Below are 72,089 nucleotides of genomic sequence, written 5' to 3' on the forward strand. Positions count from 1 at the left end.
TAGTAATGAATGTGACAGAGACAACCATAGAAACAGACAATATGGGAACCAAAATAACTATTATCACTATTATCAAGGGAGACAGAATAGCTTCAGACGCAACGGTCCACCACGCAGTTACGATTCCAGGAGAAATTCTCCACCACATGACCGACAAACAAGAAACTATGAAAACTACCGACAAAACGACAGACCTGAATTCCATCAGAACTGGCGAGCTTCAAACAGGGCAGGGTCTTGGTGAATTTGTAGAAGTTAGGTCTCCTAATCCCAATAACGACGCGCGCCAGCAAAGAGACAGACAATGACAAGCACCGCAGGCAGCCGCATGCGCCGGCTGGCTCAGAGAAAAATAACATAGACGCTAACCTTGAGAAAAATTCCAGTATTCTTTACCGACGTATACCGCATGATAATTGCGTTCAAGTTGAAACTCTGAGTACTATGAAGACTAAAGGATTGCACCACATTTCACATGTAAAACCGTTTATTGAGAGATAATCTGCTTTTTAACTTAGTCTTTGCTATAAAATTTTTCACTTTACATTACTAATATGCTTTGTCAGGCTTAGAATCTGTTAACATGAAACTATGTTTTAAAGTTAACTATCCAGTCAATAACCTAGGGAACTTATTTAGACAAGTAATTACGAATGCATTGTTATAGTGAACAGACGACACAGTGTTATTGTGTGTGTACATTCTTGCTTGTTAGTTGTACGATTCCATAACGACTGTAAGGCTCACATACTTAGAACATGTACTGGTACTGCTAATGAGATTTTAATGCAACATTTTGGTTTGTTTGAAAATACATTCTGGATTTAAAGTACTTTCTGAGAGATATCAGATGACACAGTGGTTAGTTTATTTGACAGCTACACGATTATATCACGACGCTACTAATGAGTGACATAATTTATATTATTGCTTTTGCGCTGTATCTGTTTTATATCTGCACAGTTTTTCTGTATTATTCTGGAAAGTAAAACATGTTTTGGCTCTTTTGGCTCTGAGCACTATAAAACATGTTTTAGTAGTAACTTTTGTGGTATAGCTACAATGAGACAGCCTTTTTCGTAGTACAACAATACGTAACATTATAGTACTTTATTGATCACGGTAAGGTACGTAATAACTACGATATTCACTTTCGTTTATGATGAGGTAAGTACATTGACTTCAGCAGAACTTTGCTTACAGAGGACGATAACTACGACAGTTCCACAGAATTATCTTACAGCAAGACGCACATTTAGCGCTACAGGACACGCATTTGAGTGATTAATTTTGTACTTAAACCATTTATTTTTCAAGATTTTTGAATTACAAAGAAAGTTTTCCGTGATAAATTTCATTCCATTGCTGTAATCTGTAACACCTGAGGGTATAATTACATTTATCCTCAGAGGGGTACACGCTTACTTTGTGTACCATGTGTTTGGCAAGCACAAGGAGCCCTAGCTAATATGGTATTTGCTTATAGAACTTTACACATCGGTACTATATTTCTCTAACACAGAATTACACAGCTATCTGATTATTTGACAGAGAAACAAACATTCTTTTTACTACGTCAGTGACACATGTTTATGCAATTACACTGTTGGATAACTTCACACTTATGAAATTGTATTTTGTCTGTACTTTGTGAACTGTTCATATTTTTTTTGGAACCATTGTGATACTATGAGAGCTTTGAATGATGCATTTGGTATCGGATCACGATTTTTAAAGGATGTTTGAGATAGATGACACTATTTTGAAATGAGCAGAGAATTTTTTTTTTAGGTTTTGAAATTATTGGAGGAAGCTGCGACGATTTTGAGATGTGATTGATCTGTTATGATGTTGTTACGATGACGATGTGTATTATGCTGTTGATGTATGTTTATGATCAATAAGCTGATGCTATATGAGAAATTTGATTATGCTTCATATTTATTATGATGAAATATTGAAGAAGTGTCGACGAATATGTATATGTGTAATAAGGTAATGAATAATAAATAGAAGTTAGGGACTCTGACTTGTGAAAAAGGATGTTGGAAACCAAGAATCGTACTTTAAGAGTTACGAAATGTGTGTAAATGCGTGAATGTATCACAATGCTGGCGAAAATTTTTTGGACACTGTTATATTTATAGGATTTTATTTTCTACACAATTGTAACGCAAATTCTCAACCTCTGAAAATATTTTTATATGAGACTGTCACTGTAGCGGAAACAGCTGTCGTAAATATTTCAGTAAGAAAGGTAAGTGACCTTGACGTAATGCGTTTTGGGCGCCCAGCTGAGATAGTCGTCTGACAAAAAAAAGCCATTAGGTGGAGAAAAAACGGGGCCATTAATCTCGCTATTGATATTCCTTTGTAGAAAGCATTGCAAATACGACACGCTCGAACTTGAAAACATATGATTACTCTGTGGAGCTCATAATTTATGATTATTTACTAAATTGACTAATGAAATGACGAGAAACATTTTTACATCTATTGTCTTTCTAGTTGAGAGATTTTTTACTGCCTTTGGAGACGCCATTTGCCTAGTGAATGACGTTTCACACATTGCTTTGTATATATTTGCTCAATTTGTTTAATATCTAGTTTCTAGCTGCACTGCAGCATTGGTTAAAATAAAATTTAATAGATGTACTAATATAGAAATTTTATGCCTACAGATCCAGTAAATAAAATTTTATGATCTACTTCCAAAAAAAAAAAAAAAAAAAAAAAAAAACGAGGGAGCACAAAACGATATTTCCATTCACAGGAACTGCATATATAATTTTCTTTTCAAGTACTTGGTAATTTATTTCATAGAATAAGTTTTTGTGGTGCACCACTTTAATTACATAGACATTAAGATGTGAATAGAAATTTCCCTTATTTGCATTGTTGTCTTTAGTGCACTATTTTTTCTGCTTGAGCTTTGTCATGTTTAGGTTTAAGTTATTGCATTTGCTGCTGCTGTTTACCAGGCATCGTGCTACTAAATTTCACTTTGTATTACTCTGCTAAGCCAGTTTTACTACTGATTTATTTTTATTGTTGTTGCACATTGGCTCATATTAGTTGTAATGTTACATTTTCTCTGTTAATCTAGATTTACTGCTGATTGCTTTGCCAATTTGCATTTTTTTTTGTGATTGCTGTTTGTGTTAATTGTTTTGTGCTGCTGCATTGCCTCGTCCCTTAGTTTAGCATCTGAGCTCAGTTGATTTAAGTTAGCTTAAGATGGGGTAGGCTATATGTGAAAACGAGTTGTGATGAATTGGAAGAAATGCATTGGGAAGCTATAAGAAAATGGTTTGGCAAAAAAAGAATTTTGAAAGAGGATGTGAACAGAATACAGAAAGCATGCTTGGATAGGATTTGTTTTGGTGGAAACAAATGTTGAAATAAGGGGAAAGATCTACAGAACGAAGTTTTGGGTTGCACTGCAGTACCAAATGTCACACTGAAAACGAGCCCTGTCTTTCCTTTTGTATTATTCCGCTATGTGTTTATGTACCCTTGTGTATTGCCTTTTTCCTGTCTTTAAGTGTTTAGCTAATAAGATTTATGTTGTAGAATTTTTCAAATACTATGTTATTTACTTTGTAAAGATGTTTAGACATTATTTATTCTGTTTTGTTTTAATGCTCACATGTGAAGTTGATGTTTCAAAAGTTATTCTGATCTTTTATGTATTTACTTATGTCATAATTTCTGTAACACTGATGTACACTCCTGGAAATTGAAATAAGAACACCGTGAATTCATTGTCCCAGGAAGGGGAAACTTTATTGACACATTCCTGGGGTCAGATACATCACATGATCACACTGACAGAACCACAGGCACATAGACACAGGCAACAGAGCATGCACAATGTCGGCACTAGTACAGTGTATATCCACCTTTCGCAGCAATGCAGGCTGCTATTCTCCCATGAAGACGATCGTAGAGATGCTGGATGTAGTCCTGTGGAACGGCTTGCCATGCCATTTCCACCTGGCGCCCCAGTTGGACCAGCGTTCGTGCTGGACGTGCAGACCGCGTGAGACGACGCTTCATCCAGTCCCAAACATGCTCAATGGGGGACAGATCCGGAGATCTTGCTGGCCAGGGTAGTTGACTTACACCTTCTAGAGAACGTTGGGTGGCACGGGATACATGCGGACGTGCATTGTCCTGTTGGAACAGCAAGTTCCTTTGCCGGTCTAGGAATGGTAGAACGATGGGTTCGATGACGGTTTGGATGTACCGTGCACTATTCAGTGTCCCCTCGACGATCACCAGTGGTGTACGGCCAGTGTAGGAGATCGCTCCCCACACCATGATGCCGGGTGTTGGCCCTGTGTGCCTCGGTCGTATGCAGTCCTGATTGTGGCGCTCACCTGCACAGCGCAAACACGCATACGACCATCATTCAAATCAAATGGCTCTGAGCACTATGGGACTCAACTGCTGAGATCATTAGTCCCCTAGAACTTAGAACTAATTAAACCTAACTAACCTAAGGACATCACAAATATCCATGCCCGAGGCAGGATTCGAACCTGCGACCGTAGCGGTCTTGCGGTTCCAGACTGCAGCGCCTTTAACCGCACGGCCACTTCGGCCGGCAGACCATCATTGGCACCAAGGCAGAAGCGACTCTCATCGCTGAAGACGATACGTCTCTATTCGTCCCTCCATTCACGCCTGTCGCGACACCACTGGAGGCGGGCTGCATGATGTTGGGGCGTGAGCGGAAGACGGCCTAACGGTGTGCGGGACCGTAGCCCAGCTTCATGGAGACGGTTGCGAATGGTCCTCGCCGATACCCCAGGAGCAACAGTGTCCCTAATTTGCTGGGAAGTGGCGGTGCGGTCCCCTACGGCACTGCGTAGGATCCTACGGTCTTGGCGTGCATCCGTGCGTCGCTGCGGTCCGGTCCCAGGTCGACGGGCACGTGCACCTTCCGCCGACCACTGGCGACAACATCGATGTACTGTGGATACCTCACGCCCCACGTGTTGAGCAATTCGGCGGTACGTCCACCCGGCCTCCCGCATGCCCACTATACACCCTCGCTCAAAGTCCGTCAGCTGCACATACGGTTCACGTCCACGCTGTCGCGGCATGCTACCAGTGTTAAAGACTGCGATGAAGCTCCATATGCCACGGCAAACTGGCTGACACTGACGGCGGCGGTGCACAAATGCTGCGCAGCTAGCGCCATTCGACGGCCAACACCGCGGTTCCTGGTGTGACCGCTGTGCCGTGCGTGTGATCATTGCTTGTACAGCCCTCTCGCAGTGTCCGGAGCAAGTATGGTGGGTCTGACACACCGGTGTCAATGTGTTCTTTTTTCCATTTCCAGGAGTGTATATGTTATTTCGATTCTTCTGTAAAGCCTGCATTACCACAAATATTATCTGTAATGTTATGTTCTTTAATGATGTATTTTGTACCTTTGTTATTGTATTCTTATGTTATAAAATTGTAATTGACACCAGTTCATCAAATTAAGTAACTTGTAAGTTACATTTCACTGCACACGTTTCTGTTGGTCATAGTATATGGACAATATGTGTTAGTGTTTGCACGTGTGTTAATAATTCTGCAATGGACTGGATAACAGCATTGCTGGTTCTAAGGACAATTCCAAAAACTTTGTGAGTGCACAAGTGGTGGTTTATGGACTTGCTACATTGTCCGCAAGACTCTTCGATGGCGATTGTGCACCTGCACAGTTGCAACAGATGGCTGCTGGCCGTCTCTACAAGGACTACAGTGGGTCTGCATCTTTGATGGCCCACCAATACCGTAATCTCTTCCAGGACTACAGTGGGTCTACTCTGTGATGACCTACCTACCAATATTCTTCAAAACTTCGACTGACTGCGGTGGGTTTCCTCTGTTGTGGCCCATTACCTGTCTGCATGTCGAGAGTCAGCACTGTCTTTCCGTTGGAAGGACAACACTACTTCTTCAATACTGCATGGAAATCCACTACTTCTGTGTGCATTTTCTTTTAATGCTCAGACATTGAGAAAAACACTGCTACTTTACTGTGATGAACGATTAGTACTGTCTTTATGGACTGTGAGCAAATTTTATCTTTTGACCAACATTGTATCAATAAGTGTGTGCATTTGATTTCTTTGTTATTGAAATTATGAAAAAATTTTTCAAATCTGTATTGGCCACTGCCCAAAACGATTTGTAAATTTTTTTGTGGGGAATATGGGGGCTATGTAAGTAGGCTGTTTATGTTTTCTTATTGGTAACGCAACGTAGCGCCCTGTATGAAAATCACTGGCTGTGCTATGTGCAGTCTGTGGCTGGTTTGCATTGTTGTTGGCCATTGTAGTGTTGGGCAGTTGGCTGTTAACGGCGCGTAGCGTTGCGCAGTTGGAGGTGAGCCGCCAGCAGTGGTGGATGTCGGGAGAGAAATGGCGGAGTTTTGAGATTTGTAAGACTGGATGCCATGAACTGCTATATACATTATGACTTTTGAACACTAGTAAGGTTAATACATTGTTTGTTCTCTATCAAAATCTTTCATTTGCTAACTATGCCTATCAGTAGTTCGTGCCTTCCGTAGTTAGAATCTTTTATTTAGCTGGCAGTAGTGGCGCTCGCTGTATTGCAGTACTTCGAGTAACGAAGATTTTTGGTGAGGTAAGTGATTTGTGAAAGGTATAGGTTAATGTTAGTCAGGGCCATTCTTTGAAGCGATTACTGAAAGTCAGATTGCGTTGCGCTAAAAATATAGTGTGTCAGTTTAAGCACAGTCATGTATATTTTTTCTACGGGGACGTTTCAAACTTTTGTGGATAATCATATACACATTGCGATGAATACAGTGGCGACTGTGGCGACGACAAATGAGAAGTAGTTGGTGAAGGTATGACTCAAGACCATCTCGTTTCATTAACGAAACGTGTGCTTCTAGAGATTCATGACGTCTCCCCAGAAATTAACTCGCAGTTTTATTTTCTCCCATTAATTGAGTTGTTTAACAGCTGGCAGTAAAATTAAGCAGAAGGAACAGTCCCCATTCTCTTGGGATTTATGTCTTTCTCGAGAAACATTTTGTTCAACCATATCGACACTTCTTTTTTCAGTGTTAAGTGCCTCTGAACCGCAATTAACTTTTTCTTCTTAAGTGAGGTTTTGATTCAGGAGCTTATCGTTTGACAAATGAAGCGTATGTCACTGGTTATCAAAGTTTTGACCATATGCCGACGGAGCACTTACAGATACCACCATAGAGCAATAACTATAGAAGCTTGTGAATGAAATTTATGAAGCTGTGACAGATCCAGTAGGTTTTGAAAAGAATCCAATTACTGCATATCCAAAGCCTACAAGAAAGGATAGAGGAGAAATGAATTGGCATGCGTCAAAAATATACGTCACAGTACTTTATTGAGAAATGGAAAACACAGAGAAATTGAAAAGAAAACAAAGTCGATTTGGGGAAAATGCGGGCAAGAAGCATATTAATCGCTGTAGCTTATGATAGAGTTCGGAAAAAGAAGAAATCATACATCGTATTCGTAGGATAAGAGGAGGAATTTGGTTAATGTCGAATTGAATGAAATTTCTAGTTTTTTTGTAATCTTAGGTCGTGAGGTGTCATCTACAGGAATAGAAAGAAGTGTATCGCATAATCGGAATCAGCAGCCGAGTGGTACATTTATTACTAGCGGAATGGTGAAAGTGACCCAAATCAGGCAAGATGTAAGGCAAGGATGACATCACTGACGTTTAATTTGTCTGTCTAGGAAGGTAAACGAGAAAGTAAAGCAATGCCTTGAAGCGAAAGTTGTTTGTCATGGACAGAAAACCAGCGCGATTCCGGTCGCTGCTCACACAGTAGTGGTCAACGAAACGAGAAAAAAATGTAAGGAAGACATTGCGGCAAGGACTGCTCGAGATAAAAGAAAGAACTGTTAACACAGTTATATGCCGTGGATCAGAAAGGTATTGCTGAAAATCTATATTTAGAACACATTTCTGTGTTGGTGCTCAGTGGCGGCTGCTGTGTGAGAGCATAACAGCACGTGAACACCCTAACTTCTGACAACTTACGGGTTTATTGCTGATTTTTCTTTGAATTCTTTTAAACGTAACTTAGATGCGGTAATCTGAAATATACGGCACTTAAATTTACCAGGCTATGCTACATTGCCCCTCCTCTAGACTCTTTAAAATTAAGCATCATGGTCGCGAGCACACCTTCAGTTGTGCACGTTTTAAGAAGCTTTTGCACAAGCGCAGCTAGCATGACGTAATTGTTTTATGGGTCAAACACATAGGGATCTGATAAACAACGTGGTCGGTTCATTGCGTGCACAGCTATCCCTTACCACTCAACCACCAGCTTACGTCAATGCGACTAGGTGGAAGCACACTGCAGCAGACTTTTATCCAGTTCGCTTGGCATAAATCCCGTTACACCGTAGCACACTCTTCAGATACGCCAATTCACTCACTGTACAGCAAAGTTAGGTCGGACGTCGGTATACGCTAGTTGTACTGAAAGAAAAACCTATTTTGTGGGTTTCTGAATGATTTTAGTATATTAAGTTTTAGATTTTATCATACTGCAATCCATTTATATTAATAACAGGAGAATGCACCAGTTTTATGATTAGTTTTACCTATAGTCAAGTGACCGTGTTGGTAGACGTAACTACTTAAATTTAACCATTTCCACAAGCGGAGTTTGTGTTTGAAGTGGGTCGTTTATTGCGCAGGGATCGGCTTTCGTGTGCAATGTCAACATGAACTCTATTGAATCTATTTTAAGTGCTAATACAAAATAAAACGCCGGGAAAGGTTTGCCGCAAAGGAACTCACGAAATCAAATAAGCGTGACTACAAGCGAACATTTAACAAATAAGTGTACAATACGCATATGTGGCTCTGTGAGTGCAAGGTAAGAATATCTGATTTTCAGCCCGAAAGGTAATTAGTGGACTAATACAGGTGTTAGGAATCTTGTACACATGTTTGAAAAAATAAAATGGCACGAGAACTCCCACTTACAGAAAAATGCGAATTGGAGAGTAACGAAGGCTTACACATTATTTCGTTCTTGCACTAAACAGTACTTAATTAAGTAGAAAACAACAACTTCCTCAAAAAGAACGCTTCCTTTTGTCATATAAGTATATTATTATTATTTCTTTCCTTTCTCAGACGTTATGTCTGGTTAAAACTGGAAAGTGACGCGGACCTTGATCAAGCGTGACTTCCTTTTAACTGTACGGTATATGTTACATTGCATTTAGGAACTTTCGGGTAACTGAACATGTATCAATAATTACAGATTTCTGTAGTTGTATATATACGTTTGGATGTAGCTGTATTGCGTTGATGTACTGGTGGATATTGTGTGGTATGACTCCTGTAGTTGATAGTGTAATTGGTATAATGTCAACTTTATCCTGATGCCACATGTCCTTGACTTTCTCAGCCAGCTGGATGTATTTTTCAATTTTTTCTCCTGTTTTCTTCTGTATGTTTGTTGTATTTGGTATGGATATTTCGATTAGTTGCGTCAATTTCTTCTTTTTATTGGTGAGTATGATGTCAGGTTTGTTATGTGGTGTTGTTTTATCTGTTACAATGGTTCTGTTCCAGTATAATTTGTATTCATCATTCTACAGTACATTTTGTGGTACATACTTGTATGTGGGAACGTGTTGTTTTATTAGTTTATGTTGTATGGTAAGTTGTTGATGTATTATTTTTGCTAGATTGTCATGTCTTCTGGTGTATTCTGTATTTGCTAGTATTGTACATCCGCTTGTGATGTACTGTTTCTATTTGCTGTTTGCAAAGTCTGCATTTATCTATTGTGGTATTGGGATCTTTAATAATATGCTTGCTGTAATGTCTGGTGTTTATTGTTTGATCCTGTATTGCAATCATGAATCCTTCCGTGTCACTGTATATATTGCCTTTTCTTAGCCATGTGTTGGATGCGTCTTGATCCTACCTTCCATGTCTCCTCAATATCCTTTCTTTCAGGAGTGCTAGTTCCGCAAGGTTCGCAGGAGAGCTTCTGTTAAGTTTGGAAGGTAGGAGACGAGGTACTGGCAGAAGTAAAGCTGTGAGGACGGGGCGTGAGTCGTGCTTGGGTAGCTCAGTTGGTAGAGCACTTGCCCACGAAAGGCAAAGGTCCCCACTTCGAGTCTCGGTCCGGCGTACAGTTTTAATCTGCCAGGAAGTTTCATAATTGAATGGATGTAACAAGGAAAGAATCATACGGACATACCAAGATTTGAGTACTGAGATAACATCGGAGGCAGCAGTTATGCTGAAATGTAGGGGACAACTGGCAGGTAACAGGAATCAAGATCGTCATCAAATGAAACTTAGAGTTGCATACCAAACGACCAGTACATTGATGTACGCGAAACATTATCTTCAGTCATTTCACATGAACACGGATGAAAATTGGTCCCAACGTCTAGGAGGGAATGAAGGCCAGCTTACGTCCCGGTTACGTTAAGAACCATATGCTGGTGTAGAACAATAATTCAAAAGACTACCCTTCCATTTGTGTGAGGTGTTTACCAAACCCAGCTGTCAACAGAAGTCCACCACCGATAGTTCAGTGTACAGTGTCCTCCAGGTCACGTACAGTCCAGTAAAATTTACAGGAATGGAAGTTAGATGTATGAAACAGCTTCAAACGCCAAATGATTTAATGTGTTAAGTATTTAACGTAAAGAAGGTAAACATTATTTTGTGAGACAGTAGGAAAGAAAAAGTTTATAAGAAGTTTTAAGTGATGTTTAAATTTGTCGTAAGTCACTAAGTTCTGTCATTATCAAATAATGAATGAGTATAGTCTGGGTAATTTGTGTGCAGTTTAACAAAAGCTAGTTTTCTCGCATCTCAGTGTTTCTTACGTCGTATCTCGTGAACTTGCTGGTAAATTCAGTGTTATATGCGGAAAAATGTGTTGTGGGTACTGTTAGTAGAAAACATGTAATGTACGACGGCGTGCTGAAAAGTAATACCTCAGATTTTTTTACGTGGGAACTTTTAAAGATTTTTAAATAAAAAGGACGTTATTAACATTCAACATAGTTATTCTCCATGTCTACATAATTGCAGCCCTCCGGCGCTAGAGGGCTCCGAGCTGTAGCGTGTACCATGGCGGTGTGTAACACACTTATGACGGTGCACGGGGAGCAGCTAGCTGTAATCGAGTTTCGAATTCGAAGAGTTCTTCCACATACGGAGCACCCTCTCTTCTGCACGAGCGGTGCGACATCTATAACAATACGACGCCTTGGGTTCACTGTCGTCAATAATCTTCCCGACTTGGCCCCATCGAATTTCCATTTGTTTCACAAAACTTAAAGAACACCTTCGAGGACTTCACACTGATAGTCATGAAGCAATGTGAGCAGAGGTGAGATTGTAGCTCGCTTAAAAGTGTCACCGGGGCGGCCACGTTGAGAAAGAAATATGTAGAAATGAAGAATAAAGATGTCTGTTTCATTTAAAAAGCTTTAAGAATTTTCAGATAAAACATTATGATTTATTTTTTTCAGCGTGCCTTCTTATACTAACGTCACGCGTGGTGAGGGAGCTGTACTGCATGAACAGCGAAAATAAAAGATAAACTTTTTTCCTCTCATTGTTTTGTGGGAGGTGCCGGCGAGGAAAAGTTTGGAAAAGTTAGAAATTATGCGTAACGTTTGTTGGAAGTTGCTAAGTGCTCTCAGTCTCTGATACTGACAGTGCTTAAAGCCGTTATGGCAAGTTGAAAAAGAGAGAGTGAGGGATATACGTGCGTATGATAAACCCTTCCCTCAAAACATTTATCTCCCTCATACCTCCTCTGTGTTACCATATATGACGTGTCAGTGGCCTCATTTGTACTAAGACTGCAGTATACTCGAGGTGCCCATTTCCTTCCACAGCCCTGAGTGAAACGAATACGTTTTAATAAATGTTCATCAACCTGCAATCTTCTATTTTGTCCCCTGCGCAGAAAACAGCACGTAAGTCGTGAATCCGTAATCTTGAGGCTGTAAGAAACTCTTAGCGAATAACTGTTATCTTAGATATGATTAAATTATCAATCAGTTTGTTTATACGGGATGTCAATCGCTTTTAATTGCCAGAACACGAGAAACTGCACAGCTACATTCCACTTTACACTCACAAGTCATTTCTGCACTTCAACAAATTAATGACCTACGTATTTCTGCAATTACAATCACACTTCTCTCAACTCCACGTCCATGTAACCATACTTGCTAATAAAGTCTTAACCTGACACCGTTCGCGGCAGACATCGTGTCTGTCCTCCGACAGTGCCAAACAAGCTACGATCTTACGGGCGAACACTTCGCTCGCCATCCAACTTAGGCGCGATCCGGAGGTCTCCGAAGTGCTTCCCCTGCATTTTGCTTTAGCAGTTGTTTATTATTCTGCTGGTTATTAATACTTGTGAAATAATGGAATGACAGTACACTACTGAGAGATGCTTTAATTTGAAATGTAAGTAAATACGCTGTTTTGTTTCTCTAATATTAATAATAGATGTTCAAATGTGTGTGAAATCTTATGGGACTTAACTGCTAAGGTCATGAGTCCCTAAGCTTACACACCACTTAACCTAAATTATCCTAAGGTCAAACACACACACCCATGCCCGAGGGAGGACTCGAACCTCCGCCGGGACCTAATAATAGAAGATTATCATTTTGGCGCGCAAGTTCAGAATGCAACAGCCAATCGCGGAGAAGGACCATAACTTAGTCGACATTTCTCAGAGTGTACTCGTACCTAACAAACCATCTGTCATCGGTACCTCACACCATATTACGTCATCTTACAACTGTTGCCTTCTCAACTTCTCTAAAGCCAGAAATATTACAACGTACACATCTTTTATACTTCACTTTGAACCTAATTCTGTACTTCTTAAAGAAGTAGATTACAGACAGCAATTTAAATTTTTAAATTCTGTCAATACCTGTGTGAAATATTGAAAATTTAATTTTTGTCGCCCCTACAAGGTATTAGATAGGCAACCTGCAAATTATGACTAGGGTGCCCATTTCAGTCTTTTACTAACACATGGCAGCCACATAAAACGTAATACAGCACGAATGGAATTTTACCTGAAAACACCCAGTTATTTAAATTTATATCGTCTGGCGTTCATTTGACACACGCAAATGTCACCCTATAGATATGTTAATAACGAAAATTATACTTGTCGATAACTATATCAGTGGAAAATGGCTTATTGCCAATTATATTTAAATAGTATTGGAAGCCAATTTATATGCTGTTATTCATCACAAGAGATTCTGTTACAGCACCATCGCGCGACCGCTACGGTCGCAGGTTCGAATCCTGCCTCGGGCATGGATGTGTGTGATGTCCTTAGGTTAGTTACGTTTAAGTAGTTCTAAGTTGTAGGGGACTCATGACCTCAGAAGTTAAGTCCCATAGTGCTCAGAGCCATTTGAACCATTTTTTTACAGCACCATCGACGAATGAAATACTCGTTTCTCTATTAGCACCATAACTGCGTAATTGTAAAGCAATAAACATGATCTCTACAATTCAGTTTATTATTTAACAGCAACTGTAAAGCTGTCATCAAACTTGCAATCCGAAAGTAAAATGTTTTCGCAAGTGATCTTGGTTATCCGTTGAAAGATGAGTACTTTCCATCTTTTATCGGACAATAAATTCAGTAGCTTATCAACAAGCAGTGAACTTCCCATTCCCGATTATTTAAAAAATCAAAGTCCCATGTATAAAGGAACTTCGAACGTCCGATTACTAAACAGATATGTTAAGGCGTTAGTATTTGGCGTTTACCTTTAAGGGGGTAGACCAGAGTAGAAATTTTTATGCCTAGTTTTCTTATCGGCTTAAAAATGTTGCTTAGAGAGCCTATTTTTTTAAGAGTCCGCCCCGCTTAGCTGAGTGTTCAGCGCGACGCAATGCCACACCAATGGGCCCGGGTTCGATTCGCTGCTGGGGCAGGAGATTTTCTCCACTCAGATCTGGGTGTTGTGTTGTCCCCATCATCATTTCATCCCCATCTCCGAAGCGCAAGTCGTTCAATGTGGTGTCGAATGCAATAAGTACTTGCCCTCGGTGGCCGAACTTACCGGCCCACAATGCCGCAGGTTCATTTCCATTTTTTTTTAAGATTCATTTATATAAATGTGTCGTAGATGTTAAAAATATGTCAGACCCGCGATTTGCTGTATGGGGGTCTGGCACAGCGTCTCACGGGCGGGCGCCGCTCTGCTCCGCACTGAGCTTCAACTGTCTCAGGCGAAACGAGCCTGTGACGTCACTGCACAGGCCGGGCTGGGTCACCTGCTAGTGAAGGTAGTGCGGCGGGCTGTGGCAACACAACACTGACTCAAAGGAAGGCCTCGGCGCTTGATGGTGACATCACGTCAGCTAGGCACGGCGAACGCCAGGTCTTTTGGAGGCAGAAACGCCTGGGCGTGCTTATCACTATAAATCTATTATTTTTGGACAAAATGCTTGGTATTGGTTTGGATTTTGCAGTTTTATTTAGATGAAAGATTTTCTTACTATCGTAAAGCTACAAATGATCATAGTTTTGTAATACTGAATCCTGTCGAAACAAACATAGATCAATATGAGAATATGCTTTGCCCCATTGCAAGCTTCGGAAATTTTACATTCAAGTAATTATATTCACTTGATCCATTTTGTTATCGAAACTTACCCCAACCCCCTTACAATTAACTCGTTTCTTTTATTTATTTATTTATTTATTTATTTATGTATTTTCGTTTGACATCGTCACTGGAAATGTGAACTAATTTACATGTGTAAATGTCCAACTGTTGCCAGTCACTAGATTGCAGTCGTTTTCAAGGAATTCTAAACAAGAAACAAAATAGCTTCATACATCGAAAATACTGCTGAGCTTAAACTTTTTTAAACATGCACGTTAGAAAAGATAAATGTTCCCCTCTTGCAACTGAAAGGAGAAACTTTATAAGATAAAAAAATTTTATTTGATAAAACAAGTATCTCTCTTTTGCCTCTTCTTCTGTCCCCCACCCCCTCCCCCAACGTGTACAATCGCAAGATATTTCATTAACATTCAGTGCTCCTCACCCCATAGTCAACCAAGATACCTAAAGAGGAGCACCAATATGTTGACAGTTTCTTGTAAAAGCAACCCAGTACAAACGTAACTTCCTCAGATTTACAAATAAGGTAAAGAAGCACGAATTCTGTTGCTGCTGGACCATGAAGTTGTTTTTGTATGTCAATCCTTAAAACAGGTGGGGATTTAAGTTCAAGAGTACACTATTTGTTAAGAACTGTAATGAATTACACAATTAATTGATTGCAGAAATCTCTCAGAACAATGTGTGTTGCTCAACTACCGCCAATAGTTTCACATTTTCCTGTGTCAGAGAGGGAGACACCACCATTATGAATATGCCTGCAACAGACCTGGCGTTCGACGTGCCTAGCTGACGTGACGTCACGAACAAGCGCCGAGGCCTTCCTTTGAGTCGGTGTTGGGCAACACCACCTTTAGGTGGCGTAGGCTGGGACAGCACTTCCAGCCCTTCAAACTCAGCCCGGCCCAAGGGCTGACACCGTACTGCGCTACAGACTGTTGGACGATGCAACGCCGTGACGTCACTGCGCGAGCCGGCTGCTCCGCACAGTGCAGAGGAGGGCGTGCACTGCACACCCCTACAATCATTTTAACGCTGGTTACAGTAACGTTGCCTTTTATGTCCACAACTGGAAACATGTACCTTGTTTACTCGCTAATTTAAGTACTTCTATTTCATAAACGAAGTTTAACTTTTCCAATTTAATCAAAACTACACACAGTGGGCGTGACATCCCATAGTATACTACAGCTATGTTGGGAAGTACGTTTCAGTCAACATATGCTGGTCAGGATTGTAACCACAACTTCTACACGCCGCTGCCACGTCGCAAGTCTCAACGTAATTTCTATTAAAGTTATCCACTACATTCTTTTTAATATAAGATTTTAGCAAACCAATGTTTTTAACGTGTGTACAGATTTTCTATTGTCTGAAGCTGTAGTATGACGGAGTCGATAGTAAAAAATCCTAATGCCCTATCTTATGTGTATTTCGACTGAAAAAATAAATACAGCATTTTATTTTCCCATTGCTGGTGTGTGTCGTTCACTCGCAAATATTTGTTTATGTTCGCGATATTTGGAGGTCTGGATCAAATTTGCATATAATACTTTAAATAAGGATAATTTAAGAATGCTGTGTGCACTATGTCAAAATAAAAAAAAACGTAGAACTCATTACCTAAGAAGTTTAATACATAATTCACATGTAACACATGAAGTATAGCACGGAATGTGAAATGAAGAAAATCTGTCCACAATTCGAAAGTAAAAGTTTCCCAAGCTTAATGTTAAAAGAAGTGGAATCGATATACATAGAAAAATTCTTTGTTGAAAAAATCAGAGCGGCAGATACGTTGGGACAGGGAAATACGTGGAGGAGTTCACTGCTTAAAACAAAGAGCGAAAGATATTTTAATGGCTTTATTTGTCAACTGAGTATTCCTCCGTGAGATCTGTGCGTTATATATCAGAGAAAATTATTTTTACTAAAGATTGTCAGTCAAAACATCGACAAAAATACCCGGGTGCGTGTCCACTTACCTTCCTCCAAAAGCGTAGATTTATTTTTAATTGCAATAGATGCATCTGCAGCCATCATTCAATCAAATATAAATTACTTTTCTTGCTTCCATCTACCTATTCTTTTAATAACACGTTCACTCTCTTTTTTTCATTTTCGTTCTGTTTTTCTAAGGCTATTTTCCTTACGTACGTATTCATATTATTTCACATGCATATTATTTCACAATTAAGTCGGGATCGAAGTCAGATACTTTTTTTATCTATATATTGCGATCTCTGTATTCTTATCTATTACGTATTAGGTCTGAAACTTTCTAGTCTCATTTTAGAGTTTAATTCAAAGGACAATATCGCTTTTTTATTAATCTTCGTTGAAGCACTTGTCAAAAAACTGCTATTCCGTATTATGCAGCATTATGCTTCTTAGTTCGTACCGTTTTTTCACGTTGGTTGCTTTATCGCCTTCCCTAATGACACTAATCGCTTCGTCCATATTCATGCATTCTGTTTACGCTCTTTTAATTTCTGTAATCAGGGTGACGCCAGCTGTACAAGACTGTGCCGTCTTCATACTAAAATAGATGCTTTGTAGTGCAGCTGCCCCAACAAAATGAGTGGCAATCATAACACGATGGAGCCAAACAAATGACACACGCATCTTTCCGAAGACACTTTGTCTTATTATTTGTCCAATAAAAGTGCTCGTGAATACTGACGTTACAGTAAGAGAGTTTCGTGTTTTTCTTACTATAGGAGATGTGCAGAAATTGCAAGAGGTTCGAGAAGAAAGGGTAGTATGGCTGGAAAACGGGAAATAAAACAAAAACTAGTGGCTGGTGAGTACAGAACCATAGACGCTGATCCAAATCTCAAAAGTTCAGTCTGGTCAGTTTTTAAGCTTATAGTACGACTAGATGGTGCTGGCAACAGTTTTAATTTTGCTGTTGTATGGAATGCAATGAACTACACGTGCACGCTAAATGGTGATCAGGTACTTTGCATATTTCACGCCATTCGCGTGTCTCACAAATAAGTGGACTGAAAATGCCTTCCCAGATCTGCTTAGGACAAAATCACTGACAGAAACATGGCCGTATATGTACGAGACTTGAGATAATTTGAAGCTATTGGGGATGGATTTTTGTATCTCGCTGAAACATTAGTTGAGACTAGCAGTGACTTACGGAAACCTATCTGCAACAGCTATTACGCCTCACCCCACAACTGTCCAACTATACGTCCTGAGGTAATTTATTACGTGAACATAGGCTACAGTACTGCGACCACAGATATGTGAACATATCGCCCAAGGAAAACCCGTTACTTGACGTGTACAGTTTCTGGTTTTGTTAATTGAGACCTCAGACCAAGCGCCTCGTTCACGATCAGGTTTCCAGACGAACTTAAAACTGGCGAAAATATTTGAAAGGAATTGTCGAGACGATTTATCTGCTTTGGTATTCACGAGAATAGTCTCAAAGGTGTACCGTTTAAGACTGATCAAGGGGGCAACATTATCGTTGCTCTTCGTGGATATTCTTCACTGAATTGTTCCTGTCATATGGGAACACAGCGCTAAGAGATGCGATTAATATGCAGCACGTGCATTCCTCTTGTCCCCACCTTCATTTTGTTCTGACTGCGGTGAGGGAACCTGCGACATATGTAAAGTAAAGGAGCCTTGTTCACATCCTTGAGAGAACTTTGGAGCAGTCGAACGAAATTCGCCGAAACAGGTGACTGCCCATGCTTTAATCGGTCAAAAGACAATACAAGCATTGTGCGAAAATATTTCTGAGAAAACAGAAGTAGAGGGTACAGAAGGCTTGACATCAAACAGTTGGACGAACTGATTTCACTTCTGACGTTACGTGTGCTGCAGTGCTTTTATATTAAGTTGGTATACATTGACATGTAATTTTCTTCTGGATTTTTCCTTAAAACCCTTCAAGAGGCCTCAAAAGAACTACAAAGTTACAAATAGCCTACACTGCACCTCCTGTTGCCATGGAAGATAATACTCCTAAAAAACAAGAAGGAGAAGCATCTGAAATAAACATTTTGTGAACCCACCTGAAAAATTATGTAGAGGAAAAGTTAACTGCTACATAAATAATTGCGAGAAGAATGCTCCACTCTCCCCCCCTCCCCCCTCCCACCCCTTCCCCATTCGTCGTTTACCAACAAACCAAAATCCGGCCGGAGTAAAAACTGTCACTTCAGGTACATTCGCACACAGAGATAATCCAAATATATGTAAACTATTCGTTAGACTGTCTAGGTAGAATCTTAGAGTCTCTTTAGCGAAGTCATGATAAGCTGGAAAATATTTCAAATATTTGGTTTTTTTTTCAGTAGTACTTTCACATTCTACTGATTTGCGAAACGGTATATGTTTTTTTTTCCTTTTTTTCTTAACAGATGAGAAGCCTTGTGGTGAAAGAGGGAAGCGCAAAAACCGAAGAAACAATGTAATCAACAGATTCTCATCGAGTACCACAGCCAACAAAGGTACCGAAGTTTGCTTTGTGGGCAGCTATTGTCCACAAACTGACTACCACAGATGAGTTACATACTTAAGCCGGAACTATAAATTGGTTGAAAATGGGGCTTATTATTGGAATTTTCCGACTCTCCAGAAAACTGGCTGAAAAATTTGATATTTACCGTCATCCAGCTCTGCACCAGAGAGAAATTTTGATTTTGCAGGTTTCATTCTGAGCCCACGACGGTCACTTTCGCATGCGGACATTGTTGATGCTCTAATCTTTCTTCACAGCAACTCTAGTGTCAGAGAAAATGAAGAAACGAATATGATGTAAATACTTTTGCACGTCATGTTTTTTTTATCTTCTCTCTAAATCGGTTGTCGATTATTGTAGCTGCTTGTCAAGTAACTTTCATTTATGCAAGTTGTCAAATTATTGCAACAGAATACTGTGTATCTTTGTGAACTGTTTTTGCGTTGTAGCCCGATGTTGGCAGCTTCATCCACGTCACAGCAACGTGTTTTGAAGTTAGTGCAGTGAAAATCGTTGAACATGAAGACGCGTAATCTGAATAATCTGTGTACACAAAATAGGACTGTGGACCCAGCGTAACGCAGCAGTTAAGTTTTCTTTTGGGTGAAACAAAAATGAGCTGAAATGCCAAGTGTCCGCCTCCCGGGCAAATTAGATATTCAGTACCTACTTCATGCAGTCGCACCAGCACTCGTAAGTTTTGTCCGAACAAAATTAACAATACTGCTTTTGGGCAGGTCCAGGGGCTGCCAGGGTCAGGACATTTCATTCTACAACTTATTTTCGGATGTGTCGAAAGTTATTCATTGTGTGTCGAAATATAATTTACGTGTGTAATGACCGAGAAATCTATACGAAAAGAACCCAATATTTCGCTTGAATTGAAGACACTCAAACTGTAAACAAACATATCTAATCCGACGTATTAGCAACTAGATACGTATATTTTAGCGGCAAATAATATTTCAAGAAATTACGTAGAATGTATTGCTGAGCATGTATTTCGCGTGCATCGTGAAAAGAAATTCCTTTGATCTGGTGCACCTGAGTGCCTGAATAGTTACTGATGGAATAGGGGTCCTGTTAGTTTCGGATAATATCACAGAGGCCATAAGCACCAACGAAACTACTATTCTCAACAGGATTTCTCTTCGAAACATTATTCGTTTATGGTAAAAGGTCTGAAAGCACTTGTGCGTCTGTTTTTTATACGATGAAAAACGTGAGTGCTAGGAAATGACAAACAAACGTATTTATACGTATAGGAAAGGTTCGAAAAGTAATTCCAATCGCGCAAAAACGCCAGTTAATCGATATAATTATCAAAGTTTCTCGACATTGACGATAAAAAGGACAGTTGTGCGGTGTTGGCGTTGCTGATTAAAGATCTGTTTGAATTCAGTACTAAAAAACACAAGATGAGACTTTAAACGTTCGTTTTTTCGAAACACTCTTTTTCAAATTGGCAGGAGCTATAACTCTTGAAAGATATGTGGAATGACATTCTACCTTTTCGTAACTTGTGAATTGGCGTTTTCCTACTGCAGTGCATAGGATTTTTGCGGTATATTTTTAATAAGACTTTCAGTGCACGTTTTATAACGACTTTTGTGTCGAAAACATTGAGTTGTACTTCGAAGTTTCTTGAAAACAGTTTTTTTAAATGTCCCTCTGTACAACGTTGCACAATATCATCAAATTCAAAGCAGTTACTCAAATTCTGTTCTAGGTTGAAAATTGGGACGTTTAGATCTCCTACCCACTGTCTTCGCTCTCCACGAATTCCTTTCGTCCAGGTCGTTTAGTGTCCTCTGGGTGCATGTTCTTTTCGTTAAAAATAAAATACATAACACAACTTGTAAGGGTGTACTATAAAGTTCGTAAGTCAGTTTTGTAATTTGATTGTCATTTTCTTGGAAAAGAGTCATGAATATCGGTTCCAGATTCGAGCTTCAACCTGCTCTACCCCCTTAAAAACCCTAAAAGTTGAAGGCGCAAAATCCTAACGATGATGATTCGTTTAGGATTAATCAAAAAATGGCTCTAAGCCCCATGGGACTCAGGTCATCAGTCCCCTAGACTTAGAACTACTTAAACCTAACTAACCTAAGGACATCACACACATCCATACCCGAGGCAGGATTCGAACCTGTGACCACAGCAGCAGCGCGGTTCCGGACTGAGGCGCCTAGAACCGCTCGGCCACCACGGCCGGCCTAGGATTATTCATTCATGGATTAATGAAGAAGTCAAAACCAAAAGTGTTGAACCAAAGAAGTGATAGCCTCTTTATATGTTCATCTAAGACCTTTTTATAATACAACAGTGCATTATTTTAAGAAAAGCTAGTTTTTCAAGCATCTCATTGTTCATGACGTCATATGTTCTGAACTACGTGTCGTACAATGACGTAATTTTGCAGCTACAGTCACTGGTATACGTGGATACTCCTGTAGAATTTGTTGCGAGTTGATTCACTAGCATAAAAGTAATGATGTTAAAACGTCGTACCTAGTGATGAAGCTTTGTTGTGTAATCAGCGAAAAAGTACTAAACAACAAAATTCTTCCTTTTGAAGGTGTCGGCGACATAAATTCTGAAAATGGCGGTAATTATGTGTAAAATTTATTGGAAGTCGCTAAGGTCTTTCGTTTTCAAACACTGGATGAATATAGTCTGGGTAAATTGCGCATAAGTGAGTTAAAATGCTTCAAAAATGGTTCAAATGGCTCTGAGCACTGTGGGACTTAACTTCTAAGGTCATCAGTCCCCTAGAACTTAGAACTACTTAAACCTAACTAACCTAAGGACATCACACACATCCATGCCCGAGGCAGGATTCGAACCTGGGACCGTAGCTGTCGCGCGGTTCAAGACTGTAACGCCTAGAACCGCACGGCCACTCCGGCCAGCTACAGTACCTCAAGACACGCACACACGACTTCTAACTTTAATACTTGACTTGTTTTGTTAAACTTTTAGTGACAGATTAATAAGTAGATTATAACAGCATTATAAATTTTTTAATTCAATGAATAATTATGAGGGTCACTTGAAAAACCCTGCAAACCACACGCGCGACCGTACGGCGGGGTGACCCACTTGGAATTCCAGTCAGTTGTGAGCGAGACTACAGGTGTATGACTCGTATATGTGTTTGCCACTTCGCATGGCTGGGTCGTGAGTAATTCAATTTCAAAATGGAATGTGAAACCGCGTCAGGTCGGATAACACGTAGTGGCCAGTGCCTCTACATCAAAATCGAATCGCTATGTGGAAATAACCCAGCAGAAATTTACAACGCTTTGAGACAGGAGCACACTATCACGATGGTCTACTCGTTTCCGTGAAGGTCGAGTAAACACTGAGGACAACCCAAGAAGTGGAAGGCCATCAATTACAACAGATAACATCTCTCAGGTTATTGGTAATCACATTTAGAGAGAGAAGAGATGTAAAACGTGTGAGGAAATTGCGTATGAGGCCAGAATGTCTCTCACTTCAGTTTACAGACTCGTAATTGAAAAGTGAAAAGCGAGGAAAGTTAATACCAGATCGGTTCGCCATGATCTGAGTGAAGAGTAGCAAGCAGGTCGCAAACAACTGTACAATAATGCCTGCAACCTGATCGAACAGAGGGAGAACAGTATCTGAAAAGAATTTTTGTACTTGATAAAATATTGATACGAGATTTTGAGCCAGATCTGAAATCTCAGTCGTGACAATGGAAAGGTCCTGCTCTCCACGCCCAAAAATTCCGCCGCCAACAATCAAAAGTGTAACTGACGGTGGTCATTGTTTATGACACAAATGTAGTCATAACTGCATACCGAGTGCTCCAGGGGACGTCTGTCACAGGCTGTGTACTACCGCATATTGCCCTCCCAGTGGCAGAAAAGCTCGACGAATATGGATGGGAAATACTTTCAACCCACCATACAGTCCTGGTAGGAGACCACCAGGCTTGGATTTCCAGAATGAAATTTTCGCTCTTCTGCTAAGTGTGAGACTTCCTGGCAGATTAAAAATCTGTGTCGGACCGAGATTCAAACATCGGACCTTTGGTATTCGCGAGAAAGCGCCCTGCCGACTCAGTTACCCAAGCACGACTCGCGACCCGCCTTCACAGCTTTACTTCAGCCAGTACCTCATCTCCTGCCTGCCAGACTACACAGAAAAGCAGAGCTCTTAGCCGCAAACGGCAAAAGTCCCGAGTTCGAGTTGTGGTGCGGTACACAGGTTTAATCTAACAGTAAGTTTCATATCAGCGCACACTCCGCTGCAGAGTGAAAATTTCATTGTGGAGAGTTTGATTTGCTGCCCAAATTGAAGATGGTTTTAATACAACTGATGAAGCTTACAGTGAGGTGACCCGAGTAATCACGAAGCTCAACAGTGAATGTGCCCTGTCTAGAATACAGAAATTGCCAAATGGTTGGAAGCTGCCACAAGCGAGAAGGAACTGAAGGCTTATGGAAGTATTTTGTAAAATAAATTATTTTCTTCAATTCTTTCTTAGAGTGTGCAGAACTTTTGAAATTATCCTCGAACATGAAATACTAAAAAAACAGATTTTTGTATCCCCTAGAAAGAATTCGATAGGTGACCATGAACTGTAGATAGCTAAACGGTTTGGTGATTTATAGATATCAAGGAGCAAGAAAATGAAGTTTCGCACTAAAATTCGGTGTGTTCCAGCAATGATATACCGGATGATCAAAAAGTCAGTACAAATTTGAAAACTTAATAAACCACGGAATAATGTAAATAGAGAGGTAAAAATTGACACACATGCTTGGAATGACATGGGGTTTCATTAGAACCAAAAAAAGTTCACAAAATGTCCGACAAATGGCGCTGGACAGCAAAACGTCAGTGACTGCGCGTGACAATCGTGTATAAAAGGAGCTGTAATGAGAGAGAGAATCAGATGCACCAGCAGTCGCAGCATGTTGACGTTACCTGAAAAGCCGTTTTTAGTGAAGCTGTATTATCAGAATGGGGAATGTGCTAGTTCACCATTACGATCCTATCGCCATAGGAAGGAGATTCGAACGGGTAAAGGTCCGTTGACAAATGCAGCTGTGGCGAGAATGATTTCGAAGTTCGAACCCACGGGTTGTTTGGAAGATAGACCCCGTAGTGGCCGACCGAGCACAAGGCGTAATGCTGCTGCGACAGTTCAGGAAGAAATGGAGACTGTAGCGGGTTCGTATATGCTCGGGGAAGTCAGCGCTCGTGCAGTCGCACGTCGCACCGGCATTCCATACACTGCTGTTTGATTGGCACTGAGGCGTACCCTCCGATGCTATCGGTACAAAATCCATCGGCATCATGAACTGTTACCTGGCGATTTAGTGAAGCGGAGGGCATTTGCGGAGTGGGCGTTTCAAAAGATGGCGGAAGATGACGATTGGGTTGAGTAACGTGTTGTGGACCGACGAAGCTCATTTCACGCTCCGAGGGTCTGTCAACGCCAACAACTGCAGAATTTGGGCTACCGAAAATCCTAGAACTGTCGTGGAAACCCCATTGCACGACGAGAGAATCACAGTATGGGTTGGATTTACCACATCTACCGTTATCGGGCCTCTTTTCTTCGAGGAAATGCGTGATTCTGGTTTTGTAACTGCTACTGTGACGGGTGAGAGGTACGCCGATATGTTACAGAATCGCGTCATCCCCAGCCTGGCTGATAAACACCTGCTGGAACGTACGATGTTTATGCAGGATGGCACTCCACCCCATATTGCTAGACGCGTGAAAGATCTCTTGCGCGCGTCGTTTGGTGATGATCGTGTGCCCAGACGCCACTTTCGTCATGCTTGGCCTCCCAGGTCCCCAGACCTCAGTCCGTGCGATTATTGGCTTTGGGGTTACCTGAAGTCGCAAGTGTATCGTGATCGACCGACACCTCTAGGGATGCTGAAAAACAACATCCGACGCCAATGCCTCACCATAACTCCGGACATGCTTTACAGTGCTGTTCACAACATTATTCCTCGACTACAGCCATTGTTGAGGAATGATGGTGGGCATATTGAGCATTTCCTGTAAAGAACATCATCTTTGCTTTGTCTTACTTTGTTATGCTAATTATTGCTATTGATCACATGAAGCGCCATCTGTCGGACATTTTTTGAACTTTTGTATTTTTTGGGTTCTAATAAAACCCCATGTCATTCTAAGCATGTGTGTCAATTTGTACCTCTGTATCTACATTATTCCGTGATTTATTCAGTTTTCAAATTTATACTGACTTTTTGATCACCCGGTAGTTCTAATGGGTCTCGTTCGAGGCAGACGTGGAAGTTTTAATTACAGCGATCAAACTTTCTGATTTACGATTAATCTCAGATTTTAAATAATACACGGAGTTCTCCCGCAGAAGGGATCCAGAAGTCTGTGATAGGAGGATCTGACAGGGAGCTGATAAACAGTCAGGCGAACGCGAGGCGGGCCGAAGATTCAGTTTATTGACAGCCCCTCGGGTGGGTGGAGCAGCGCGTTCAGTTCACAGGGAGCACGCAAATGAAGCGCTAAATTGAATCTCTGCGGCTGGGCTTCGCGTTTAACGGCCCGGGGGCAGTTAATTAAAAAAGTTGTTTGTACGGCGGGACGCGCCGCGTCGCCAAGACGAATGGCAGACGCTTTTCTCTGCCGACTGGCGGCCGCTCTCTCAGTGTGGCTGGCCCGCCCGACTCTGAACACAGCGTTACAGGGTCCTCTCTGTCCGACTGCGTTGCCGGAAGCGTGCGGCACCTGTCACGTGGCTGGCTTACCCTGTATGAAAGCGTTTCTGCGCTCCTATACATCAGCATTAGGTGACAAAACTCGTAACAGGACTTCTTTGTTCTTTTTCATTTTATGTTACAGGATAATTGACGTACCTTGTTGATACGTATTCATTCCTTTAACACACCACCGTTTGTGAAAATTGCAACACGCATGTTTCCTTAGAGATTAGGTTTTGTGACGCTACTCACATCTCCAGAGAGTACCGCGGCACAACCGATAAGGCACGCTCGAAACACACGTAGTGCAGCAGTTGTATGGGTTGGCAGTACGAACTACACCGAGGACCGCCAGGGACCGCAGCTGCCGACCCATGGGTAGAGAGCCTGTATAGGGAGAGAGTGGCCAACCGGACGATACGGCGGCCATTTTTTTGCCAAACTGCAGGCGGGACTTTGGAATGGCCAGTAGTGGAGTACACACTAACCGAATCAAAAGCACACGACAATATGGCGAAATCATTCGTTAAATGCTTTTGTTTATGAAAATAATGTGTTATAATAATTTTCACACAGCCAATTCACAAGTCTGTTCTCAAATTTAACTATGTATATTGCAAGTTGTTTTATATGTAGTAAAAAGCAAAAACGACTCACTTCGCATAGATAAGAGCACTTGGTTGGTTTCCACAAGGCTTCTGTTTGATTTATGTCGCCCTGTTGACTGCGACTGCCCACTGATTTCGTATTTCTTCATTGTGTGGAAATGCTAACATGCGAAATCCACCTTCGCCGCTATTGGAACAACCAAATGCAGCACAACCTGGCATCGTTTACGAACGTCTGCAGAACGAATTACAGATGTCAAAAACAGTACTGTACAATTACTAACATGTTTACTTCAAACATGTAGGCCTACCGACTTCATCACAAAACGCTTCATTATTTCAACTCGTATTTAAGATCGCAAACGCTAATTACGTACTAAAAACGATATACAACTAAATCGAACATGCATGCACAACGCATAACAAGTCTCTGAATAATTCAAATACCTTCTGATCGTTTCCAAAAGTCCTCTGAACTTCAATTCAACTCAAAAGCACGGCGAACATAGGAAGCGCGAGAGACGTTTGCACCATTTTTCTGCCAAAGCTAATCAACCAGTCACGGGCAACTTCACCTGTCGCCACTCTCTCTGTATACAGGCTCTCTACCCATGGGCATCACGTGTGCAGATAGCGATTGGTCAATGTCTCGTTACTTACCGGAGCACTGACCTACGGTGGGCAGTTCTCTTCAGCGCGTTGAGTCGTGTACGGTCTCCAGTTACCGCCCAGTCTAGAAGCTGCAGTGTTCGTCCGCCGTCTACGAGACTAAACCACGTAGGCAGCTCTGGACTTCACGTAGGCATCACTCAGAGGTACAGTGGCAGCACTTAAATATTTTGGTGGACGTGTAATAATTTCAGCGTCTAATTGTGGTGGACATTTCGCAAGGAGAATCCTCATTTGCGTATTTCTTCATCTTTCATAAATATAATTTTATTACAAATTGTTGGGTATCTTTCTGACTGAAGATAACCTACGCCAGCTTCCTGCATCCCCAACATTAGGCACATGACAATGTACAAACGATTAGAATAAAAGAACTGTACATAAACACACATCAAAAAAAAGATTTCCATCACCTCGGTTCAGAGAGTTCCGGAAACTGTACAGAAAATTGGAATAGAGATCAAGGTCGACCGTAGTGGCCGTGCGGTTCTAGGCGCAACAGTCTGCAACCGCGAGACCGCTACTGTCGCATGTTCGAATCCTGCCTCGGGCATGGATGTGTGTGATGTCCTTAGGTTAGTTAGGTTTAAGTAGTTCTAAGTTCGAGGCGACTGAAAACCTCAGAAGTTGAGTCCCATAGTGCTCAGAGCCATTTGAACCAATAGAGATCAACATAAGCATCATTTCCGCCCTTTTAATCCTCATAAAAACCGCACATTGCATGTTGTACCAACATACAGCGAGACCAGAGGCGGTGGTCCAGATTGCTGTACACACCGGTACCTCTAATGCCCAGTAGCACGTCCTCTTGTATTGATGCATGCCTGTATTCGTCGTGGCATGCTATGCACAAGTTAATTAAGGCACTGTTGGTCCAGATTTTACCACTCCTCAAAGGCGATTCGGTGTAGATCCCTCAGAGTGTTTGGTGGGTCAGGTCGTTCATAAACAGCCCTCTTCAATCTTTCCCAGGCATGTTCGATAGGATTCATGTCTGGAGAAACTGCTGGCCAGCGACGTCGTTATCCTGAAGGGTGTCATTCACAAGATGTGCACTATGGGGTTAAGAATTGTCGTCCACGAAGACGAATGCCTCCCCAATGTGCTGCCGATACGGTTGCACTATCAGTCGGAGGATGGCATTCACGTATCGTACAGCAGTTACGGCGCCTTCCATGACCACCAGCGGCATACGTCGGCCCCACATAATGCCACCCCAAAACAGCATTGAACTTCCACCTTGCTGCACTCGCTGGACAGTGTGTCTAAGGCGTTCAGCCTGACCGGGTTGCCTCCAAACAGGTCTCCGACGATTGTGTGATTGAAGGCATATGCGACACTCATCGGCATATAATTGGACCCATCTGTACCATGCTGCATGGTGTCGTGGTTGCAAAGATGGACCGCGCCATGGACGTCGACAGTGAAGTTGCGCATCATGCAGCCTATTGCGCACAGTTTGAGTCGTAACACAGCGTCCTGTGGCTGCACGAAAAGCATTACTCAACATGGTGGCGTTGCTGTCAGGGTTCCTCCGAGCCATAATCCGTAGGTAGCGGTCATCCACTGCAGTAGTAGCCCTTGGGCGGCCTGAGTGAGACATGTCATCGACAGTTCCCGTCTCTCTGTATGTCCTCCATGTCCGAGCAACATCCCTTTGCTCCACTCCGAAACTCCTCGACACTTCCCTTGTCGAGAGCCCTTCTTGACTCAAAGTACCAATGCGGACGCGATCGAACGGCGGTATTGACGGTCTAGGCAAGGTTGAGCTGCAGACATCACGAGCCATGTACCTCCTTCCTGGTGGAATGACTGGAACTGATCGTTTGTCGGACCACCTCCGTCCTCTGCTCATGCATGGTTGTATACATCTTTGAGCGGGTTTAGTGACGTCTCTGAACAAAGGAACTGTGCCTCTGATAAAATACCCACAGTCAATGTGTCCATCTCCTGGAGTTCCGGGAACTGGGTGATGCAAAACGTTTTTGATTGTACTTGGACAATGGTAATTGAGTATGGTGTGAAGCCGAACATGATGTAATTAGAGCCTCTAGATGTCGTGGCTTGGAACCAAACTATCCCTGGATATGCTGCTGAGGGACACGCTACCATGCAGTGTGTAGGCGTATCCACACAACATCGACAGTGTTCGCAGGAGGACCAAAGCGAAGAAGTTGCCGACCGACCATATACTAGACGTGTTTTGTGGGTGACATGTCAGGCGTATGTGCAGGCCAGGGAAGTAATGGTACTTGTCGTTTTTGATAAATATTCCTTCCCATATGCAGCCGGACATTGTCCTGTTGTACTATGTCATATGGGGTTGTCCACAGCAGGACCAGTGTCTCGGTAGTTACCATCTCCCCAATGTAGTGGTTGCTGTTCAATTTATCCTCAATACGTAGGGGGCGAAATAGAATGTTACCATAATGGCACTCAAACCATCACGCTTGCCTTTTGTCTGCTGTATAGTTCAACAAAGCGCTCTGCCCAATTGCGTTGATCACGGCAGCTTCTAATAATTCCGCGGCTGTCATTGTGTGACAAGTTAATGTGTATTCGTCCAAAAATCCGTCCATTCAATCACGCCAGAGTCACCGTTCACGTGACAAAGATCGCCTCAGGGGTGGGCCGTTCCTCTTCTATGGAAGCCGACGCAATGGCATGTGCACCTCCATATCAGTCCTCAACAAAGGGCGTTGTACCATCCACGCAGACACGTCCACACCTGTTACAGTGCTCCAGTGTCGAGCTAATACTGTGGACGAAGCTGTTTTGTTGGTTACAGCCTTGGGAACAAGATGGCGGTCTTCCCGCACTGTGATCACATTTTGTCGTCCAGTAGCTGCCTGTCGTCGTTTATGGCCTTCTATCCACTGATTCCTTACGCGCATCACTGTCGCATCGGCTTGCCGCTTACGAGCCGTAATGTCGCTGTACGATGAACGTGTCTCCCGGAGATCAGTCTTCTCTCCAATGATGCAGAAAACAGTACTCGCCGTACAAATGGTCAGACCTTTCCTAGATGTGAATAAAGTTCATGACTGCGTCGCCTCCTGAATTCACTATATTTGCACGCACTTGAGTGTAGTAATATATTCTAACGTTAATCTCGAACGCACATTAAATGAGGATTTACTGTATTACCTTTCGCCTGCTTGATTTGGAGGATTATTATATTTTCCCCATTCATCAATTAAATTCAATATCTCCTGCATTATTCTCGAATTTCTACTAGACCTCCTGTTTTTCATTTATTTCATCTTCTGCCGCCCTCACTACTTTATCTCTCAAAGCCACTCATTCGTCTTCTACTGCATTCCCTTCCGTTGTTTCAGTCAAACGTTGCCTAAGATCCGCCATTTACTCTGAATAATCTCTGCTTCTTTTAGCTTATCACAGCCCCATCATAATATCCTGCCCTTTATCATTTCTTAAGCACTAAATTAAAGTTCATAACCAATAAATAATGTCCAGAGTTACAATGAAACTGGTCAATGGGACACTTATTTTCTAGTGTACAACACGATACATACAGCAAACTTATCACCGGATCCTGCGACATTTCTCTAACAACAACACGTTTTATAACGTAGTACTGTATTGGAGCCGAATAGTCATGCAGCCTTGAAAACAGACTATTACGTCAAGTGCTCACTTGACACGTTCCGTATTTACTTCTGTTAGCCTAGTAGATATCCAAGTGCACAGAGTGACACAGGACACTAGTGTAGACACAACGACTAACGTTCGTATCCTGTAACGATTCCACGATAGTCGAAGAACTCGTTCACCGTACCTGCTGCCCAGACTACCGTCCAACTCGTCATCGCGACATACTCCGCTATCGACAGCGTCCGGACCATCCAAGCCCGTAATAAGGCAGCAAATGATATCAGGCGGACTAGCGACAATGGCGAGCGTAATAACTATCTCAGCTGTATCCTAAAAATTGTATTCCAGTTGTAAATTAAATGCTGAGGAAGAAAAAAGAGATTATATAGAAAACCGAAAGGAGGAAAATGAAGTAACGAGTAAAAACATGTTCACGACCCAGAATAAATACTCATAAGCTGTAGATTGCGTTGTATGTGGACACAGCGAGTAGGAAATGGATTGCTGGGACTACATCAGTGAAATGGTTAATTTTTGAAACCTAAAACGCTAACAACAGTGAAGGGATTTACATAAATGCGTATGAAATAAGTAATGAATTAGCGTACAACGTAAAAAATCCATTGGTTTTCGAATATTGTTGACGCACGAATGTTTTATTTGCAGTAACTAATTTGAGTTGGGATAAAGATGCCGAAAAAGCGTAATCGTACCTTCTGGCCCAGCAGATATTGACATGTGCACAGATATAGATGGACAGCAATATATATATATATATATATATATATATATATATATATATATATATATATATAAGTTTTATGAAGTGCTGCTCTTTTATTGACACTAAATTGATCCTATATGGCGTTTTGAAAAATATAAACCATTTTTTGTCATCGGTAACAATTTGGGAGATTATAGTGGATATCGCCCTCGAATCAGCTAATTAAGATTAAAAATAGATACGCTACTGTGTTTTTCAAGTACATTCTACCCACAGTCACTCATATCTGTGATTTTTAACAATATATCAGGTTTCTTTTTTCGTTAGCTGACTAATTCACTACCTCTGGGAATACTCAAGTTGACTGATGCATAATCCTCACTGAGCAGAGAATTTAAACCATTTTTCTTACTAAGTACGGAAAATTTCTTCCACGGCAGTGGCACTCCTTCAAGTAACTGAAGAATTAGTTTGCAACATTATTGCCTGTGTTACGCTCCCGGTAATCGGTTTACCAATTTCTACTCAGTTGATCTTAGTGTGTCAACGCATAGATTATTCCGAGATCAGAGAATATTGTCGTCTTTTTTTTCCCCCAACTTGCCAGTTCACATTTTTGACCCTTTGTATAGGACAATATTTCTTCACATTCAAAGCGCATTTAGAAGTTCTGCACTTTAGATGTCGAGTGACACGTGATGAACGGAATACAATTTCCTAATACGGATACTGTCATATTAACGGCCGACAGAGCAACAAATTCATTCAACACGTAATGATTATCACTTCTCAGGTACAGAAGTTATAATCCCTGTGACATATGATTTCCCGCCGTGGCGTATACCTGAGAGTGAAGTGTATTAATATCACTATACATACGGTCAGATCCTTACCGCATATTCATAAAACAACACTTTAACGTCATAAGTACGAATGGACTTTCCCGGAATGAAAAATGTAGGTCACAGCTGATAGGCGTTCTGCTTTGTTTCATTTTAATCAGTCTGCAGCGATCGAGCGCTCGCCAGCATCATTTCGGGGCGAAGCTCCCGTGATTGACGGGTTCTGTCCTCATTATTGTTTCCAGCACATGTCAGTCCGTATAAACGCGCATTACGTTTTAAATCTGGCAGCTGACGCTAGGATGTGAAATGAAAGCTGCAGCGTCGCCTAACGCTATACCTATACACACATAATTTTAAAAATCAGTCCTCTACACAGGTAACAGTTTACACAGCATAGTGCTTTTACGTCTCTTCTTATTATAACCTAAACCAAGCAAAGTTCACGGACTCTTGTTTTAGGATCATCTACTCTTCGCCACAATTGCTACTCGATATCCGGCGAGCTGTGTAGTGATCCACTGTGCTTGCTAATGATGCCATGTCTGTTTTAACTGTTGCTAATGATGCCATGTCTGTTTTAACTCTTGCTAATGATGCCATGTCTGTTTTAACTCTTGCTAATGATGCCATGTCTGTTTTAACTCACGGAAACACTCTGCTGAACCCGCTTTATTTCTAAACCGAGTGCGGCATTGGGCATGTCGTTTAGCGAGCATGTTTGCCGTTTCTCGCGTAGTGTAGTAGAACCCTATGTGACGGTTGCCCACGTTCCACGGAACCAGTAATCTTGCTCTGATGCCAGTACAAGGTCAGAATGATGTGTACGGGTTAGGTGATGTACGAGATAGCTGGAAGTGCTATGTCGGACAATGGCATTCATGGGTGTAAGTACGGACAGAAACACACTGGATGACCAAAACAACTACTTGTTTCCGGATATAAGTATACTGACTTTGTTTTACCATCACTACATACACCAACAAAGTGTTGTATCACCCCGATATGTTGCTAGGGTATGCTACTATTATGACTGTTCTTGAGCCGGTAGGAAAGTTACCCGTGACGTTCTTTGTACGAGGTGCATTCAAGTTCTAAGGCCTCCGATTTTTTTCTAATTAACTACTCACCCGAAATCGATGAAACTGGCGTTACTTCTCGACGTAATCGCCCTGCAGACGTACACATTTTTCACAACGCTGACGCCATGATTCCATGGCAGCGGCGAAGGCTTCTTTAGGAGTCTGTTTTGACCATTGGAAAATCGCTGAGGCAATAGCAGCACGGCTGGTGAATGTGCGGCCACGGAGAGTGTCTTTCATTGTTGGAAAAAGCCAAAAGTCACTAGGAGCCAGATCAGGTGAGTAGGGAGCATGAGGAATCACTTCAAACTTATCACGAAGAAACTGTTGCGTAACGTTAGCTCGATGTGCGGGTGCGTTGTCTTGGTGAAACAGCACACGCGCAGCCCTTCCCGGACGTTTTTGTTGCAGTGCAGGAAGGAATTTGTTCTTCAAAACATTTTCGTAGGATGCACCTGTTACCGTAGTGCCCTTTGGAACGCAATGGGTAAGGATTACGCCCTCGCTGTCCCAGAACATGGACACCATCATTTTTTCAGCACTGGCGGTTACCCGAAATTTTTTTGGTGGCGGTGAATCTGTGTGCTTCCATTGAGCTGACTGGCGCTTTGTTTCTGGATTGAAAAATGGCATCCACGTCTCATCCATTGTCACAACCGACGAAAAGAAAGTCCCATTCATGCTGTCGTTGCACGTCAACATTGCTTGGCAACATGCCACACGGGCAGCCATGTGGTCGTCCGTCATCATTCGTGGCACCCACCTGGATAACACTTTTCGCATTTTCAGGTCGTCATGCAGGATTGTGTGCACAGAACCCACAGAAATGCCAACTCTGGAGGCGATCTGTTCAACAGTCTTTCGGCGATCCCCCAAAACAATTCTGTCCACTTTCTCGACCATGTCGTCAGACCGGCTTGTGCGAGCCCGAGGTTGTTTCGGTTTTTTGTCACACGATTTTCTGCCTCCATTAAACTGTCGCATCCACGAACGGACTTTCGACACATCCGTAACTCCATCACCACATGTCTCCCTCAACTGTCGTTGAATTTCAGTTGGTTTCACACCACGCAAATTCAGAAAACGAATGATTGCACGCTGTTCAAGTAAGGAAAACGTCGCCATTTTTAGTATTTAAAACAGTTCTCATTCTCGCCGCTGGCGGAAAAATTCCATCTGCCGTACGGTGCTGCCATCTGAGACGTATTGACAATGAACGCGGACTCATTTTAAAACAATGCGCATGTTTCTATCTCTTTTCAGTCCGGAGAAAAAAAATCGGAGGCCTTAGAACTTGAATGCACCTCGTAAACATGCAAACATACGCTCTACGGGTAGAAAGCATTTTAGTTGAAAGTAAAGTACCAGTGGGGACGCAATAGAGACGTCTGCGGGACAGCAGAGTCAACATGCATCTCGTTCAGTGATTGGGTCCATGCCATCACGCTACAGACAGAAGTCTTGTCAACCGGGGAAGTTACTCGACCTGTGCACCAAAGTGATGTGGTGCGTACAAGAAAAGCGGTTTCAGTTCACAGGTAGTGCTCAGGATAAACACCGCACAGGCCGTCAAAGTTTGACAAGTGCTCAGTATGATCGATGTCTACGACCTTGACCTGAGTGCTCCAGAAGTGGAACATTTACGGTCACGCCAGTCTTTCTATCGATCTGTTTATCACCCAGCGGTCCATAAAGATTCACAACAGAACCAGTCACACTGCGTGTCGTGGCGCGCCACTTACATTTTTTACACTGTAATTCTAGATCGCGACTTCACTTCTGTATTGAATTCGAGTAGTCAGTCTTTTATGCTTTGTTCAAATGTTAATCGATTCGTCAGCACAACTCTTTTTCCAAGAATGCACCGTACCGCTAATCACAACGAATTAAAAGAACCGGTGGGCCACTGTTTGCGATTGGCGGTACTTTTGCCTTTCTCCTTGCTTCCAGCCAGAATGGATGTGAAAGAATTAGCAATAATAAAATCAAAAACTAGTAGCTCGCGTAGAACGATTTCGTGCGAGGGTTAAATCACTTACAAGGTGAAAAATTCAGAGTGAATCAGATTTGAGCTAACGTTTTAACACACCCTCACGTAATCTTAGCGAAGCGTGACTGGCTGATTCGTTATTTACAAATCATTCATTCTGACACCTACATATGTAAGTTACCGAGTCTAGACAAAGAGCTGAGTGTACAAAGTAGGTCAGACTAAGTTTCACACAAGTTAATGTCCCAGTAATTGCACTGCTGACGACGATGGCGGAGATGACCATCGAAAGCTCGAGAATTTTATTCGAACTGACGTGGCTAGAAAACCGAGAGATTTTGTTCAAATGTCCTAGAAGCTGAAGAGATTACAATATGTTAGAGGAGATGTGGATCGATTCGTATTTGCAAGGCTCCATTCCTGAAAAATCCAATTTTACGCTAACAGCACACGCTAGTGGAAGATCGACTTGGGTTAGAGAGAATTATTAGAAAATGTAAGTCAACTTAACTTCAAATATAGACTGATGGAAGGTAGACCAATGCTTATGGCATGTATAAATACATGCAGGAACTTTGACAATGTTGAATGGATAGCTTCAAAGAGTTCATTCCATTCATCATTGACAAAGAGCAGAAGCTTCTCTGCAACTTATATATACGAGGGCCGTTCAGAAAGTAGCCTCCGGTTGATTTAAAAAAATACACCAAGTTAAATAAAAATATTTTAATATATACATCTTACAACTACATCTTTGCACTATTTTTCTACATAGTCTCCATAGCGATTGAGGCACTTATCGTATCTCTTCACAAGCTTTGAAATTCCTTCTGCATAAAAATCATCCGCTTGTGCCTGGAGGCAGCCTGTGACCGCATCTTTGAGCTCTTCGTCGTCATCAAACCGCTATGACCCGAGCCATTTCTTCAAATGCATGAAGAGGTGATAATCACTTGGCGCCAGGTCTGGGCTGTAAGGTGGCTGGTTGATAACGTCCCACTTGAAGGACTCAAGAAGGGCTGTTGTTCTGCGAGCAGAGTGAGGACGGGCGTTATCGTGCAAAAAAACGATACCGGAAGTCAGCATACCACAGCGTTTGTTCTGTATAGCCCGTCGTAACTTTTTTATTGTTTCACAGTACACGTCTTGATTAATGGTCGTACCACGTTCCATGAATTCAACCAACAACACCCCTTTGGCATCCCAAAACACCGTTGCCATCAGTTTTCTGGCAGAAAAATCTTGCGAGGCTTTTCTTGGTTTGGTAGGCGAATTTGAATGTGCCCACATCTTTGATTGTTCTTTTGTCTCAGGGTTCACGTACTTAATCCAGGTTTCGTCACCGGTCACGATTCTGTTTAACAATGGTTCTCCTTCGTCCTCATAACGTGACAGACAGTCTAATGCAGAGGCCATTCTTTGAGTTTTGTGGTGGTCGGTAAGAATTTTGGGCACCCATCGTGCACAGAACTTACGGTAACCCAATCTTGCTGTCACTATCTCGTACAAGAGAGTCTTAGAAATCTGTGGAAAACCAGTAGACAACTCCGACATTGAGAAACGTCGATTTTCACGAACTTTTGCATCAACTGCCTGAACGAGTTCGTCAGTCACCAATGATGGTCTACCACTCCTCTCTTCATCATGAACGTTTTCTCGTCCACTTTTAAATAAACGTACCCATTCACGGACAACTCCTTCACTCATAACTCTCGGTCCGTACACGGCACAAAGCTCACGATGAATAGCTGCTGCAGAATATCCTTTGGCTGTAAAAAACCTTATGACAGCACGCACTTCACATTTGGCGGGGTTTTCTATTGCAGCACACATTTCAAACTGCCACAAAAACTAAACTAGCGCAGGTACGACGTTCACTCGACCACGGCTTGATGCCGACTGACCTGTTGAGTGCGTGAACGCACAGATGGCGTCGCTACTCCCCCCACAACTCGCACTGTGACCAATCGGAGGTTACTTTCTGAACCGCCCTCGTAAATGACACTGAAGTTATAAATGTCTAAAGAAACGGAAATAAAGCAGTAAAGACGAAAGAGCGAATAAGGAGGATATCATTGAGTCTGTATATAGAGCAAACAGTGAGCAATACATTGAAATAGGTAAATATAATAGTGCTAATTACTTTTATTTCAAATGATGAAATTTTATTAAATCTGGAGGAATCGCTAGACCGCTGTGAAGAGTTCAAGGAGTTATTTCTGACAGTGGTGACATTTCTGAAAATGGTAACACCAGAGCAACAGTGACTCCGTCACTGCTACAGAAAGTAAATGAAAACGAATCTGGCAGTGAAGAATCAGAGGAGGAATGTAAGGTTACATATTTGTAGAACAGCAATTAAAGAATAATTTTACTGTCCCAAAATTTGCAAAGATATTCAGAGATTTTTCCCTTCCTGTAATAAGTGCTAATGTGTGAACAGGTAACAAAGAATGAACATGTATTCAAACAAATTAATTTAATCTATTTTAAATCGTAGGTTCCTATTCCGATTGCACCGAGGTGCCACTGGCGAAGATCTTTCAACCCAACTTCAGTAACAATTTCCCAACCAGCACTCCCTCCAACGAACACTAGCAACTACAAATAAGTTAATTATTTTAGACAGTACCTGGAGGATGACATATTGCAACTAATAGTTGAGAAAACCTGTCAGACTTACACAAAAGTGAGTGGAAGGCCTTCAGGTTTAGATTTGACTGAACTGAAGATGTTTATTGGCATATGCCTGTTCATGAGCTGCTAACAATACCCTATTATCTGTATGTATTTGGATAACAGATGAAGAATACCTGTGATAAGTGATAACATGACTAGCAACAGATTCCCTGTCATTAGGAGCAGTTTGAAAGTTGTGTTTGATGATGATGTCAAAGAAGAAGAAAGAAAAAAGGACAGACTATGGAAATCACGCCCACTGATCACAAAAATTAGAGAAGCAAGAAAAAGAGGCAGATGTGGCAGTAGATGAGATAATGGTACCATTTTCCGGTACAAGTAGTCTGAAGCAGTACTGCCCAAACAAGTCAAATCCTGTTGGTCTGAAAGTATTTGTTCTTTCAAATCCCAATGGACTTATGATACATTTTACATTTTATCAAGGGAAGACCACATACCCTGATTATACTAACAAAGGATTTGGCTTAGGTGAATCAGCTGTAATCAAGTAGGCCGAAAGACTTGCACCTGGACATTCAATCTATAATGACAGATTTCTCACCAGTCTGAAGCTGGTACGTGAGCTTTTTGAAAGAGGTTTCACTTCATCTGGCACTATCCAGAAAAACACGATACCCAAGGAGCCAAGGCTGAAAATTGACAAGGAGCTTATTAAGGAAGGCAGAGGGTCGTCAGATATGCTTGTCCATTATGATGGAAATATGTGTTTAATGAAAGGGATGAATAAAAACAGTGTAATGCTGATGTCTTCTGTCCATGGTGTGGACCCAACAGACAAGTGCTTACGGTACGGCAAGATTTACTCAGACTGAAGTCACCAGACCAATGGCCACCCAAGCATACAGTGCCAAAGTGAGGGGAGTGGCCCTCTTTGACAGAATGCACTCATACTACCCATCATAGCCAGAATCAAGAAATGGACTATGAGAACTATATTTCATTTGATTGACATGTCAGTAGTTAATTCTGGGATACAGTTCAGAACGGACCAAATTCCAAAGGAGGGTGCCTTCAAAAAATATTACTCAAATTAGAAGGCCCAAACTTATGGTCGCAGAAGCACTTCTGTACGGTGACATTGTGGAAATAATAAACAATGCAGGAGACAGAGAACTAGATGAAGAAGAAAATCCAAGTACAAAACGAAGAAAAGTGCCTGTTCTACTTACTCACGAAAATGTTAGAAAGTCAAAATCTGCACAGATGCCAGCAATTTCTGGTCTTAAAGACTGGCAAAAGTGTAGAAGACCAGGCTGCAGAGAAAGAACGAGAACACTACTTTTAACATTTCCCTGTGCCTTAGAGTGAAAAGAAACTGTTTTAAAATGTTTCATGAAAAATAGACTCCAATGACTGTATTATACGTTTTATTTAATATGTATGTTACTTTTTTAGTTACACTAAAATGTGTTTTTCAACAGACATTGTAATCCATTTTATTACTTTCAATAAATAAGTTTCAACAATATTATAATTGTTTACTTTGGACGTCATTCTTGAAATTATATATACCTTTCATTGTACAGAGTCCTGAAGTACAGTACACTATACCCACAATTTCATGGAACTTGTCACTAAAAGATTTTTTAAGCGTTTTCACAAGTAGTTTTAGGCCTAAACAAACACAAAAACAACAATTAAGTTTATAATTTTTACAAAAATGTGTCTGCGTCTCAGGAGGTTAAAGGAAATCAAAGAGTAGATTAGAAATGAAATTAAAGTCAAAGGAGGAGACAGGACGTACTTGAGGTTCGCTGGCGCCACTCCAATCCTGAGGCAGACGGCAGACGACTAGAATGGGATAAATGGAGTATTCAAAAGATGTTCCAGGTGAACGAAAATAAAAGTACAACAATGATGATGTAGTGTACGTTAGTTAAACCAGGAGATAGTAACTGAATTAAATTGGAAAATGAAACAGTAACTAATAGAAGAGTTTCGCAATTTGGGTAACAAAATAACTGAGGACGAACTAAGTAGACTGGTACATACAACTTTATAATATCGACAGCCACACCCGTTGAAATACATACTAAACTGAAATTGAAAAAAACCGCAAATAACTGTTAATAGACGATTTGGTCACGTCCTGGATCGCTGCGTTAAAGCAGCATCTTCAGGTGGTTCTACATAAAAAGGAAAGCGTCATTATAATCTATATGTTAAAAAAATTAATTAAGGATGGTCAATAAAGGAAACCTAAATAAGAAGTACTTACAGTGTCATAGACTCTAACCCCATGAAGAGGGAAATAGTCGACAAGCAACAAACTTCAGAGCTGGTCGGTGTGGCCGTGCGGTTCTAGGCGCTTCAGTCTGGAACCGCGTGACCGCTACGGTCGCATGTTCGAATCCTGCCTCGGGCATGGATGTGTGTGATGTCCTTAGGTTATTAAGTTTAAGTAGTTCTAAGTTCTGGGGGACTGATGACCACAGCTGTTAAATCCCATAGTGCTCAGAGCCAGCCAACAAACTTCAGAGCACTATGAGTAGTGCAGCAGACGAGACACTATGGCAAAAAGAACCGAAGTTAATGTAATAAGTATGATTAAATGTAAAGTGCTAAATCACGGTAGAAACAAAGCTTCCCTACGAAGAGAAGTGTATTCATGTCGAATATTCGTATCGAAGTGTTTTGAGGGTTTTTGGATGGAGTGCACCCTTACATGCAAGGAAAACATGGCGATGAACTGTGCACTCAAGTGGCAAATGGAAGCTTTTCAAATGAGGTGCTACACAAGAATACTGAAGATTAAATTGGTTGTTGTTGTTGTGGTCTTCAGTCCTGAGACTGGTTTGATGCAGCTCTCCATGCTGCTGTATCCTGTGCAAGATTCTTCATCTCCGAGTAACTACTGCAACCTACATCCTTCTGAATCTGTTTAGCATATTCATGACCTGGTCTCCCTCTACGATTTTTACCCTCCACGCCGCTCTCCAATACTAATCTGGTGATCCCTTGATACCTCAGGACATGTCCTACCAACCGATGCCTTCTTCTAGTCGTGCCAAAAACTCCTCTTCTCCCCAATCCTATTCAATACTTCCTCATTAGTTATGTGATCTACCCATCTAATCTTCAGCATTCTTCTGTAACACCACATTTCGACAGCTGCTATTCTCTTCCTGTCTAAAGTATTTATCGTCCATGTCTCACTTCCATAGATGACTACACTCCATACAAATACTCCCAGAAAAGACTTCCTGACATTGAAAACTACACTCGATGTTACAAATCTCTCTTCTTCAGAAACGCTTTTCTTGCCGTTGCCAGTCTACATTTTATATCCTATGTACTACGACCATCATCAGCTATTTTGCTCCCCAATAGCAAAACACATTTACTACTTTAAGTGTCTCATTTCCTAATTCATTGCCTCACTATCAACTGATTTAATTTGACTACATTCCATTATCCTTGTATTGCTTTTGTTGATGCTCATCTTATAACCAGCTTTCAAGACACTGTCCATTCCGTTCAACTGCTCTTCCAGGTCCTTTGCTGTCTCTGACAGAATTACAATGTCATCGGCGAACCTCAAAGTTTTTATTTCTTCTCCACGGATTTTAATTCCTATTCCGAATTTTTCCTTTGTTTCCTTTACTGCTTGCTCAATATATAGATTGAATAACATCGGGGAGAGGCTACAACCCTGTCTCACTCCCTTCCCAACCACTGCTTCCCTTCCATGCCGCTCGAGGCTTATAACTGACATCTGGTTTCCGTACAAATTGTAAATAGCCTTTCGCTTCCTGTGTTTGACCCCTGCCACCTTCAGAATTTGAAAAGGAGTAGTCCAGTCAAAACTGTGAAAAGCTTTTCTAAGTCTACAAATGCTAGAAACGTAGGTTTGTCTTTCCTTAATGTACCATCTAAGAAAAGTCTTAGGGGCAGTATTGCCTCAGGTGTTCCAACATTTCTACGGAATCCAATCTGATCTTCCCCGAGGTCGGCATCTAGCAGTTTTTCCATTCGTCTATAAAGAATTCGTGTTAGTATTTTGCAGCCGTGACTTATTAAATGGGTAGATCACATAATTAAGACAAGATATTCTATCGAATTTGGGAGCATAGAAATTGGGGAGAAATTACTGTCAGAACTTGATTTAAAGAAGAGGTGGTTTGATATATCACATCATAATGTATCAAGGAATAGTTGTAAATACTTTGGGAATGGAAGGAATGTGTGCGTAGGGGATAGAGGGGAGGGTGAGAGATGGGGTGGAGGCAGTGAAGATTATATAGGAAAAATGCCATTGTGCGCGAAGGAACAAAATCCCTTTCCTATCTGGTTACCCCTCGCGTTCCCCCAGCCAACAATGCCGTACGACGTTTTATTCCCTTTCTTCACAGGGCTGCGGCGTGGCGCATTTACTGTTGTGCAGCAGAGCGTAGCAGCGGCCACGGCCCGCCACGGTGGACACGTCCAGCCCGGGGTTGCTCATTACTCGTCGCTCACAAAGCCCAGCCCTGAGCTGTCGCGGCCATTAGCGGTCACTCGGGGCTCTGCCACATCTCGCCAGCCGCCCACGCAAACTCAAAGACCAGGCGGTCTAGGACCCTAGCAGATGCGGATACAAGTATCGAGGTCGACCTATCGAGTTTCTGCTTTGCGACCGCTCTTCTCCCTGATAATTCGACGAAACACGCTTGTGGAAGGGGCAAGTGTTACACCGTGAGAACCAATCCGATATTTATCACACCTGTAGACATGTTCACCGTACACTCTGGGTGTTCAACATCTGTACTCCGCTAGCCACCTTGCGGTGTGCGGCGGAGGGTACTTTGCGCACCACTGTCAGTAACAATTGCCGGCAAGACTCCACGTGGTTTCGAAATCTCTCTGTAATTCCCTCTTCGTGGGCTTCTCGCCAGGTAGACATAGAAGAGAGTAATATACCTGTCGACTTATCTACAAATATAAAACACGTTCCAAAATTCTGCAACTCACCGACTTCAAAGACATGGGCCTCTTTTCTTGGGCGTCCGTTCGACAATTCTTCTTCGAAACGGGAATGACCTCTGCTGTTTTTTCAGTCATCAGGAACATTTCTGTCCTCCGAAGAGCGACCCTACACTGGTAGTTCTTTCCTCATACTCGTACTCACATCTCGTCAAGCGCAGTGCCCTTCCATCTGTTGAGCGATTTCGGCTGCTTTTCTATCCCTTGCTCACTTACTTCGGTATCAGCCATTTTGTCGTTCGTGCGATCTTCCTCTGTGGAACAGTTTTGGAAAAAGGCCATTAGTATTTCGGCCTTTTCTGTGTCGTCTTCCATTTCTACGTCACTATGACGACAGATTGTGTGTACAGATGACTTTGATTCGTTTACTGCGTTAATATAGCACGAAAACTTATTACGATTTTCTTGTCAAAACGCTACACATATATGATGGAAAATGAAAAGAATGAGCTCGACGGAAAGAAAAACCGACCTAGATGTCTTGAAGGAAATAAACGGAGCGAGAAGACTATTAAATGAAACGGAAAAGAGAAAAATAAAATTTATTCTACCTGTCATCAGACACAGCACCGCCGGCCGCTGTGGCCGAACGGTTCTAGGCACTTCAGTCCGGAACCGCGCGACCGCTACGGTCGCAGGTTCTAATCCTGCCTTGGGCATGGATGTGTGTGGTGTCATTAGGTTAGTTAGGTTTAAGTAGTTCTAAGTTCTAGGGGACTGATGACCTCAGATGTTAAGTCCCATAGTGCTCAGAGCCATTTGAACCATTTTTTTGAACATAACACCTTCATGATTAATATTCTTGAAGGGGAAGTGCTGTGAGACTAATTGGGGGAAGAGGATGACCTAGGATCAAATAGACGGCATCATGAAGAGAATAGGATGTGACAATTACATAGAAATGGAACGAACAGCCAGTGACAGAAGAGAGTACTTGCATCGACAAGCCATTAACATTTAGAATACGAATGAATGAGTATTTATATAAATGCTGTTAATTGAGCACTATTGCTAATGCAAGTATAGACCTGTATTGCACAGCTTACACGAATATGGTCACTCGTGTCAGGCTAACCATTGTCCTTGGTAAACTTTGACGGTTTCATTTGTTTCAGTAAAGTATACAGTGCCATCCCCGTATTCATCTGCATATTTGGGCCTTCGAAACATTTTTTCAGTAGTATTACTTGACTGTTTCACTGTTCAACTTGATTATTTCAATTTTTTCTTTGTGTTCATGGCTTATCTCATTTTCAGGCAGGGAAATTCTTATCTCCGACCACAAATATTTGCTCGAAGGTCTTGTTCGTGCTACAAATTTTGATTATATACCGTCTCGTCCATACAGTGCCATTATCTTTCTTACGTACTTTGCATATCGCTCTGGTAGAGAGATAATGCGTCAAGTGATCATCAGCATTGTTGCTATTGCAAACGATTTATTTCTAAGTGTGCTTGTCCTGAATTCTTTTCTCTTCGAATCTGCAAGTCTAACTTCGATCTGGTTTACATCCAAAGTGAAAAGTATTTCCAGTAGCTTACACTGAAGCAAGACAAATTAATAAAAATTATAAAAACTCGAAATGGATGAAACTGTACTGTATTTGGTAACAAATACTAAAACTATAACCTTTCCCGTATTGTATTACAGAGGACGAAATTCTGCACGCTACAGAAATTTAGTGCTGTTATTATAAGGTCTCTCCCAGCACTTGTTCTTTTCTTTATATTCCGCACACTCTGCACTCACACTAATGGTTGTGTACATCAGCAGCACTCGGAAATCGTGTAAAGTGGAAGCTAATAGCAAAAGGAATCCACCGGCGAACTCTTTTCACCACAGTGGGTATAATGAATGTCATCACCAATCGTTTCATAAAATAACCAAAAGCTATACTACACATCGACTATCCAGTATGATAAATTTTGTGCCGATACGGCTGCAGTAAGGAGCCTGACACGACTCCTGCCCTATTCCAAGGCCACTAACGGACGGGACAGATTTATGCAAACGCGGAGCAATACGATTAAGTGGTGTGCACGTGAGATGAAAAGGGAACTTCCATCCCACACAAAGCGGCCACATTCTGCGCGACCTCCACGTGCAACGTCAGAGGTACAAGCGACACGTGCGGCATGCATAATGGGAGACCGTCGCTTTGCAGAGTTGAAAATGTCAAAGAGTGTATACCGCAAGCATTTCATGAGATTTCCACAAAATGGGGGCTTTGACTCTTTTCTGTAAACCTGAAAGCCGTCCTTTTGGAGTTCAGGCATCCATGTCACAACATCTGAAGTCTTTTCTGTGTCGAATGACCAGGTAATTCTTTGGAACATATTGGCGATCTCAATAAGAACGAACTAATGTGAAGTGCTGGCAGAATTCCTATAACCGTACATCATTTTGTTGCAGCGGGATAGCGTATACAAGCCTGTGTATTAACTCTCTGCCCGATACCGTGTCTTTGGGAAGCAAATTAATCGTTACATCCAGCACCTTCTGTTTCATCTCCATCGGGTGTATACCAAATTAAAACAAAATTAATTTTGCTTTTGCTTGGACGCAGCGAGGTTAAGAGACAATGGAACATGCCTTCTACCAGTACGCAAATTGTTTTACAAAAACGCATACCAAAGTAGTGGAAAAACTGTGATGTGCACTATAACGTCCTCGTAAGTTAGTTCCAGTGATCGTAAATGTGCTGTTGTAGGTTACCAGAAAGACTGAAGCAAGTTTTGTTAAGCTCTGACTCATTTCCTCATCTGTAGATAGTTGACGCTGTCACCCAACGGGATCAGACTTCGAACCTCTGACAGATAGGTAAAAGGTCAAGTTTTTTTATTTTTTTATTTTTTTATTTTTTTATTTTTTTAGTGTTTGAGATAAAATTCGTATAGCATACATCTGCAATTGGTTTCTCAAAAAAGGAAACGGTCTTACAAATACAATGACGCTATAGTCATCTTGTGAATGTTGCAGTTCTTCTCATTTCCGTGCTTGCTATGAAGAACTGTAGAGAAATTCTGTGCAAGACACCGTTTCATAGTTTTGTTTTCGCCAAAAACATGTTTCAGCACTGTTTGTGCTATCTTGCATAAGGCGGAATTCCTCTCCAGCAATGACGCTAATAATTAACCATACTGAATGCTTCAAACGATACTTTTCGAATCTCTCAAGAAAAAGAAATTATTGTATATATTTTTAGGTTTGACACATAAAGTATGTGTAATACTACAAAATGATGAAATTCACACATTAATACCAAGATAAAGATTTTAACCTCCTTCAGACCCACGCATTGTCACTAAATTAATAACATGTTCTGCGAGATTTTGCAGATCAAAGGCAAGAAATAAATGAATTCAATAAGAGCATCAAGTAGTGCTTATACACTGATAAATAGTTATACAATATAAATTGTGTGAATACCGCGTAACATTGGTGCAACATGGCGCGCACCATCTCTGTCACAGAGAGTCTGCCCCTTGAGCTGGAACACCTCAAACCTGTATTCCGGAATGGCAGATCAGACGCACTCTCGGCCCCATATACTGGCGCACTATCGGGGACAACAGGACGAATATTGAGGAAACACCGAGTAGGAACTGTCTTTTCCGTACCCAATAAAACACGAGCATTATTGCGAAGTGTCAAAGACGATCTCGGTTTGCGGAAGGCCGGCATATACTAGATTCCATGTCAGTGTGGGAAGACTTGTATTGGACAGACAGTGCGCACCATCGAAGATCGCTGCCGAGAACATCAGAGGCACACTCGACTTAAGTACCCCAACAAGTCGGCGGTCGCAGAGCACTGTTTGTCCGAAAATCACGATATGGACTACCAACATACCAGGGTTTTGGCACAGACATGTAGATACTGGAACAGCGTCGTTAGAGAGGCTATCGAAATTCGTACCAGGGACGGACACATCAACCAATATTGCGGCTATAACCTCAGCAAGGCATGGGAACCAGCACTGAGTCTAATTGAAAAGACGCTCAGCAGAGAAAACGAACGGGCGACCAGGGCGGACGAGGCACCACAGACGCCGACGCCAGCGTCTCAGCTACCGCCGACGCGCGGCCGCGGCCGCGGACCGCGGAGAGAACGCCTCACTGGGGGAGGGGATTTAAGACGGCCGCCCGCCCTCAGGAGTTCGTCAGCGCACCTGACGATGGCGACATGTCCGATCGCCTAAATATTGTGCCCGTTGGATACTATGGACTGGCAGTACACCTGTGGGCTGTTCGAGCAAGAAATACACCGGGAGAAACGGAAGAATCACAACTTCTAAAATGAGTGACTTTTACAGTTTTTTGGAAAAACTAATGAAGCAATGGACGTAGAGTTTTTCATACATTATTAATTCGTGGACAACTTTTTTATATTTTTTTAAAGAAATCCAGTCATTACCAAGCCCCCATTCCGGTAGTTAAAGTTTCTCCGTCCAAAATTAGGTGTCCATGACTGAAGATCAGCTACCTGAAAACCGTGTCTCAAATTTTAAAAAAATAAACAGTTTTCTTAATCTATAGGATATTGCGCACGGAGTAATAGCACAATATATCTTTTTTTAATTTAAAAAAATAATGGAATGGCGGACGTTTGAAACAAAGATGTAGATTTGTCATGTGTCTTTGGTCTCGTTTCTTGCAGTAAGTCACTAATAATCTAAAATAAAAAATTACCTTACTACTACTTGCGGATACGCCCGTAGAGTTATTCAGCCAAGTTTCAGAAATGTTTCTTTATTAGTGTGCCCGCAATACGTTCCGTCAACTTGGGACACAATGAATTTCAAACTGACGGAATGGATTTCAGGCAAAGTAATAAAGAGGTCTTTCTGAAATTTGTCTGAATTGCTCCCTGGGCACGTCAGTAACGAGTAGTAGGCTATTTTTTACTTTATTCGTTCATCACTGCAAAAGACTTGACAAAAACACACGGCAAAACTACATCTTTGTTTCAGATTTCCCCTATTTTATTAGTAAGTCATCATCATCATTTAAGACTGATTGTGCCTTTCAGCGTTCAGTCTGGAGCATAGTCCCCTTTATAAAATTCCTCCATGATCCCCTATTCAATGCTAACATTGGTGCCTCTTCTGATGTTGAGCCTATTACTTCAAATTCATTCTTAACCGAATCCAGGTACCTTCTCCTTTATGTCAAATTTAAAAAATACTTTGCTGTTACTCTGTGAGCAGTACCCAATAGATTAAGAAAATTGTTCCCTTATTTTATTTCAGGTAAGATTTGCAAACTGCAGGCTTCTGTCATGGACACGCCTCATTTTGGAAAGAGCAATTGTAACTCGTCGCATGGGGGGGGGGGGGGGGGAGGCCTTCATGGCGACTGAATTTCTTTAAAAATTGAGAAAATTTTGTCCACGAATCAATAAGTAATGTGCAAAAAGATTTACATTTATTAGTTTTCAAAAAAAATCGTATAATCGTCTTATTTTACACCCTGAATGAGGAGATTGGACACTTTGAATGAAATAGATTTTAACGCACGCACGGCACTGGTAGCACTGCTGGTAAATCAGATTGTAACTGTATTGGTGACAACCCTGCACGAAGTTTTTGTCAAGCACATGTATTTATATGTGGCAACATGGGACTGAATTCTTCAGGGTTGGCTTCTAGAGTAGCGTCAAAAATTGAGATGTGCAATTTGTATCGAATATTCTTAAAGTAAGTGCTCGTAGTTTTATCATCTTGTGCGTGGCCGGCCGGTGTGGCCGAGCGGTTCTAGGCGCTACTGTCTGGAACCGCGCGACCGCTACGGTCACAGGTTCGTATCCTGCCTCGGTCATGGATTTGTGTGATGCCCTTAGATTAGTTAGGTTCAAGTAGTTATAAGCTCTAGGGGACTGATGATCGCAGATGTTAAGTCCCATAGTGCTCAGAGCCATTCGAACCATCTTGTGCGTGAGATTGCCAAATTGGACTATTGGACTGATTATGTGACTGTCCCCACCTCCAGTTGGCTCTGACAAGCGTGGGCTTCCCACTACGAGTTCATGAAACTCTAAGCCCATAGAGAGTACAGTCTCCCCTCTACAGATCAGGTCCCCTGACTAGCGGATATGTAGACCCTCTTCTAGAACCAGGGTACCCTTAAATTAAGGCTGAAACGTACCTACTAACACTCCTGAACTATGGGGACCCAGAAATGGTCGGACGATAGAAAAGAATTGGGGTTTAACATGTGGTTGACGACGAAGCCATTAGAAACAGAGCTGAAACTTTAGTTCGGGAAGAATTGGAACTACGGGGAAGGAAATCAGCAGCTTTCTTTGAAAAGGAACCATTCCAGCATTTGCTTTTAGTGATTTAGGGCCACCACAAGTAATCTTAGTAACGCCATTCTCTCAAGTATGATTTTAGTTCCTCACTACTGCGCCACCTCGCATTGTCAGAGGCCTGGCCCTGATGCCTAGCTCTGAGTGAACTGTAAGCCATTCCAATGTATGGGCACAGGCGTCTACACAGTTTTTCTGTCAAATATTGATTTGGCTGAGTTGGTATAGGACAAAATCCGGTGAGACATGAGGTCGGTTAGATGTCCCGAACTCTCTTCCACACAATTACAAGTGTCTCCCTTCTCAAGGGAACAACTGAGTTGGCCGAATGTTAAATTGTCTGTCTTCGCTCGAAACATAATGATTTTGACATGTGTTACGTCACTCGTGCTCAAACGGAACATAACACCGACAATATTTATTTTCCTTGTTTTAATTCCAGTCAATCATCGCAAACTGTGGTGAGATTGTCGACTTTGATCGCTAATACTCATGTTCTGATTTGAATGTCTTAATTATCGAGGGACATGAAAGGAAAGCGCCTAGAATACATAGAGAAAACCTTGCGTAAGTTAATTTAACTTAGATTAAGTAGTGTGTAAGCCTAGGCACCGATGAGCTCAGCAGTTTGGCCAATGGGAACTTACCACCACAAAATAGGTCTTGTTATGGAGCGCATTTTACGTACTTTGGATTGCGATGTGTAGATTGCGTTTATCGTTATCAAGTAAAATTGGTTCAATTCCATAGTGAGAGGCTGACACTGCAAACGACTAGGAATTTCTTGAAATTGGACAATCGTGGTTGCAAAATGTTTTTCTCCTTTACAAGTAATGACGCGCTTCGCCCTTTTGGGGCATCATCACATTGACGTAAAAATTAATGTGGAAATGGACGAATGTTTGTTTGCTACATTTTCCCCAAAAGCGCGAAACGCGTCATTTATCGTAAACAAAAAAAGATTTTGCAACCGAGACTGTTTTATATCAAGGAGGAAAACGTTTATCATAGTAAAAGCTGACAAAGGAAATTCTTTAATCGCAATGGATGAAAGAGAATACATAGAGAAAACCTTGCAGTTTTTCCATAGCAACAATATTACTGAATTAAAGTAAGATCCTGCAATAAAATTCCAAACTAAACTCCGTAAGCTACTATAAAACTGTAACTTTTTACTGAACAGATATGAAATACCTAACTGTGTATCAATGAATCCCTCAGCACCAAAACTGCGTGCACAGCCAAAGGTTCATAAAGAAAATTGTTCCATTCGCCCGACTGTTAAGAAACAGCCCTGCATACTTCATAACCCGTAAACAATAAGACCTCAATACCATATACTATATATTTGAAAATAACTATACCATACATAACACACATGAAGTCATAAGCTTAATTAAAGACATCCACATCCCACCACCAGCTAAATTAGCATCACTAGACATAGTCAACCTGTACACGAACATCCCTGTCAAAGAGACTACTAACATTATAAGAAACGATCTGCTTAAATATAAGAAAATTAGTAAAAAATGGTTCAAATGGCTCTGAGCACTATGGGACTTAACATCTGAGGTCATCAGTCCCCTAGAACTTAGAACTACTTAAACCTAACCAACCTAAGGACGACACACACATCCACGCCCGTGGCAGGATTCGAACCTGCGACCGTACCGGTCGCGCAGTTCCAGACTGAATCGCCTAGAACCGCTCGGCCACTCCGGCCGGCGAAAATTAGTATTGCAGAGATCTATGAACTAATAGAAATACTTTGACTTATTCTAGAGCATAATTAATTTAGCTTGAACAACAAAATGTACCAACAACATGACGGTTTGGCAATGCGAAGTAGCTTAGCTGGGATATTGGCTGATATTTCCATCAACCATACAGAACAACAATTCTTCTCAACCAAACGGCATATCTCAAACAAAATAATCAACTACAGAAGATATGTTGATGATACAATCTTGCTTTTTGATGGTACCAACAATGAAATTGATTCATTACCAGCAGATCTAAGGAAAATTCACAAAAATATTAAATAAATAATCTACTGTCTTACCTATACAGTACTAAAAAAATCGAACAACTTTATAATTAATGTATCAGTATTCGCTCTAAAACCCACAAAATCAATGTCTTTCTGTAGTAGTGCAAAAGGCGTTTCAGTTGCATAAGTGAATATATGATCATTTTCCAAACATGGGACATCTTTGACACTCATATGTTTGTAAGCACTTTGTATTTATCAAAACATGTGGTGCATATTAGAAATATATTCTGTGACAAATCTAAAGTGTTCAGTGAGAAAAATTTACGTGTGCCACGATAAATGCAGTGGGACTGTATTCACGTCTTTGGACGAAAACTATGAAAACAAACACTCCAAACCGACATTTCACGTAAGTCACATCCAATGCAAATTGTAACGGAACCATCTGTGTGGCGTGCTTATAATTACGCATTATTTATATTTTAGGACAATTAATCTTTAAAAAACGCACCACATGTTCTAATGAAAGCATGAAAACCGTCTGAAGATGAATCGTAATGATTCGAAGCCGGTAACGGTACCTTTTGAATACAGGAACTGAAAATAAATTTGTGGCTGGTTGCTGTATCAACACCATCAACATTTGTCTTCAAATGGTTCAAATGGCTCTGAGCACTATGGGATTTAACATCTGAGGTTCAAAAATGGTTCAAAAGGCTCTGAGCACTATAGGACTTAACATCTGAGGTCATCAGTCCCCTAGAACTTAGAACTACTTAAACATAACTCACCTAAGGACATCACACACATCCATGCCCGAGGCAGGATTCGAACCTGCGACCGTAGCGGTCGCGCGGCTCCGGACTGTAGCGCCTAGAATCGCTCGGCCACACCGGCAGGCATTTGTCTTCAAATAACAGCCACGGTCACCAACCATGTCATCATATGACAAAACTGCGTTTATCATTTTCTTTTGGTTATGTGTGGTATCGGTAGGTTTAATATTTCCGTGAGGTGTTGGGAGTCCTGAATCATGCTCAGACCGATTTGCGGGAAATGGAGCCGGCGGTTGAGTTGTCGTGTATCGCTCCCGAGTTCTATTTGTACCTCGTGGAGTCCGTGACACGACGTGCAGCCGTTGTAATTAGATCGAAAATTGGTGATGCATCCTACCGTCAGGTGTCTCTAATTAAACTGCTAATGAATGTGCCACAGGGAATCTTATTGCTTATTCTGTGAAATACGAGTATATCGTCACCAGAAACGAGTCACGCCATTTTGGTGGATAAATTTCCGTTCCCGATTTCCAGCGGTCTCGCTACCGCCGTTGCTCTGTGAAGTATTTGAGAGCGCACGGCCCGCGGGACGCGAGCAAACATTTGCCCGCCATCCATCAGCCCCTGCCGGGCGGCGTTACTTTGCCCGTGTTTGTGTTTTAACGTTACGCTGCGCGCCGCCGCCGCCGCTGCTGTCTTCGCCAACTTGGTGCTCACTGTAATCAGGTCCCAGCAAACAAGGACGCGGACTCTGCGCTGTAAACGCGGCACAAGACTGAACAGAGGAATAAACAACTACTCTTGATCAAGAGTTGCATTTCTCTTCAGCCTTCAGCCGACGACGCCTGTGCAGCGTACAGGCAAACTGTTCAATCAAGTAATCAATCACAGAGACATCTTAACAGCCGCTGTCGGTTGTATCGCCTGCGAATGGCAGCGACATTGATACTCTGCACGTCATGTGTACACAGAACCAAACAGACTTACACATACGCTAGGCTTTCATAATTTTAATTTGGCACTTTTCACCGTAGAGTTAAATTAAAAGTAATTCCTGTGCCCCGCCGGTGTGGCCGAGCGGTTCTAGGCGCTACAGTCTGGCGCGGTTCCAGGTCGAATCCTGCCTCGGGCATGGATGTGTGTGATGTCCTTAGGTTAGTTAGATTTAGGTAGTTCTAACAAGGGAACCTCCACATCGCACCCCCCTCAGATTTAGTTATACGTTGGCACAGTGGATAGGCCTTGATAAACTGAACACAGATCAATTGAGAAAACAGGAAGAAGTTGCGTGGAACTGTGAAAAAATTAGCAAAATATACAAACTGAGTAGTCCATGGGCCACATAGGCAACATCATGGACGATGTGAGTTCAGGAGCGCCGTGGTCTCGTGGTAGCGTGAGCAGTTGCAAAACGAAAAGTCCTTGGTTCAAGTCTTCCATCCAGTGAGAATTTTACTTTCTTTATTTTTACATCGTTATTATCTGTCCGTTAGTTCATTGACGTCTCTGTTCACTGTAATAAGTTTAGTGTCTGTGTCTTGCGACCGCATCGCAAAACCGTGCGATTAGTAGACGAAAGGACGTACCTCTCCAATGGGAACCGAAAACATTTGATCGCAAGGTCATAGGTCAACCGATTCCTCCACAGGAAAACACATCTGATATATTCTATACGACACTGGTAACGGCATGTGCGTCACATGACAGGAATATGTTGTCGACCCACCTAACTTGTACACTTGGCGAATGGGTAAAAAGATTCTTCTACCTTGCCCGATTTAGGTTTTCTTGTGGATGTGATAATCACTCCCAAAAAAGTGATGAAAACACAATAGTTTGTCACATAAACTGAAAATAAAAAGTTAAACTTTTCACTCGATGGAGGATTTGAACCAAGGACCTTTCCTTCCGCAGCTGCTCACGTTACCACGAGACCACGGCGCTCCTGTGTTCTTAGAGTCCTTGATGTTGCCTATCTTTCCATGAACTACTCAGTTTGTATATTTTGCTTATTTTTTCACAGTTCCACACAACTTCTTCCTGTTTTCTCAATTGATCTGTGTTCAGTTTTTCAAGGCCTATCCACTGTGCCAACTTACAACTAAATCTGAGGGGGGTGCGATGGGGAGGTTCCCTTGTAAGTTCTAGGGGACTGATAACCTCAGAAGTTGTCCCATAGTGCTCAGAGCCATTTGAACCATTTGAAGCGCCCAGAACCGCACGGCCACGGCGGCTGGCTCTACAATAGTGTACAAGAAGTCCAGACGCAGTTTCATACAGGGCACTTGGGGTTCACCAAGCCGGCAAATAACTTCAAATTGTCCCACAAAAAACATCTTCTACAGCCCTTACGCGTCGCGCAGTATCTTCATATTCTCTCAGTCTCTAAGCGCAAATTATTGTCCTTGTGAAAAAATGAACAGAACCTTTTTGTAGGAAATATAATGTAGTTGATTTTTAACTAGGGTAAGTTTTCCCTAGAGGCTGCAGTTTTCTAGTTATTAAACTAAAACTTACAAAGTTGACTGTCAAGCGCCCACCTCCAAACTCATCCCCAACAGATTAAGACTTTTAGTACGTTGATCATGACACTCCTTCCTACTACCGTACAAAAATTTACGATTAACACTTAATTATCAATTTTTGACCTTTTTGGGTATTCAGTAACTGTACTTATTACGCCACCGGCTTAGTAGAGCACCTACAAGTCGTAAAATTGACGTCTTTGTAAGTTTTAACCAACAATTTAGTACATTTTAACACCATGAAACAACAAGTAAATCATTTAGTTTGTTTCTTCTTCTGCCTGTTTTTGTAAGGGTTAACTCTGGAGCGAATTGTGATAGTATTTAGTTGTTGTGTAACGTTTACAATAGTCTATTTCTTTCGTTACTCCCACGGGCACATTTAAATTAATAATCTACAGATCGAAAGTAACAAAGATATAGTCCTGCATGATGTGTAGAAGTCAGAACTTTTTTTCTTTTTGAGTCGTCAGTCTTCTTACTGGTTTGATGCGGCCCGCCACGAATTTCTTTCCTGTGTTAATCTCTTCATCAGAGTAGCACTTACAACCTCTAGTACCTCTAGTACCATGGAAGACATTCCCTGATGTCTAACAGACATCCTCTCGTCCTGTCCCTTCTTCTTGTCAGTGTTTTCCACACATTACATTCCTGTCCGATTCTGCGCAGAACCTATTCATTCCTTACTTCATGAGTCCACCTAATTTTGAACATTCGTCTGTAGCACCACATCTCAAATGCTTCCACTCTCTTCTCTTCCGGTTTTAAGTCCATGTTTCACTACCGTACAATGCTGAGCTCCAAATGTACATTCTCAGAAATTTCATCCTCAAAGTAAGGCCTATGATTGATACTAGTAGATTTCTATTGGGCAGGAATACCGTTTTTGCCAGTTCTAGTCTCCTAGCTCCCATCCGTCATTGGTTATTTCACTGCCTAGGTAGCAGAATTCCTTAACTTCATCTACTTCGTGACCGTCAATCATCATGTTCAGCTTTTCACTGTTCTCATTTCTGCTACTTCTCATTGCTTTCGTCTTTCTTCGATTTACTCTCAATCCACATTCTGTGCTCATTAGACTCCTCATTCCATTCAGCAGATCATGTATCTCTTCTTCATTTTCACTCAGCAATGTCATCAGTGAATCGTTTCATTGGTAGCGATCACATTCAATTTTAATCCCACTCCTGAACCTCTTTCTTTTTTTTAAAAAAAAAAATCCCCATCATTGATTATTCGGTGTACAGATCGAACAGTAGAGGCGAAAGACAACATCCATGTCTTACGGCCTTTTTAATACGAGCACTTCGTTCTTGCTCGTCCACTCTTATTATTCCCTCTTGGTTCTTGTACATATTATATGTTACCTCTCTCTCCCTATATTTACCCCAACTTTTCTCAGAATTGCGAACATCTTGCACCATTTTACATTGTCGAACGCTTTTTCCAGGTGACAGATCCTTTGAACGAGTCTTGATTTTTTTTTTTTTGGTCTTGCCTCTATTGTCAACAGCAACGTCAGAATTATACCTCTGGCGCCTTTACCATTCCTAAAACCAATCTGATGGTCATCTAACTTATCCGCAGAACTAGGAAGCAGAACTGGATTTAACGTCCAGTCAACGCTCGGGTTGAGAGCGACAGACCACAGGCACAGACAGGATAAGTAGATGGAAGGAAACTGCATGGCCCATACCCTGCGGACTCATCCGGGAATCTATCTCAATTGACTTAGGATAACCACAGTAAACGTAAATATGAATTCCTAGCTGAGAGACATGAACCTCTGTCCTGGCGAATACGAGTCCAGCACTCAACCACTGCGCCGTCTTTCTCAGAATAAACTAAAAACTACTATTTTTCAACTCACTTTTGTTGTCCACAAGATAAGTAATCTGTGAAGTGGAAAAAAAATCGCCTACCAACAGTTTTGTCGGCAAAGATGCAAGACAAAGAAAACAATAACAAATAACACGCAACTGCGTTATTTACGTTAAGCAGAGTTTTAGCAGTAGCTTTCGAATGACAAGTCCTCAGGAAAAGAGACTATTGTACCCAATAGTCAGATTACTCCATCAATAGAAAAGTTTGCTCATTTTACAAACACACCGATGTGAACATAATTAGTACTGCCAGTATGACTACTGTAAATGGCTTAAGTAAAATTAATTTGAAAACGGAGTGGTAGAATAAACCTATCAACATAACGACAGGTTCTACCGGCTTTTCTTGTCTGTCATTCATCAGCTGATACCCGTAAAAGTCTGTCTTGTTGCCATTTGCCCAAAAGAAACATCGGACACCCATATTCACTTTTTCATCAGGGATTTGTTCCCTCTCATTCCATTAAATCATTTCCATGTCCACATACGGCGCTGTTTCATTCTGTTCGATGTCCACTGCATAAAAACTTCGGAGTAATAAACTGTCTAAACTGTCAACTGCAAATCCCTGAATAAACGAGATATTTCAGACTTTTCCTGGGAGGGGGGCTTATCTGCTTCTTTTCAAACCAGCATGCTGGTGACACATTTATCACTCGAAACCAGAAGTTATAATTACTTTTAGAGTCTCACTGTAAATCCCTTTCGTCTCCTGGGCTGTCTTCTTAATACTTCACTAATTCCATTCTATGATCAAAACATCTTATTCACAGATAAGGCAGACAGTTTAATTATTCGAAGTTTTATTTTATATACAGATGTAAAAACTATCGCCTTTAGAGTGTAATTAATTATGTGGGAGTGGTAGTAACAGGAAATAATTTAATGAACAACAAACGTGAAACCAAAGTCTACGAAAATCAGAAGATAGTTCCCTATTTGTCCTGTCACTCTAAACCTCTCTGGGCTTAAACATAGTTCACTGACAACTTTAAATTTCATATTCTCATTTTATTTCTAATTTTTCACTGTCCTCAATCCTCTCACTGGAATGAGTAGCCCGCTTCAAATCTGTCCTGCTTCCTAGTTCCGAGGATAAGTTAGATGACCATCAGACTGGCTTTAGGAAAGGTAAAGGCACCAGGGGGGTAATTCTGACGTTTCGGTTGACAATGGAGGCAAGACTAAAGAAAAATCAAGACACGTTCATAGGATCTGTCGAGAGAGATTTCATAGTAACACGTCCTGAATTATTTGTTGTATGTATTGTAATCTCTGTCTTTCCCTGCAGTTTTTACTCTCTATAGCTCCCTAAAATACCATGCAAGTTATTCCGCGATTTCTTAACAAATTTGCTATCATCCTGTCACTTCTTACTGTCAATTTTTCCACATGTCACTCTCGTCATCGATTCTGCGGAGAACCTCGTCATTTCTTATCAGCCCACCTAATATTCAACATCCTCCTATAGCACCACATCTCAGTAAAAAATTCTCTTCTTTTCTGGAAATCCACAATTCGCTGCCGTACAAATACATTTTCTAAGAAATGTACTCCTCACGGCCGACGTTTGATTCCTGTTTTGGCCAGGAATAATGTTAACACTTCCGCTTTTAATTTCACTTTGCTATATAATGAATCAATCCTTCAAACAACCATTTCTTTTTCAATTTCTCTGCATTTTTTTGTGTCTTGATTTCCCTGTACTCACTGTCTTTCATTCCTAAATCGCTTATATTACCGAACTCATATCCTACCATGAACATTTTTTTACTTACATCCTTAGTCGATCAATTAAAGCTTTCGTCCGTTACACAAGGTTTCTTATCAACTGCAGACAAAGTCTGAAAATGAGACCGTGATCATATATTTGGCACCTTATTTTACAGGTCCGTCTTGATCACATAAATTTTTACATTTCACTATGATCGGTTTCGGCTCCTGCCATCTTCAGATCGTAAAATATTCTGATGCAGTATCAACGTCAAACTAAACATGTAGATACATAGTAAGAGCTTACTATGTACCTACATGTTTAGTTGACATTGATACTACATCAGAATATTTTATGATCTGAAGATGGCAGTAGCCTAAACCGGTCATAGTGAAATGTAAAAATCAAGGTTTCTTCACAGTTTCCTTCCTTGTACATACTTCTGCGATTCTCATTCTTCTTTTGCTGAACTGCCTATTGCTATAATCATTGTCACAGCGTCTGCTACCATAGAGATCTTAAAATGAACCTCATTATTTCTCAATATTTCAGTGTCCCACATATTTTTACATTAATCCTTCTGGTTGGTTTCCTTAAATTTCAGTCTACTCTAGATAAATAAAAATTGAGTTTTAAGTCTATATCTGCTCGTTGGTATGCCTTACAAGCCAATGACTGATTTCGGAATCACTGTCTCACCATGGTGTAATGAAGCTAGAATCTTCCGCTATCTAGGGATTTTCCCCAAATAAACCTCCTCCTCTTGTGATTTTTGAATAATGTATTCCCTATTACTGTCTGAAATTTATTGGAGAACTCATTGTTTCTCCTCTCTCATTCTCATTACTAGGCCTATATTCTCTAATAACCCTGTCTTCTATTTCTTGCCCTATTACGTCGTTCCAATCACCCATGATTATTAGACTGTCATAGCCCTTTCGCTACTGATTTACAACACTCAAAATCATCATATACTTTCTCCATATTAATTCGTACTAATAATATACAAAAAAAGAGAAACTTGATTAACAGTGTAGTTATCGAAGCCTCCAAGCACAATAGGTCCATTCTGCTGTTCCGTGTTTACGTCGACTCATGCTACTTTAGTTATTCGATAAGCCAGACTGTCACGTGTACTTGACCTCACTGGCATGGCATGTATCAGTAGTGGAGACTCACACGACGGCCTGGTACCAATTTATACCTGAGGAACTGTTAGTATAGTTTCAGGCTACTATACGCGTAAATGAAGTTAGAACTGCACTCAGTTGTTAATAACTGAGTAAGATTAAAATTTCGACAGATCATTACTCGGAAATTCTAATTCTTCTTTTATCATGTCTTGCAAATAATAGTAAAAATTTTAATTAATTTTCTGTATCGATTACGTTATTCAGAGTTCTTAAGTATGACGAAAATATAAATAATTAATGTACATTGTTTCAAAGCACTAGCTATGGACGCTAAATTTACATAGAGAGCAATTTAACTTCCTCCCACTTGACACTTTCTCGCAGGCGTAAGAAGGTTCGACAATACGCTATTCGACCCTTACCTTTTGACTGTGCCCAATTGTATGAAATTAACATACATGTCGTTTCCAGCAGTATTTAAAGACAGCGAGATAAATAATAAAAATTGCTGTGTATAAATTAAATTGAAAAAGCCCTGCTCTGGAAGGCACCGTGACTGAACGAAACAGGTGAATCACAAACAGATGAGTTCATAGGGGCTATTACTGCCGACAATGCCATGACAGAGTTAGTCATACCGCTTACTCATCGCTGGTTTTCTCTGGAACATTGGGAACATAACGGCACCTTTTCCGATATGAAGTGCTGTCTTGCTGTTCCATTCGAAAATGACCAAGCGTTGCCGATCACGTGTCTTTACGCAAGGCAAGGAAAATCGGCGTTCACATTTCGTGTGGAACGGTAATACAATCGAGCCGTACCAAAAATATATGAATAGTCTGCATATAATGATAAAATACGAGTTGGAAAGTACTGCGTCGGACGCAAGTGATTAATTGGTTTACACACGGAGGATGCGCGTAATTACGAACTGAATTAGTGTACAAATATCAGTAATGGCAATTTTAGTCAGCAGTATTTCTTTCTGAGGTTTTAGTATTGTTTGAACAATAATTACTGCCACCCTGAACTGTTGCAGTGCGGTAGTTCAGTTCGGGAAAGCAATACGCCTAACGTTGAACGCTATTGCTAAAGTACAAAAAAAAAATAAAAAATAAAAAATGGTTCAAATGGCTCTGAGCACTATGAGACTTAACGTCTAAGGTCATCAGTCCCCTAGAACGTAGAACTACTTAAACCTAACTAACCTAAGGACATCACACACATCTATGCCCGAGGCAGGATTCGAAACTGTGACCGTAGCGGTCCCGCGATTCCAGACTGTAGGGCCTAGAACCGCTCGGCCGGGAAGCACAATAGTAAGCTCAAGATACACTGTAAAAATTCACCCACCTTAAAACCTTTACACTGTTTTATAATATTTTCTTTCAGGTTACTATATCAAAGAGAAAATGCCTATTTCCTGACAGTTTACAAACTCAATACAAAATGTTTAAATATGGGAAAGAGCCATGTGAGAAAATGATGGTGTTTCTGAACATGAAATTTCCATTTACCATAAAGGCAAACCTGTCTTAGAGAATCATTTAAAAATAGAGAATACAAAATGAAGATTTGTAGCACAGCGTGTATTTCTATGACACTTTTATGGAGTCAAAAGCGGCCTTAAATTTAAAGTCGAGCATTCGTGCCACAGAAACTACTTTTGTTTATCATACCATTAAACATCACGAATCTTTTAAGTAACTGGGTGCACAGCTCCAGTGTATCTACACGGATTCAAAACTCGCTAAAGACGTAACCCGTTTTTGCACAAAATCTGAAGCTACTTCCAAAAACGATTAGCCCCATTTGCTCTAGATTAAATATTACATCTTTCGGAAATTCGTTTCATGAGGACGGCGACAGACGGTAGCAGAAGTCTTTTTCATTGACTTATTCAACATTTTAAGCTTGCTAAGGGGAGAATTCAAGTTCGCTGCCGAGAAGTACAGACCCTACTCAATGAGACTTATGCAACCATATTAAAGAAAAAACTGACTGTAACTGATTATTAATAAATGACTGAAAATACCCAAGTTTTTAAAATAGATAGGCCGGCATTTGGGGCAAAACGTCTCGCTAAATATGACGCCGAATCTGGCTTTTCTACTCTTGGACCTGGCAACCGTAAATACAGCAATAGCAGACTTCAGTGTAAAAGTAAAATTAAATTTGACTACTAAGAAGAGCGAGTTTGTGTCTAGTGATTGTTGGTTGTGTGCTACTTACAAACACAGTGAGCAAAGTAAATGTATCCTTCCAAAGTACCCTTTCCGAATTAAAACGCAAGAGCTCTAATATTCGTAACTGACGGGAACATCTTCTTCAGGTTTCGTACGAAGTGTGTTCCCTCTGTTAATCTTTCCTGACCCAAGTCCAGCAGCAACAAACAAAACACCAAAATATAGCTGGAGGGTGGTTACAAGTTCTGGTTCATGGGTAGATCGTTACCACTAATGCATAAGACAGTGTATCCTTTGCGAGGTTGACAGAAACTTTTCGAATATTTAATCGAGTGTAAAGAAAATTATCGAAAACTAGCTACAGGAAATTTTGGGATTTGGTTATGCAGGTACTCGTAGACAAATACGATTTTTAAAAGTCATTTAAAACCACATATCAATCTTCTTAATCTACGACCATTATAAACTATTGCATGTTTTGTTTCAGTGCTAAGAGAAACTCCAAATTTTTACGTTAAGACACTTTAACAATTTGCTTTACGCAATGTTGTATTTGTCTTTCGTTCCCTTTAATTACTGGAGGGAAAACGTCACGCTTCTGGTCATCTGAAAGTTATTAATGGATCATCCCCAAAAGAAGCATAGTAAAAATGTTCAAATGTGTGTGAAATCTTATGGGACTTAACTGCTAAGGTCATCAGTCCCTAAGCTTACACGCTACTTAACCTAAATTTTCCTAAGGACAAACACACACAGCCATGCCCGAGGGAGGACTCGAACCTCCGCCGGGAACAGCCGCACAGTCCACGACTGCAGCGCCCTAGAGCGCTCGGCTAATCCCGCGCGGCGAAGCATAGTATCCAAACTTCACACGCAGATAACATCCTTCTAGAATAACACCTCCAGTCAGACGAGAAATCGAAAAACGTGAAAACCTCTTTTGTATTTCAGGCGAAAGGTTGGAAACTACACACGAACCTCGAATTTTTAATCTGCGAATTTCCGAGGCAGTCTTTTCGGCAATCCTTTCGTTTGGTTTCTTAAGCTGCCGGCGTGTGTTTGCGGCCAAGCGTATTGAGAGAGAAGGAGAGGCAATTTTTAAACAGAGGGAACAAAGTTCTGCGGTCCAGCCTCTGTTGTATTCATGCTAAAGGGAAAGAGGAACATTTCGGAGCCAAATGTACGCTCGGCCGCATGCGCCAGAAAGTTAAACATGGTTCTTTTCAATCCGATGGAAAAAGTTTCCTTCTGCCCACTGGCGCTGCTTTCTCGATGGAGGTTTTAGGTTTCAACGTGGAGATGTTTGCGGGTGAAATGAGGAAAATCAAGACGGAGACAGAGCGAGCGACAGAGAGAGAGAGAGAGAGAGAGAGAGAGAGAGGTGGAAACAAGACAGAAACGGTGTGGCCAAATAAAACTGCTCCGTTTCTGGGTGGATGGTGGCGGTCCGTTCTGCGGGGAGGTGGGGAGACGCGGATAGCGGTAACAAGAGAGAAAGGGTAGCCATGGCAACCGCCGGCAGCCGCGTTTAATTACTCTAATGTAGCGCAGCGAACCGACGACTGAGCCGCGCGGTGACCGAAAAGTTTCCTCAGGCGGCATCCTCCTCTGTGGCGTGGTGAAGTGTGTGGGTACACCGCGCTACCGATACCCAATCTTCACATGTTGCTCTGTGTGTAACGTATGCTACAACAATTCAGTGTTTAGCTTCCTCGACTGCTCCAGAGACGGAGCTGTACAATGGTGAGGAGCCACCGAAGAATTGTCTAGAAAATCAGCAAAAGGTGCCCTCAGGAGTCTATATGTGGACCCATATTGTGGATCAGTGCTCCTTTGGCACAACGTTGGCGGAGGCACTATGAATAGTGATGGGAGTGTGCCCCACTGACATCACCTTCCGACAGAACGCACAAGCTTTTTTTTTTTTTTTGGTCATCGGTCTACTGACTGGTTTGATGCGGCCCGCCACGAATTCCTATCCCGTGCTAACCTCTTCATCTCAGAGTAGCACTTGCAAACTACGTCCTCAATTATTTGCTTGACGTATTCCAATCTCTGTCTTCCTCTACAGTTTTTGCCCTCTACAGCTCCCTCTAGTACCATGGAAGTCATTCCCTCATGTCTTAGCAGATGTCCTATCATCCTGTCCCTTCTCCTTATCAGTGTTTTCCACATATTCCTTTCCTCTCCGATTCTGCGTAGAACCTCCTCATTCCTTACCTTATCAGTCCACCTAATTTTCAACATTCGTCTATAGCAACACATCTCAAATGCTTCGATTCTCTTCTGTTCCGGTTTTCCCACAGTCCATGTTTCACTACCATACAATGCTGTACTCCAGACGTACATCCTCAGAAATTTCTTCCTCAAATTAAGGCCGGTATTTGATATTAGTAGACTTCTCTTGGCCAGAAATGCCTTTTTTGCCATAGCGAGTCTGCTTTTGATGTCCTCCTTGCTCCGTCCGTCATTGCTTATTTTACTGCCTAGGTAGCAGAATTCCTTAACTTCATTGACTTCGTGACCATCAATCCTGATGTTAAGTTTCTCGCTGTTCTCATTTCTACTACTTCTCATTACCTTCGTCTTTCTCCGATTTACTCTCAAACCATACTGTGTACTCATTAGACTGTTCATTCCGTTCAGCAGATCATTTAATTCTTCTTCACTTTCACTCAGGATAGCAATGTCATCAGCGAATGGTATCATTGATATCCTTTCACCTTGTATTTTAATTCCACTCCTGAACCTTTCTTTTATTTCCATCATTGCTTCCTCGATGTACAGATTGAAGAGTAGGGGCGAAAGGCTACAGCCTTGTCTTACACCCTTCTTAATACGAGCACTTCGTTCTTGATCGTCCACTCTTATTATTCCCTCTTGGTTGTTGTACATATTGTAGACCCGTCTCTCCCTACAGCTTACCCCTACTTTTTCAGAATCTCGAACAGCTTGCACCATTTTATATTGTCGAACGCTTTTTCCATGTCGACAAATACTATGAAAGTGTCTTGATTTTTCTTTAGCCTTGCTTCCATTATTAGCCGTAATGTCAGAATTGCCTCTCTCGTCCCTTTACTTTTCCTAAAGCCAAACTGATCGTCACCTAGCGCATTCTCAATTTTCTTTTCCATTCTTCTGTATATTATTCTTGTAAGCAGCTTCGATGCATGAGCTGTTAAGCTGATTGTGCGATAATTCTCGCACTTGTCAGCTCTTGCCGTCTTCGGAATTGTGTGGATGATGCTTTTCCGAAAGTCTGATGGTATGTCGCCAGACTCATATATTCTACACACCAACGTGAATAGTCATTTTGTTGCCACTTCCCCCAATGATTTTAGAAATTCTGATGGAATGTTATCTATCTCTTCTGCCTTATTTGACCGTAAGTCCTCCAAAGCTCTTTTAAATTCCGATTCTAATACTGGATCCCCTATCTCTTCTAAATCGACTCCTGTTTCTTCTTCTATCACATCAGACAAATCTTCACCCTCATAGAGGCTTTCAATGTATTCTTTCCACCTATCTGCTCTCTCCTCAGCATTTAACAGTGGAATTCCCGTTGCACTCTTAATGTTACCACCGTTGCTTTTAATGTCACCAAAGGTTGTTTTGACTTTCCTGTATGCTGAGTCTTTCCTTCCGACAATCATATATTTTTCGATGTCTTCACATTTTTCCTGCAGCCATTTCTTCTTAGCTTCCCTGAACTTCCCATTTATTTCATTCCTCAGCGACTTGTATTTCTGTATTCCTGATTTTCCCGGAACATGTTTGTACTTCCTCCTTTCATCAATCAACTGAAGTATTTCTTCTGTTACCCATCGTTTCTTCGCAGCTAACTTCTTTGTACCTATGTTTTCCTTCCCAACTTCTGTGATGGCCCTTTTTAGAGATGTCCATTCCTCTTCAACTGTACTGCCTACTGCGCTATTCCTTATTGCTGTATCTATAGCGTTAGAGGACTTCAAACGTATCTCGTCATTCCTTAGTACTTCCGTATCCCACTTCTTTGTGTATTGCTTCTTCCTGACTAATGTCTTGAACTTCAGCCTACTCTTCATCACTACTATACTGTGATCTGAGTCTATATCTGCTCCTGGGTACGCCTTACAATCCAGTATCTGATTTCGGAATCTCTGTCTGACCACGATGTAACCTAATTGAAATCTTCCCGTATCTCCCGGCCTTTTCCAAGTATACCTCCTCCCCTTGTGATTCTTGAACAGGGTATTCGCTATTACTAGCTGAAACTTGTTACAGAACTCAATTAGTCTTTCTCCTCTTTCATTCCTTGTCCCAAGCCCATATTCTCCTGTAACCTTTTCTTCTACTCCTTCCCCTACAACTGCATTCCAGTCGCCCATGACTATTAGATTTTCGTCCCCCTTTACATACTGCATTACCCTTTCAGTATCCTCATACACTTTCTCTATCTGTTCATCTTCAGCTTGCGACGTCGGCATGTATTCCTGAACTATCGTTGTCGGTGTTGGTCTGCTGTCTATTCTGATTAGAACAACCCGGTCACTGAACTGTTCACAGTAATACACCCTCTGCCCTTCCTTCCTATTCATAACGAATCCTACACCTGTTATACCATTTTCTGCTGCTGTTGATATTACCCGATACTCATCTGACCAGAAATCCTTGTCTTCCTTCCACTTCACTTCACTGACCCCTACTATATCTAGATTGAACCTTTGCATTTCCCTTTTCAGATTTTCTAGTTTCCCTACCACGTTCAAGCTTCTGACATTCCACGCCCCGACACGTAGAACATCATCCTTTCGTTGGTTATTCAATCTTTTTCTCATGGTAACCTCCCTCTTGGCAGTCCCCTCCCGGAGATCCGAATGGGGGACTATTCCGGAATCTTTTGCCAATGGAGAGATCATCACGACACTTCTTCAATTACAGGCCACATGTCCTGTGGATACACGTTACGTGTCTTTAATGCAGTGGTTTCCATTGCCTTCTGCATCCTCATGTCGTTGATCATTGCTGATTCTTCCACCTTTAGGGGCAATTTCCCACCCCTAGGACAAGAGAGTGCCCTGAACCTCTATCCGCTCCTCCGCCCTCTTTGACAAGGCCGTTGGCAGAATGAGGCTGACTTCTTATGCCGGAAGTCTTCGGCCGCCAATGCTGATTATTTATCAAAATTTAGGTAGTGGCGGGGATCGAACCCGGGACCGAAGAAAAGTAGATGCGACAAGGTATTGGAAATTAGAGGAGTGGACATCGGAGAAAGACGCCGACTAAACAGCTGACTTAGCACAGCGAATGGAATTCGACAGGAAAGGGGCGCTGCGTCTACACCTTTTTCCCAAATATCAAGGAACGAATGGGGCTAAGACATGAACAGGGTGGTCCATTGATCGTGACCGGGCCAAATATCTCACGAAATAAGCATCAAACGAGAAAACTACAAACGAAACTCGTCCAGCTTGAAGGGGGAAACCAGATGGCGCTATGGTTGGCCCGATAGATGGCGCTGCCATAGGTCAAACGGATATCACTGCGTTTCCTGGACGACATCATCCAAGTGTCCGGACCGTTCGTCGGATAGTTACGTTATTTAAGGAAACAGGAAGTTTGCAGGAACATGTGAAACGTCAGCCACGACCTGCAACAAATGATGATGCCCAAGTAGGTGTTCTAGCAGCTGTCGCGGCTAATCCACACATTAGTAGCAGACAAATTGCGCGAAAATAGGGAATCTCAAAAACGTAGGTGTTGAGAATGCACCCGTACCATATCTCTATGCACCAGAAAACGCATGTCGACGACTTTGAACGTCCTGTACAGTTCTGCCACTGGGGACAGATTTTTTGCATGCGTTCTATTTAGCAACGAAGCGTCATTCACCAACAGCGGTAACGTAAACCGGCATAATATGCACTATTGGGCAACGGAAAATCCACGATGGCTACGACAAGTGGAACATCAGCGACTTTGGCGGGTTCATGAATGGTGAGGAATTATGGGAGGAAGGATAATTGGCCCCCATTTTATCGATGGCAGTCTAAATGGTGCAATGTATCCTGATTTCCTACGTAATGTTCTACCGATGTTACTACAAGATGTTACACTGCGATGTACTTCCAATATGATGGATGTTTGGCACATAGCTCGCGTGCGGTTGAAGCGATATTGAATAGCATTTTTCATGACAGGTGGTTCAAATGACTCTGAGCACTATGGGACTTAACATCTGTCATCAGTCCCCTAGAACTTAGACCTACTTAAACCTAACTAACCTAAAGACATCACACACACCCATGCCCGAAAGAGGATTCGAACCTGTGACCGTAGTAGTCGCTTGGTTCCAGACTGAAGCGCCTAGAACCGCTCGGCCACACCGGCCGGCCATGACAGGTGGATTGCTCGTCGAAGTACCATACCATGGCCCGCACGTTCTCCGGATCTGACGTCCCCGGATTTCTTTCTGTAGGGAAACTTGAAGGATATTTACTATAGTGATCCACCGACAACGCCTGATATGCGTCAGCGCATTGTCAATGCATGTGCGAACATTACGGAAGGCGAACTACTCGCTGTTGAGAGGAATGTCGTTACACGTATTGCCAAATGCATTGAGGTTGACGGATATCATTTTGAGTATTTATTGCATTAATGTGGTATTTACAGGTACTCACGCTGTAACAGCATGCGTTCTCAGAAATGATAAGTTCACAACGGTACATGTATCACATTGGAACAACCGAAATAAAATGTTCAAACGTAACTAAGTTATGTATTTTAATTTAAAAAACCTACCTGTTATCAACTGTTCGTCTAAAATTGTGAGCCATATGTTTGTGACTATTTTAGCGCCATCTATCACAAAGCGAAAAAAGTGGTCCAAATAAAACATTCATATTTCTTTACGTACTACACGAATATGTAATAAAAAATGGGGGTTGCTACTTTAAAAAACGCAGTTGATATCCGTTTGACCTATGACAGCGCCATCTAGCGGGCCAACCATAGCGCCATCTGGTTTCCCCCTTCAAGTTAGACGAGTTTCGTTCTTTGTAGTTTTTTCGTTTGACGCTTATTTCGTAAGATATTTGGCCCGGTCACGATCAGTGGACCACCCTGTAGATCCCTATCGTGGCATGGTATATTTCCACACCCAGAACACCTCCATCGGTTTGGTCTCAGCCGAACACTCGTGTTCACTTACGGAGAACTAGGAACTCCTGAACATACCACTGTACACAGTGATACCACTACGCATACGACCCCGAACTGAGTGTGACAACAAAGGACAAATTTTGCGACAGCCGAACGATTGGAGCTTTCTGTACGACATAACTGCTAATGTGTCACAGGCGTTGCACGACTTATACAATCAAGCACAAATACATAAAGAAATAAGAGCAAACACGCAAACACTGGAACAGGATACTTGGAATGACAGACACAGACACAAACACAGATATACACTCAGGTACTGAAACAGATACAAATAGTGAGATTAACATACATACCTGTATGTAAGATAAGACTATATTAAGGAACACAGAAACGTCTTGAGTAATACATGAAACTTAAATGATATAATTGTTGCTAGGCTTAGGTAAAACAATATCTGTAAATGCAAATGATGCAAATGGTTATAAACTTAGATAAGGTTTTACCTCACAGACACCATGGACACAGTATTTAGAAATAAGTAAGTAAAAGATGGGTATATAATGTACCCGTTATGCCCTTGTATAAAGCACATACGACTCAAACAAATGTAATATAAGAGTAATACAACACATGTCTGTACACATAAAATTATCAACTCTATATACTTTCCTATTGTCTTTTATTTCTCCTTCTTAAAAGTAACATTCTTATTATTTTTCGGATTTAGAATATCTCATGAAGTGATTACATTTCATAACGTCTTTCCATCTTCCTAAATTTATATCTTGTATTCATAAGGCAATAATTTTAAGATTTTCATTTCTTGATTACTTTTAAGCCTATATACATTTAAAGCTGCAATATTATTAATCCTTATTACAAATAAGAAATATCAAATAAGTTTCAGAGTCTGTTCATGTACAATTTCATGTTGTCCTAGTAACAAGGTGGCAGGTCATTTGTAATGGCAGCAGCAAATAAAATAAATAAATGTTTAATACTGACCACCTGTTGGCGTCAAGGTATCCAGACACATTAATAAATGTGTATTCGTCTTTAAGATGACTTTAACTTAACTGGGGACACTACCAATGAGGTGTTTGAATGTCTATGGAGGAATGGCAATCAGTTCTTCCTCAAGAGACGATACCAGAGAGGGTAATGATGTTGGACGCTAGGATGTGGAGCGAAGTCGATGTTCTACCTCAGGGGTGCTCAACTCGTCGACTGCAATAGATCGATCGATCGCCATAGCTTTGTCAGTCGATCTTTCAAGACCTTTGTCCGAAATCTGTTTAAATGGACTGTTTTTGTAAGGTATCGATTTGTTGACAAACAGCGTATCGCTTGGTATTTGTAGGCGGTAAAAATGACAACGCTGCCTCCGCTTTTTCGTCCACGTCTGCATTTCACCGCCTTTTAACGCTCCTCGCCAAGCATCAGTCTTTCCTTCTGCATGCTGAGGTTACTACTCGTTAACTGTAGCGCGAAGAGGAAATAATTCCGTTTCATATTGATATTTCCTTAAAGCCGGGACACAATGAAGATATTATGTTTTGAAATTAGTAAATGCAACAAGCTACAATAAATCTATAAAATGGCATCATATGTTTTATCGTTCTCTTTTGCCAACGTTTCAACGACGAACATTGTGAAATCTCAGAATAGAAATAAACTAACTGCTCCTCGTCTTCCACGCTCTTTAATGTTGGCTCTGCAAATAATTCACCTGATTATAATAAATTTGTCAACGATATGCAAAGTCAAGTACCTCACTAAACGTTTCTGAACATTTACGACTGCGTATATTTTAATTTAAAAATGAACAACCATCTTCAAACCTCTCACCACTGCAGTCAGCGCTCGTGGAGTCGTAGCACCTGCTCCGTTCAAAGCCACAGTCTATCATCATGGTGTGAGGTCTGAAAATGGTCTAAAACAGACTGAAAGCGGTAACCTCATAAAAAATAACAAAAGAAGTTTCTTGCGGTTGTGACCGTTCACGTTCATTTTTAAATAATAAAAAGAACCGCTGTACTGCAAGAGAAATTGTAAGTAGGCTGTTTAGGTTCTTATGTTGGTAACGCCACGTAGCGCTCTGTATGAAAATCGCTGACTGCGCTGTGTGCAGTCGGTGGCTGGTTGGACTCATTGTTGGAATATTCGCTAGTGCAGCGTTGGGCAATTGGATGTGAACAGCGTGTAGCGTTGCGCAGCTGGAGGTGAGCCGCCAGCAGTGGTGGATGTGGGGAGAGAGATGCCATAGTTTTGAGAGGTTACTATGAGCGAACGATCTGGACGTGTGTCCGTCAGAAAAAGGAAATTTGTAAGACTGGATGTCATGAACCGATACATATATATTATGACTTTTGAACACTATTTAGGTAAATACATTATTTTTTCTCTATAAAAATGTTTCATTTGCTAACTGTGCCTATCAGCAGTTAGTGCCTTCAGTAGTTAGAATCTTTTATTTAGCTGGCAGTATTGGCGCTCGCTGTATTGCAGTAGTTCGAGTAACGAAGATTTTTGAGAGGTAAGTGATTCATGAAATGTGTAGGTTATTGTTAGTCAGGGCCATTCTTTTGTGGGGATTATTGAAAGTCAGTTTTGCTCAGCTGTTTTAAAATCAAATAACATAAGAGTTATTCCAGCACTGTCATTCATTACATACAAAAGGGAAATTTCAAATGTTCTCAAAAATTACCAAATATTCGTTTCATACGAGTAATATCTTGAAAATTGAGTAGTACGCCTAAAACTTTTGATGGAGAGAAAGTTACCACTCACATATTTTGTGTAATTAAAGTGGTTAGTTTTGGCTACAGTGTTATTTTGTGTTTAAACTTTTATCAATTTGTCAGTCAGTAGATCTCTACAAGGACTAAATTACATGTAGTAGGTCAAAAGGCCAAAAAGGTTGAGCATACCTGTTCTAAGTCATCCAAAAGCAGTTCATGGCTGCAGGATGGAGCTCTGAGCAGGCCAGTCCATTTCAGGAAGATTGCTGTCCTCAGCCCACTGCCTCACATACGTTACTTCACGATAGGATGCAGCGTCGAGCTGATGTCAGCGTCATCGTCTCCGAAATGATCCTCTACTGTACGCAGTACCCAGTGTTGTAAGATGTGTTGATATCCTCCTTTATTTAGCGTCCTCTTCAGCGCAGTAACGGGACTACATCCTGTCCACGAAAACCCTCCCCGTACCGCGCTTCACTGTCGGCACTACAGGTGATGGCAGATAACATTCTCCAGGCATTCGCTAAACCGAAACTTGATCTGCTCGACC

This window comes from Schistocerca nitens, chromosome 4 (assembly GCF_023898315.1).
Source record: "Schistocerca nitens isolate TAMUIC-IGC-003100 chromosome 4, iqSchNite1.1, whole genome shotgun sequence".
Taxonomy (NCBI): domain Eukaryota; kingdom Metazoa; phylum Arthropoda; class Insecta; order Orthoptera; family Acrididae; genus Schistocerca; species Schistocerca nitens.